At 36.2% G+C, this 72,089-nt stretch overlaps 1 protein-coding gene and 1 non-coding gene across 2 annotated transcripts; one reads left to right on the plus strand and one right to left on the minus strand.

The window, feature by feature from the left end:
* The first annotated feature begins 9,293 nt into the window (after positions 1-9,293).
* Positions 9,294-9,399, plus strand: LOC112787499 (small nucleolar RNA R71). Its single transcript, XR_003194910.1, has one exon. It is a non-coding gene; the product is annotated as a small nucleolar RNA R71 (small nucleolar RNA).
* A 24,436-nt stretch (positions 9,400-33,835) lies between these two features.
* On the minus strand, positions 33,836-38,090 carry LOC112782496 (polyadenylate-binding protein-interacting protein 12). The gene is made up of 12 exons (XM_025824903.3): positions 37,584-38,090; positions 37,386-37,434; positions 36,629-37,291; positions 36,415-36,525; positions 36,268-36,312; positions 36,088-36,160; positions 35,895-36,007; positions 35,723-35,782; positions 35,560-35,607; positions 35,379-35,447; positions 34,355-34,416; positions 33,836-34,237 (listed from the first exon to the last, which is right to left on the minus strand). Exons 3-12 carry the CDS (start codon positions 37,190-37,192, stop codon positions 34,180-34,182), a joined length of 1,203 nt encoding a protein of 400 aa, XP_025680688.1. The 5' UTR covers positions 37,193-37,291; positions 37,386-37,434; positions 37,584-38,090; the 3' UTR covers positions 33,836-34,179.
* Positions 38,091-72,089: the final 33,999 nt, after the last annotated feature.

Genomic DNA, 72,089 nt, shown 5'->3' on the forward strand with positions numbered 1-72,089 from the left:
ATTTTTGTTTCGGTTACCTCCAGACAGTGGTACTCAAAGCCTTTGGCATACTCTGCTGAATGTAATTGGTCACGACTCTAAATATTCTGTCTCAAAGGTTACTTGAAACAAGCATACCACAAGTATATGACTAGAAAAACAACTCTTTGAGCTTTTGATTATTTCAGACTCCCTAGTCATTGATGTTCAGAGCCTTGGACCTTACTCTTATGCTTATTTATTTTGCTGTTTCTTTTGCTTCAAGGATTAAATTTTTGTTTATTTCAAAGAAGTCATAATAGTTCTTTAAATTCCTGTTCTTCATACATCAACATCTCTTGATTCAAATTTAAATATGCACTGTTCATGTCATTCATTCAGAATCACAAATAATACCACCACATTTAACTAAACAAGACTAATCTTAAATATAAACTCAATCTCTCCTGTGATATATCACTTCTTTCTTTTCTTTTTGATTCCAAGCTCAGTGAGTAATACATGAGACACTCTTTTTCAGCATAAAAATCAAATAACAAAATAAATCGCAAATAAAACTAGAACCTAAGAATTGAAATAACAGCTAATCATGTAATGATAAAATAAGCAGAAAACAGGAACCTAATCATAATAAGAACGGAAGAAAATATAGAATGAAAGGAACTTAACCACCTCAGTTATCCTAGTGGCCATCTCATTCTTCAGGCTGTGTTCCTTCGTGAAGATGATTCGCCTCCCTTTGGTGTCATTAAAATAAGCAGAAAAACCACAAGTAAAGCGACAACATCAAACTTAAAAGTTTGCTTGTCCCCAAGCAAAGAAAAACTAAAAAGAGGGAGGGACAAAAAAAACGTATGAAAGAGTAAAAACAAATAATAATGCAAAAGAAGCTGAAAATAAGAAAAGGACAAAAAGGATAAAAATTACAACCTGTTATATATATATATATATATATATATATATATATATATATATATATATATATATATATATATATATATTATTTTTTATATCACTACAAGAAACATCATTAAAAGCGACGGCCAAATCGACGGCTAAGCCGTCGATAATATTAAAATTCGACGGCAAAATAGACGGCAGAAGTGGTCGCTATTAAGTTTGTCGATTTTTTAATATTCCAATAAAATCGACGGCTTGCCTAGCCGTCGATAATAATTTAATAAAATCGACGGTCTTTCTGTCTATAATATGAGTTTGAGAATTTTACCTTATTAAAATCGACAACACGGTCGTCGATATTATTATATAAAATCGACGCCATTTTCGTCGATATTTGATTCAATAAAATGGACAAAATTTACGTTTATAATATGCTTAATAAAATCAACAACTTTTTCGTCGATATTTAATTCAATAAAATTGACACATTTGCTGTCGATTTAATTATTTAGATATCGACAAATTCTGTGTCTATATTTTGGCTTTTTTGTCTATTTTAAACTTAAAAAGCGACAACTTTGCCGTCGATTTTAATAGTTATATGTTTTAATTATTTTTTTCTATTTAAAAAATAGTAAACAATTAATGCAAATAAACTTTTAAATATAATCATAACTAATAATTATCATATATGTAAAAATTTGAAATCAATTTTAATTTTGGAAAGAGATACAGCAAGCCAGTCTCTCAAGAACCGTATGATTGGACAACAATATTTAAATTCCTGTAACTAATAAGCTACATGATGATAATAATCAAAGGAAAACTTTCCTGTTTGAATGTTTCTAATGCAATAGCATATCTAAAACTATTTGGCAACTGAAATAAATAATTATATATTCTTTGAGGAAAGATCAAATGGCTACTTTTGTGAACTTGGCGACAAAAAATCCACTAGTTTGTGATGTTAAGGAGTCAAATCTCCATGCTTTTTGGTATCCCGCCACTTTTACAAGCCCAATTTCTGGCACCATCTATCTCTGCCAACTCTGGATAGTAAACAATCATTTGTCAAACAACAAAAAAAAAAGAGAGAAAAAACCTCAACAATATCATATTAGATTATTAGTAATATATGGTTGATACAGTGATACTACACAGTATGAAAACTTCTTTAGGGAATGTAGATGATAACGGTGTAAACGGTTGGAAACAAGCTCTGTAAAAACCTCCAAATCTTCAAGGTTGTCACATATATTCCCAGATTATCCATATGATCAACTAGCATAAGGATAATCAAAATGTCACCACTGACTTACCTGAACTTGTCAATCAAACAAGGTTGACTAAAATCGAAACAGCAAGTAGAGAATTGCTTCTTTCCAAAATTGATTTTACAAAAGAGTGCAGCAATGGCAGATTGAGAAACTCCTGAACTTATACAATAAAGAGATACAGATTTGGCACTTGCTATGTAATTGTGTGATGCCATTCTGGTTGAAAGCAAAAAGCAAATTGCATAATCCTCACACCTAAAGATAACAGAATTATAAGAAACATTAGTGGGACTTTAAGCAAATGCTCTAAATTAACAATTTTTCAATTGATGACAGGGACTTTAAGCATTTGAGAGCTAGGAATAGCTATAAAATGAACAAATACTATTCATAGAATCTTATTATTCTTCAATCAATTAACTCAAATCAAGTGTTTTTATACCTTTCTGTCCATATCTTCTTTGATCCTTCTTGATTCTTCTTGTTCCATCTTCAGCTCCTCAATAGCTCTGCAAAACTCGGTGTTTAATGTCTCTGATGCCTTTATCCTTTTCTCCATTGCTAACAGTTCTGCTTCTTTCTTCTTAACCAGATTTTCTGAGTTTTCAATTTGATGACTTAAATGGAAACTTGTGTCTTTGGCTTCATGCAACTCTTTGTCCATTCTCTCAATTGACTTGTTCAGATAAACATTCTCTGCTTCTGTCAACTCGAACCTTTTCCTCAACTTGTCAAGCTCCTGCTTAAGATCACAATTCATACTGCTAACATTGCCGAGGCATGATATATTAAAAAGACAAAAAATAGAAACAAAATATATAACAGAGGGGTAAATTGAGAGTGAATAAAGCAAGAAAAGAATTGTTGGCTCCACATAGATGCTTAACAAATAACTAAGATGCAGGAATGAATGAATATATAGAATAAATACCTGCATAACTCTCCCCTGCTATGTAAAAAGTCCTTGTTCTATATGATGGGAACTTGAGGAACCAGTTGTGGAGAAAAGTGTAAGCATCATTAGCTGTTACAAACAAGTTACAAATCAAAGATATGCATGCATGTGTTTGCATGTAACAAATCAAATAGTATTAATTATGTTAAGTTTAAAGTAATGGACCTGTCTTTTGATCACCCAATTGATCATAATCACTACTTGTGTTTGAGTAGGAAAAGCCAACTCCAACAGGAGATTCCAGGAATAAGATGTTGGCTTCTTGGTTCCAAGACAAGTTATTAAATTTGAGTCCCTGCCCATCAGAGTCCACTAAAAATGGACCAATCTCTTGTGTTGCTCCATATCCCACAGAAGAACATCCAGGTCCTGCATGCAACAAATTCAATTAGTTAAACACATCATCATGATTTTAATTATATTATGATTATGATTAACTACCTCCATTAAGCCATAGGACCAAAGGCTTATCATCTGGGTTGGTAATGGCCTCAAAGAACCAGTAAAAGAGTGCTCTTCCATTGGTTTCATTGATAGTAACATAGCCAGCATAGTGCTCAAAATCCACAGCAGGCTGGCCAGGTAAGCCTCTCACAACATCACCATTATTATTATTATTATTATCATCTTACAAATGCCTTAACAAATAACAATCACATGAAAATGGATATATCAGAAAAACAGAAAGCTTAGTAGACTACCTGTGTTCGTTAAGTCCATGAATGATGACCAGAACGTCCCTGAAAGGAAAAGAGTAGAAAATAATTAATTCAAATGTGAAACAAAGCAACACAACTGCAGGTTGCAGAATACCCCTCTGTTTCAATGATCAAAATTTTCTTTCATATATCTTTGTCTATTACTATAATCCGCAGAAGGTTGAATGGTTAAGAATACTTTTCCCAAATGATTATTATCTCGTAAAGCAAGCAAATCAACAAGAAATGAAGAAGTTGAATGGCTAAGAATACTTTTCCCAATTGCAAAATGAAAATCTCCAGCAACCTTATTAATTTGAAGAGATCCATGAATATTGCATCCTTCACCTTCTTCATCCTTTACCCTCTGAACATACCCTTCTCTTTGACACTGATCAAACAAGTCCAAGTTCTCCGGCAACGCCCATTCCTTTTATACGCTTTTTGAACTTCTTCATAAGAATTACAACAATTGCCATCAGCACCATAACAAGAACCGCAATACTCTTCGTCATACCCTAATCTGCCACCATGTATTTGTAAAGGCATCTGAATTTTTATAAAAATAAACAATGATTTATTTGGTTTGTAATAGAAATAACAACTATTTTCTTTGATAAACAAAATCAAGATTTTATTATTATGATTTTGGTCGGAAAACAAATTCAAGATTATCACAAGAACCACAATACTCTTTCTTTTAAATTTTATTTTATCTAATCACATTGTAAAACTGTGACAAACTAGTTAAGCTGAAGTAATGTAATGAATTGATTATGCTAATTAGGTTTAACAAATACAAATTCAGAATTTCATGATAAAAATAGTAGATACAAAAATTGTAAAAATAAATATAATAATAAAAGAGAGATAGGGAGGAACTTACAAGAAGCTGCAATGGCGACATGCTCTGGCATCGGGCTCACAGGGACGGCGATCGGCAAAGATATTGCAACGACGAGTCTGTGGAAGAAGAAGAACATTCACAAATCACAATGTGATAGAGAGAGAGAGAGAGAGAGAGAGAGAGAGAGAGGAACTCACATGAAAAGGAGCGACAGCGGGTTCGGCGGAAGAGAAGAAGAAGCAGCTCTGCTATCAGGCGGAGGAGAAGAAGAAGAAGACAACGCTCTGCGTTCAGGCGGAGGCTGGCGGGTTTTCTCAGGCGTCGAAGAAGAAGAAGCTCTGCTCTCTGCCTCTCTATGTGACTTGATTCCATCTCTGATCTCTATTCTCAAGTGATGGAGGAGAAGAAAAAGCCTCACTCTGAAGTCTGAACTTTGATTCTACGAAGGTTTGGGGTTAAATTTTGGGGAAATGAGTGAAACGAAGGACGCGGGAAGCCAAACGCGGGAGTGATTTTTTTGATGATAAAAATCAACATCCCAGTCGTCTATTTTATGTAATAAATCTATACCGTCCATCTAAGTTAGAAAAGAGATCTCTATCGTTTAAAGTTATCGACGGCAAAAAGTGTCGATATTTTAATTATTAAAATAGACAACTTGTCCGTCGATTTTAAAGAAAAAAAATTTTTAACCACTCTTTTGTCGATAATGTGACGATAGAATTTAGAAGTTAGAAAGTTACCAAAATAATAGACGACATCGTCGTCGATTTTAATATTTTATTTCTGGTTATCTCTTTTATTTTATCAACGGCTTTGCTGTCGAAAAATATCGACGGAAAAGTTAACCGTCGATTTTTGGCGTCGATAATTACATTGTTTCTTGTAGTGTATATAGTTAATAATTTATTGATTTATTTATATATATATAACTGGGGGCGTGTGTGTATATATATATATGTGTGTGTGTATAAATATAAACTAGGGGCGTATATATAATGGGGAACGTAGATATATAAGGGGAGGGGTTGGTTACATATATAGAAGGGGTTGGGGGTCAGGTTTAATGGAAGGGTGCTGTGGTGAAGGATTTGTTGTGAGTTGGTGGGATATTGAGTGAGTATGGGTAATTGGGTAAAAGAAAAAGGGATCTTGGGATTGAATGGGGCCAGATGAGGGGGATTCTGATTGGGGAAAGATCATTCAAGTGCAGATTTGGTGAGATTTCAATGAGGATACATATCACTAGGATGAATTTACGTGAACTTGAAAATAGGCAAGTTCAGCGCCGTATTTTTCAAATGCAATCCTCCGTTCAGCGTGGACTTTTAGCCAATTCTCCCTTTTTTATGTCGATCACCACGCTGAACTTAGAATTTCTCAAGTTTAGCATGGGCTTCAACCAAAATCACACTCTCCAAGTTCAGCGTGGGACAGGCAGAATCAACCTCCTCCAGAGCGTCCAAAAATTTTTTTAAGTGTTTAATTTCTATTTTAAAATTTTTACATGATCGAAATACACATAAAACAAAAGAAAAACAGTAGAACTCAATAAAAAATCAAATAAATAATAAAATTACTACTACGAAAAATAGACTAAAGATACGAAATTATCGGGTTGTCTCCCGACAAGTGCTTCTTTACCGTTACAAGCTTGACGGTTAGCTCCTCTAAGGAGGAGGATCATAGGGGCTCAGCTCTTCACCCCTTACTTTGAACTTCTTTCATGTGTCTCCATAAATTAGCTCAATATGTTCCAGAGAGAGGATTCTGTTTACTGTATAAATCCACACTGCATTGCTAGTCAACACCACTTTCATTCCTGGGGAGAAACTTTCAGTGGGGATCTTTTTGTTTCTCCATTCTCTGGGTACTTTCTTCTTTTTGGGAACCTCCTCCTTTTCTTCTTTTTGGGAACCTCCTCCTTTGTGGATGATGCATTCCCAACACCAAACTTAGGTTTGATGTCAGGAGAAATTTTATTGGTTGTCACTAAAGGAGGTTTGAGCTGCAATTTCTGCTGTGCATCATTAGGGGGTTCTTGAAGGTTTGGATCAATGCACCTCTCTTCTTCACCTGCTGAATGTATATCTTTGAAGACGTGAAAGACTAGTTGCTCATTATGCACTCTAAGCATAGTTGTCAGAACCGGACCAGACCGGCCGGTTCGATCGAAAAACTGGTAAACCGAACCCAATACCGGTCCGGGCTAAGCTTCTAACCGTTTAAGGTAAAGAACCGGTACGAACCGATCAAACCCGGTGTGAACCGGTCAAACCTGGCGAAAACCGGACCGGTCCGAACCGCTCGATTTGAAGGTGAATTTACTATCGATCTGCAACTCCACCGTGCTCTAAACCCTCCAGCGCTGCCAAGTGTCAAGGCGTCAAGGCTTGTGATAATTTTTGGAAATTTTTTCAAGAAAATTTGCCTCCAGTGGGGTTCGAACCCCTTCCTCCAGCATAAAGCAAGCATGCTTCTACCACCAAGCTGAAGTGATTCTCATCAATTAATATACAAATTATAATACATATAGCATTCTTTCTTTTCGCTTATATTCAATTTATTTTAATTTCAAAGTCACTCATTTTTAAATCAATTACATTTTATTTAACTATAAATTTTATTAAATATATATAAATTAAAAAGATAAACAAAAAATTTAATTAATCATAATTTATTTTTTTTCATGATTATATGATAATTGATATCTATTAATATTATTTTTTTAATATATTATTTTATTTTTTGTCTTCATATGAAGTTGATAGTTGAAAATCGCTAGATGATATTTAGTTAAACTAGTCAACGGTTTTTAAATATCAACTTCTCAAAAAAACAATTGTATGTAACTTTTCACCTATAATAATATAATAATAAAATAAATATAAACTAATTAATAAAGTATTAAAATTTAAAAATAATAATTATTTTTATAAAAATACTAATAATAAAAAGATAATTAAATTTTATATAATTATTTAATTATACCGAGTTAACCGGTTCGACCAGTGACCCACCGGTTGAACCAGTGACCCAGTAACCCAGTAACTTCACCGGTTCGATCACCGGTTCGGTTCTGACAACTATGACTCTAAGCACTAATTCACCCACTTCTACATCAATTAGAGTTCTCCCAGTGGCTAGGAAGGGTCTTCCTAGAATTATAGAGGCATTCTCTTCCTCCCCTGTGTCAAGAATCACAAAATCTGCTGGGAGGAAGAACTTACCCACTTTGACCAAGATATTCTCCACTAATCCGTATGCAGGCTTTATAGATTTGTCTGTCATCTGTAATGCTATCCTTGTGGGTTGTGCCTCTTGGATTTGCAACTTCTTCATCACATAATGCTTTCTCAAAGGTTGTGCTCCCAATGGTGCATGGAATTTGAAAGCTCCCTGGATCCGGCATCTTCCTTGGCAAGTTATTCTGAATGATGGCACTACATTTCTTAGTCAGGACCACTGTCTCATCTCCCTTTAAAGGCTTCTTCTTTTACAACAACTCCTTCATGAATTTGACATAGAGAGGCATTTGCTCCAAAACCTTAGCAAAAGGAATATTTATTTGCAATTTTATGAAGACTTCCAAGAACTTTGAAAACTGCTTGTCCTTGCTCTCCTTTTGAAGTCTCTGAGGATATGACATTTTAGGCTTGTACTCAAGAGCCTTTGGCAATGTAGGATAAGTGTCAAGAGAGTCTGAGAAAGGGTTGTCCGCACGCTTTGGAGGGACGTGCTCTATTTCTTCCTTCTCCTCCTCTGGAGCTTCTTTCTCAAGTGGATCCTCATTAACTTGTGCTTCCGTACTTGTCACTTGTCTACTTATCAAGGTAATAGCCTTGCATTCCTCTCTTGGATTTAGAATTGTGTTACCAGGAAGGATATTAGTGGTCCTCTGATCAATTTCATTAACTTTTGTGGCTAATTGACCCATCTGAATCTCCAAGATCTTGATTAATACTCTGGTTTTCTGTCTAAAACTTGCCAATATTACTTCCAAATCATTGTTTTGTTGGGGCTGAGAAGTTGCTTGCTGAGATGACTGAAACTGGTGGTTATTAAAATTATTCTGTTGAAAACCACCCTGAGAATTATTATTAAAATTTTGTGGCCTCTGAGGTTACTCTCTCCACCCAAAATTTGGATGATTTCTCCACCCCTGATTGTAAGTCTTAGAATAGTGATCATTATTAGAATTTCTAGGAGCACTCCCCATGTAATTGACCTGTTCAGAAGAAGATTGAGCATAATTATAATTTTCATTTTGCATAAAATTACCTGTTATGTCATAAGGGACCTCTTGATTTGGATTTTGGGTGTTGATAGCTGAAACTTGCATTCCACTCAATTGTTGAGTAAGTAGATTTATTTACTGAGACATAAGCTTGTTTTGAGCAAGAAGAGCATTAACAGCTTCCACTTCCAAAATGCCTTTCTTCTGAGAGGTTTCAGAGTGCAAGGAATTCCTGTTGGAGGAATATAAGTATTGGTTGTTAGCAACCAACTCAATAAGCTCAATAGTCTCCTCTGGTGTCTTCTTCATGTGCAAAGATCCACCTGCAGAATTATCCAAGCGCATCTTGGATATTTCACATAAGCCCTCATAAAAGATATCCAGCTGAGTCCATCTAGAGAACATATCTGGAGGGCATTGCCTAGTCAGTAGCTTGAATCTCTCCCAAGTTTCATAAAGGGTTTCACCATCTTTCTGTCTGCAAGTCTGAACCTCCACCTTTAACTTAGTCAGCTTTTGAGGTGGGAAAAATTTAGTCAGAAATCCAATAACAACCTTGTCCCAAGTATCCAGACTCTCCTTGGGTTGAGACTCTAACCACAGTTTTGCTCTATCCCTTACAGCAAATGGGAAGAGCATGAGTTTGTACACCTCAGGATTCATTCCATTGGTCTTTACAGTATCACAAATCTGCAGAAAATCAGAAATAAACTGATTTAGGTCTTCCTGAGGAAGTCCATGATACTGATAATTTTGTTGCACAAGAGTGACTAGCTGTGGCTTCAGTTCAAAATTATTTGCAGCTATTGGAGGCACCACAATACTTTTGCCATAAAGATCTGCATTAGGAGCAGTGTAAGAGCCAAGCACTCTTCTAGGTTGTTCATTCCCAACTGAATTTGCCACATTGGCATTAACAGCATTATTATGATCCATAATGGAATCTGTAGCCTTGTAAAGTCTTGCTTGTTGCAAACGCCGTCTCAAAGTCCTTTCAGGTTCAGGATCAAAGTCTAACAGAGGTTCTTTGTCCCTGTTCCTACTCGTAAACAAACAGAAGACAAGAAAAGATGAAATTTTCTATGTCAGAATGCAGAGATCCCAGTGAGGTAACCTGTGTAAAATAATAAAATAAAAACACTAAACACTTAACTATAAAAGTTTTCAAAAATTATAACTAAACTTAAGCAGAAAATTTGAAATATATAAAGCAAAATTAAATAGAAAAATTAAAATAAAATTAATCAGGTGACACCAACTTAATTTCAGGAATTAAAGAAAAATAAATATATGATGCAAATATTTTTTTTATTTTTATTTATTTTTTTTTTGGAAATTAAAGACAAAAATAAAATAAAATTAATAAAATATAAAAAGATAAAAAAAATAATGAAAAGAAACACAATGAAAATAAAAGAAAATAAAAATAAAAATAAAAAAAACGGACGAAGGTTTTGAAAAAAAAAATTTAAAAGTTAAATGAAGTAAAAAAAAATAAAACTGGGGATAGGAAACGAAAAGTAAAACAAAAATTAAAGAAAAAAATTAAAGAAAAAAATGAAAAATAAAAATTAATAACACTAAAATTAAACAAAATAAAAGAAAAAAAAATTATCTAATGTAACACCCTAACTACCAAAGTTCACACTTCCGGCTGCGCGACTTTGATAGCTCGGACATTATGACGACTTTTATACTATTTAATACTAAAATATGAGCCTGTTTAAAAACTTTAAACCGCAATACCGATCCAAAAATACTTTCATCCGATATCATACATCCATAAATACCATACAGCTTACAAAACTCATAAAGAGTACATTCATATATATATATATATATATATATATATATATATATATATATATATATATATATACATACATAATATTACAGTCATTATCCAATACAATTCCTATCCCTCTTACAGATTATATCAAGATAAAGGCGAGGGTACAATAAACCATAACTAACACAATACAAAGCATCTCAACAACAACTAAATGAACTCTTCGTAACTTCTGCGCCCATATCCTGAAAGGGGAAAAATGTAGGGGGGTGAGAATATCATCCTCGAAAGGGTTCTCAGTAGAGGATTTTTGGGAATTACTGTAATAGGATACGTGACGATAATCGCACCAGTGATTCATAACCGTCTTATGCCTCTTTTCAAAAACAACGGTTTACAATGAAAGTAAAGTCGGAAATCTTTTCGGAAAGAAGAACCGCTCAATTCTCAAAAACTCAAAAGCCTTTCAAAACGGTTTATCTATGCGGAACCAAAATAGCCTTTCATAATTTTATTCCAAACCAGGAACACAAAACCGAAATCAACCATCAGTTCATCTCATTCCAACCACGGCCCTAAGCCCAAACAATCCAACAACAACCAATCGACACAGTCCAACAGAGTCCCAGTAGCCAACACAAATAGGAAGATGCAAGCACAAACAAACAGTTATTGCAAGTAGAACAGTTAGCAATTAAGCACATAGGCAAACCAAGTATAATATGCACACCCAAACAATGTCACATAAATGCATATGATGCATGCTTGTCCCTAGTGGCTGATGATATCATCTGTCGGTTATAGAGCCAACCCGACAAGTCCTGGTAGCTAGCCATTGGACTGTCCCTCTGTCGTGTCTCCCCAACTCGAGTTATACTCAATATAAGCTTGATCATAATCATGATCCATATCCATCACCATCACTGGTGAATATTTATCCATCACCATCACTAGTGAATATTTATCCATCACCATCACTGGTGAATATTTATGGGGGTGAGCTCGTCCGGGAATTTCACAGTGCCCGGCCACCCTGACGACATAGGGAAACTCAAATCTCCGATAGTGAAAGCGCAAATCACAATTATCAATATCTCAGCATATATGCTTTCATTCTCGGCCATGGATCAACATCCATCGCAGCCATCCGGCTCTCGGTTCAATCCAGAACCAGCCAATATTCATAATCATACACAGTCATTCCGGCTCACAACAAAACAACACTTCCACATTCAAAATCATCAAATTCATGAAATCGGCATTTAAGCCATAAATCATTTTCTGAATTCATTTCACTTTGAAATCAAGTTTCAACTCTTTTCAGCCTTGGCTTTAGAAATCTCGTTTCTCAAATCATCTCAAGCTCATAAGCCAAATTTACTCAAAGTGAGTTCCCTTTTCAAAACAAAGCCACTCTTGGCATTCTCTTTCCAAAACTTCCAAAACCATGGAAAGCTAAAGATTTATTTCAAAGTATTCAAAATCACCCACCCATCAATGGGATTTTATATTCAAAACTTCTCGGCAGAGTCCTAAGTCTTTAGGGAAGGTCAACCTATATCATTTCCTTAAAATTCATTAAAACTATTAAAATCATGGATTCTCGGTTCAAGTAAATGAAACTGAATTTATTATGAAATCGACCATACGAAATCACAAGTTCCAACCCGGTCCAAAAATCAACTCATTTAAAAAGGAACCGATTCATTTGAATCAAACCAATTCAGGTTTCTTTTTGGAACCTTTTTTTTTTAACTCTTCCAAAATGCCTCAAACTTAATTACTCAATCAAAAGTCTGGATTCCTTTGAAATCACTAAAAGACCCTTTTTATATTGAAATCAATATTAGAGCATCATTCTTTCCTTCAGTGATTCAAACGGTAAAAATAGTTCATTTCTAAATGGGCCGAACTCAACGCATAAAGTTCATTAAATAAATTAAGCTTGAAAACATAATTATTCTCTTAATAAATCAAATAATACAATTTCTCAAATCCAACCCTTTTTAAATAACTTTTCAAACAAGACTAGGATTTTGTAGAAATTTCGGCAGCACCTCCCCTAAAACTTGGACTTTTGCCACCCGGTTCGGGTCCCAACTAAACCGTTTCTCATTCCTTTTCAACAACTCAAAACCAGAAATCAATTCAAAGCGAGCTAAATCCAACAGTCGCCTCAGTGGCATATTTCAAGAAAAACATTTCAAGATCAACTCAGTATCAACCGATTTAACTCATTTCCAAAGCTTTAAAGAAACGGCTCAATAACAAATCATTTGTCCAAAACCAAGTCAATTAAAGTAAACCAGGCTGAATTCAAAAGTGCATTCGACTTTTCACATTATCAAGATAATTAACTTAATTCAAATCAATCCTCAACGGATTAAACTCAGATTTCAAATCTTTAAGGAATCAACCTCAAAATATTATATTTCACAAGTCGCACAACAATTCAGCCAAACAAGCATCCTTAACCATTCGAGACAATCAAATAACACACAAGGCAGATACAATCACCAAATACCAATTGTCTCATATCAGTATCCATATGTAATAATTCCAATACATAAAACATAGTTTTTGGAAAGCGCCCCTACCTCAAAACGCAATTCCATAATCCAAATGTCTCATAGAGTCCTTTCCGCCTCATCCCGAACTGACGACAACCAAAACCTCAGCTCCCAGTCACGTTCGCAATAACCATAGCAGCACTAATCGCAACATACAACAACCGAAACTCAATCTTATAGCAATTAATGCCGCAAAACGTTAGCGTATGATAATAAAGCAGCGATTAAAGGACTCTTCCAAACAAAACGCTTACCGTACTCGAGGGAACCAAGTAGCAGCTGCACCGGTGGCGGTTCCAGTAACACCAACGTCACAGCCGGTGACCAGAGCGACAGCAACTCGCGGTAAACTCCTGACACAACCAGCCTTATCAACAACTCTCACGGCCCATGGAGAAATTAACGGATAAAGAAGCTGAAGCCGAGTTAGAGCTTACCATCATAGAAGACTCGGCGGCTGTTTCCGCTGCAGAGGTGGTGGCAGTGAGGTTTTTCGGCGGCCAGAATAATAGCAACAGCATTAACCAAAATAGAGTAGGATCGGGATGAGCGGTAAAGCCTTGGAACAGTCCCGGCTAACTCCATTAATGGCGACCAGAACCCTTTCTAACGGCGGCGCCCAAGAAGTCCGGCGATGACGACGGCGGCACAGGCAGCGGCGGTGACGCAACGCTCCTGGCGGCGTCCATCTCCCTCGCGTGTCTCTGCTCCGGCGATGGCTGAACGGCGACGACACGGGCTCCATGGCGAGGAGCGGCCGCGACCACCCAAGTCCTGCGAAGACGGCGGCGGATGCAAGGCTACTTCGCGGCGGCGGCTGCACGAGGGTGACGGCAACCCGGAGCCTGAACAGCGGTGAGTTGAGTGCGGTTCTGGGCAGCGCATAAGCTTCTCCTTCCCGGTGTTCTCCATGGACGACTGTGGCGGCGCGACCCTCTCACTCTCTCTTGCCTGTTCCTCGCCCTCTCAGGTCCCCCTTTCAGCTTCTCTTCTTTCACGGTGGAGAAAATCGTGTGGGTGTGGGCCACGAAGCACAGCTCGCGGTGAGGCAGCTGAGGACGATGGCGGCGCGGTGAACTTCCTTCCCTTCCCCCTTCACGCCGGCGACCCCTTCTTCCTTCTCCCTCAATTTCACTTTCTGCTTCTGTTTCCTTCCTTTCATGAAAAGGAGAAAGGAAACCGTGCGTATTGTGGCTGCTGGGGTATGGGCAACAACGGGTAATCGGGTAGGGTTCAGGGTTAGGGTTTTACTTTTGAAACTTAGGGTTAGAGGCAATTAGTAATTTCACTTAAAAATAGGGTAATATAGTAATTGAAACCCAATTTAAATCCAACACTAATTATATATAGAAAATACTATTTGCTCACCAATTTCACAAATTATTTTCAATAAAATATCTAAATCAAATAATTAGGAGTAATATAATTAAATCCCTTATTTTCCAAAGTAGCAGTATTAATATTGAAAATATTACTTATTTAATTCAAATCATATAGAAATTCTTATTATTTCACAACTACCAACTTTATACTCTGAATATAGAAAATAATCCAATAATTGTGAAATTGGATAATAATCATAACTTATCTCAAATCGCATAAATCAAAACTTGCCTTAATTATCTTTAATAAAGTGATTTCCGAAATTAAGGCTATAAATAACCGTTTGATTTGAGACTTGATCATAATAAGACTTTTCAAAGATTCTGGGTCTTACATCCTACCCACCTTATAAAAATTTTCATCCTCAAAAATTGATACAAAATGAAAGAAATTCCATAACAGTTCACCCTTGAACACATTTAAGGAATAAGCAAAAATATCTCAAAATATAATCATATATACAAGTTTCAAATACTTTGATTGTCATAAGCATAAGGAGGCAAAGGTAGGAGCATGGTCGCAAAGCAAACATTACAAGATAGGCTCAATGCAAAAGGTATCCTGGGTCAATCATGTGATAGTAAGGCAAGGCATCGAAGGCTATAAGACATGATGGGGTTAAAACGACGTACTCAACATTCGCACACTAATCTCATATCAACCTCAAAGCTTCAACTTCCCAACTCCATCAAGTACTTTACAATCCCCATACTCGATCACAAGCTTGACAACCGCAAACCCGCTCGCAAGGAACAAAACACACACAACTCTTAACGTTGTACACCTACCGCATCAACTTCCGCATACACATATCACGTCTTAAAGAACTAACGCATCGTGTTACTACGTCTACAAGTCGCACGTGATATCAAACAATTCTCGAGTCTACTCAGAAGGATACAAGATTCTAGCAAGGAGAAACAATATCAAGGATAATGCTCATAGATTTAAGAGAATATATCCAATTCCAGACAAACAAGGATGCTCAAGCAATGAAGTTTGCTAAAAATAAATCAATTGATAACTTCAAAGATAACCCTTGGATCAAATAAGTTCAATAGGATCAACAAGAAGAAAACCAGCGCATCAATTTGAAACAAACTCAAACCGAGTCGATGAAGTATGAGGTTTACAGAAGAGAATATTTCAAACCCAAGACAAAACTCACAGAACTCAAGAGCACGATTACAAATACTTTCGAATACATTGTGCATAAAGGAACCGATACTTGCGGAAAAACCACTTCGCAAATTAGAAGAAAAGTTAAGTAACAAACATTCTCCAAGAGAATAACAAAAGCAATAACGTGGCTTTGCTGTAATACAATTGTATGTTGAAACAGATCATGTAGAATTTTAAAAACAAGGTGTACACAAGTTTGGCTAAAAGCTAAAATATTTCCTCAAATATTTTAGAAAGATAATTAGGTACACAACTTAACCAAAGGCAATCATAAAACTCAGAAAAGAAATCAAATACTTGTTCCAAAAATTCCCAAAATTCATATTCAAACAAGTATGTATAACATTTATAGCAAGGACGAAAGAAGAAGTTAAACTCTTTAGAAAAGAAACTCCGAGATAAAAATTTGCTTACAATTTGGTAAAGGAAATAAGTGGTGCGTTACAAATGAACCGGCTTCCACTAAACAAGGAAGCTTTCCAAAACCTCATTTAAAATAGCGTATGCCAACTTTAAATTAACTTCATCAAAATTGAACAATGGTTTCAAGCTCAATCAAACAACAGAAAATAAATTTCATTAGTATCCTTCCAAAGAGAATTCAAACTTCTTTAAAAGATTCAAAGTAAGACTCCAAAAGTGTTCTTAAAATCACCATCTCAGAAGAACATTCAAGGAGTTTAAGATGTACTAAAAAGGAGTCAACCCATACTAGAAAGGATCTTAAATTAAGGTAGTCCAAACAAGAGCCACTAGACATGAAATATCAAACAAGTTTTAAATTGATCCACAAGAATACAAAAGTCATAGAAAAGACAACTCAATCATTTGTAATTTCTCAATGATAAATCTTTGACTAAAAACTCTTGTAGAGATAATGGGAGAATAAACAATGCACTAACTTGAAACGAATTAAACTAACTCACATAAGAATGAGATTCACAAGAGAGGATAAACCAAGATCAATGATAATGTTCACAAGAGTAAAAGATTAGTTGAAAACAAGGTCAAGCATGACATTCATGGAGATGGAAAGCTTAAAAGAGAATGAGTCCGTTCATAAGAAGAAAGCTGCGAGTCCAACAATTTCAAAAGAACAACAATGGCATAAATCATATAGCATGCTAAATCAAACTCAATTCAAAATAAGTTAAGTAAAGCTTATCAAACGAAACTCAACCGAGACAAAAGTGGTAAATCCTTTCTTTTCAAAATTTTGAAAAATATTCAAATAGCTAATCAAATGAAAATGTGTATTGGAACTATAGTAAAATTACTAGAAAGTCAAATTATAATTTAAAGTGAATGCAGATCCATAAACCAGTAAAAGTACAGGAGAGGTATTAGAGATGAATAGTTGTTAAACTGTATAAGAAATCTCAAAGTTTCATATATAGGTAAGTATATATCTAATCAATAGCAATTTTTTTTTATAAAACTTCAAAATTGGCTGTAATCACTGTCAAACAAGAGAAAAACTTAATCAATAATTTCGCAAGAATGGACTCGGAATTCGGAGTTTAAAAGGCACAGCGCATTAATACAAGTTCACAGCTGTACCAAGGAATATTGGAATCAGGAAGAACTCAAACAGAGAAAGACAGGTGCAACAAGGATCTTAAACCAGCATATGCACTTAAGATCAAACAAGAATGCATATGGATAGAGGAATAGTGTTGAAAAATCCAACTACTTTTCAAGAGAATTAGCAAACAAGAACTTCAAGTTAGGATATGAAAGAACAGGTCGGCTCGAACAGAATTCAAGACACACAACTGAATAGCCTCGAGAAATAGTTCCCAACGTCCCCAAGACCCGCGATTCGCTTTACTCAAAACTCGTATATCATCTATGATAACCCATCAGTGCTTTCATATACATAATTCACTAGTATTAAGCCGGCCAAACTTAATATCAAAAATTATGAAACGCAAGACTAATGGCGTTAATCAATAGATCGTCATGTGGATAAAGCTCTAATTCTCGTCATTCGACAAGGCCTAATACATGACAAACGCTCAGAGTTTGCAACTGAAGCATAGTCAGTCCATTCCGCAGGCTCTACAGGAAAAACTGCTCTGATACTATAATGTAACACCCTAACTACCAAAGTTCACACTTCCGGCTGCGCAACTCTGATAGCTCGGACATTACGACGACTTTTATACTATTTAATACTAAAATATGAGCCTGTTTAAAAACTTTAAACCGCAATACCGATCCAAAAATACTTTCATCCGATATCATACATCCATAAATACCATACAACTTACAAAACTCATAAAGAGTACATTCATATATATATATATATATATATATATATATATATATATATATATATATATATATATATATATATATATATATATATATATATACATACATAATATTACAGTCATTATCCAATACAATTCCTATCCCTCTTACAGATTATATCAAGATAAAGGCGAGGGTACAATAAACCATAACTAACACAATACAAAGCATCTCAACAACAACTAAATGAACTCTTCGTAACTTCTGCGCCCATATCCTGAAAGGGGAAAAATGTAGGGGGGTGAGAACATCATCCTCGAAAGGGTTCTCAGTAGAGGGTTTTTGGGAATTACTGTAATAGGATACGTGACGATAATCGCACCAGTGATTCATAACCGTCTTATGCCTCTTTTCAAAAACAACGGTTTACAATGAAAGTAAAGTTGGAAATCTTTTCGGAAAGAAGAACCGCTCAATTCTCAAAAACTAAAAAGCCTTTCAAAACGGTTTATCTATGCGGAACCAAAATAGCCTTTCATAATTTTATTCCAAACCAGGAACACAAAACCGAAATCAACCATCAGTTCATCTCATTCCAACCACGGCCCTAAGCCCAAACAATCCAACAACAACTAATCGACACAGTCCAACAGAGTCCCAGTAGCCAACACAAATAGGAAGATGCAAGCACAAACAAACAGTTATTGCAAGTAGAACAGTTAGCAATTAAGCACATAGGCAAACCAAGTATAATATGCACACCCAAACAATGTCACATAAATGCATATGATGCATGCCTGTCCCTAGTGGCTGATGATATCATCTGTCGGTTATAGAGCCAACCCGACAAGTCCTGGTAGCTAGCCATTGGACTGTCCCTCTGTCGTGTCTCCCCAACTCGAGTTATACTCAATATAAGCTTGATCGTAATCATGATCCATATCCATCACCATCACTGGTGAATATTTATCCATCACCATCACTGGTGAATATTTATCCATCACCATCACTAGTGAATATTTATGGGGGTGAGCTCGTCCGGGAATTTCACAGTGCCCGGCCACCCTGACGACATAGGGAAACTCAAATCTCCGATAGTGAAAGCGCAAATCACAATTATCAATATCTCAGCATATATGCTTTCATTCTCGGCCATGGATCAACATCCATCGCAGCCATCCGGCTCTCGGTTCAATCCAGAACCAGCCAATATTCATAATCATACACAGTCATTCCGGCTCACAACAAAACAGCACTTCCACATTCAAAATCATCAAATTCATGAAATCGGCATTTAAGCCATAAATCATTTTCTGAATTCATTTCACTTTGAAATCAAGTTTCAACTCTTTTCAGCCTTGGCTTTAGAAATCTCGTTTCTCAAATCATCTCAGGCTCATAAGCCAAATTTACTCAAAGTGAGTTCCCTTTTCAAAACAAAGCCACTCTCGGCATTCTCTTTCCAAAACTTCCAAAACCATGGAAAGCTAAAGACTTATTTCAAAGTATTCACAATCACCCACCCATCAATGGGATTTTATATTCAAAACTTCTCGGCAGAGTCCTAAGTCTTTAGGGAAGGTCAACCTATATCATTTCCTTAAAATTCATTAAAACTATTAAAATCATGGATTCTCAGTTCAAGTAAATGAAACTGAATTTATTATGAAACCGACCATACGAAATCACAAGTTCCAACCCGGTCCAAAAATCAACTCATTTAAAAAGGAACCGATTCATTTGAATCAAACCACTTTCAGGTTTCTTTTTGGAACCTATTTTTTTTTAACTCTTCGAAAATGCCTCAAACTTAATTACTCAATCAAAAGTCTGGATTCCTTTGAAATCACTAAAAGACCCTTTTTATATTGAAATCAATATTAGAGCATCATTCTTTCCTTCAGTGATTCAAACGGTAAAAATAGTTCATTTCTAAATGGGCCGAACTCAACGCATAAAGTTCATTAAATAAATTAAGCTTGAAAACATAATTATTCTCTTAATAAATCAAATAATACAATTTCTCAAATCCAACCCTTTTTAAATAACTTTTCAAACAAGACTAGGATTTTGTAGAAATTTCGGCAGCACCTCCCCTAAAACTTGGACTTTTGCCACCCGGTTCGGGTCCCAACTAAACCGTTTCTCATTCCTTTTCAACAACTCAAAACCAGAAATCAATTCAAAGCGAGCTAAATCCAACAGTCGCCTCAGTGGCATATTTCAAGAAAAACATTTCAAGATCAACTCAGTATCAACCGATTTAACTCATTTCCAAAGCTTTAAAGAAACGGCTCAATAACAAATCATTTGTCCAAAACCAAGTCAATTAAAGTAAACCAGGCTGAATTCAAAAGTGCATTCGACTTTTCACATTATCAAGATAATTAACTTAATTCAAATCAATCCTCAACGGATTAAACTCAGATTTCAAATCTTTAAGGAATCAACCTCAAAATATTATATTTCACAAGTCGCACAACAATTCAGCCAAACAAGCATCCTTAACCATTCGAGACAATCAAATAACACACAAGGCAGATACAATCACCAAATACCAATTGTCTCATATCAGTATCCATATGTAATAATTCCAATACATAAAACATAGTTTTTGGAAAGCGCCCCTACCTCAAAACGCAATTCCATAATCCAAATGTCTCATAGAGTCCTTTCCGCCTCATCCCGAACTGACGACAACCAAAACCTCAGCTCCCAGTCACGTTCGCAATAACCATAGCAGCACTAATCGCAACATACAACAACCGAAACTCAATCTTATAGCAATTAATGCCGCAAAACGTTAGCGTATGATAATAAAGCAGCGATTAAAGGACTCTTCCAAACAAAACGCTTACCGTACTCGAGGGAACCAAGTAGCGGCTGCACCGGTGGCGGTTCCGGTAACACCAACGTCACAGCCGGTGACCAGAGCGACAGCAACTCGCGGTAAACTCCTGACACAACCAGCCTTATCAACAACTCTCACGGCCCATGGAGAAATTAACGGATAAAGAAGCTGAAGCCGAGTTAGAGCTTACCATCATAGAAGACTCGGCGGCTGTTTCCGCTGCAGAGGTGGTGGCAGCGAGGTTTTTCGGCGGCCAGAACAATAGCAACAGCATTAACCAAAACAGAGTAGGATCGGGATGAGCGGTAAAGCCTTGGAACAGTCCCGGCTAACTCCATTAACGGCGACCAGAACCCTTTCTAACGGCGGCGCCCAAGAAGTCCGGCGATGACGACGGCGGCACAGGCAACGGCGGTGACGCAACGCTCCTGGCGGCGTCCATCTCCCTCGCGCGTCTCTGCTCCGGCGATGGCTGAACGGCGACGACACGGGCTCCATGGCGAGGAGCAGCCGCGGCCACCGAAGTCCTGCGAAGACGGCGGCGGATGCAAGGCTACTTCTCGGCGGCGGCTGCACGAGGGTGACGGCAACCCGGAGCTTGAACAGCGTTGAGTTGAGCGCGGTTCTGGGCAGCGCATCAGCTCCTCCTTCCCGGCGTTCTCCATGGACGACTGTGGCGGCGCGACCCTCTCACTCTCTCTTGCCTGTTCCTCGCCCTCTCAGGTCCCCCTTTCAGCTTCTCTTCTTTCACGGTGAAGAAAATCGTGTGGGTGTGGACCACGAAGCACAGCTCGCGGTGAGGCGGCTGAGGACGATGGCAGTGCGGTGAACTCCCTTCCTTTCCCCCTTCACGCCGGCGACCCCTTCTTCCTTCTCCCTCAATTTCACTTTCTGCTTCTGTTTCCTTCCTTTCATGAAAAGGAGAAAGGAAACCGTGCGTATTGTGGCTGCTGGGGTATGGGCAACAACGGGTAACCGGGTAGGGTTCAGGGTTAGGGTTTTACTTTTGAAACTTAGGGTTAGGGGCAATTAGTAATTTCACTTAAAAATAGGGTAATATAGTAATTGAAACCCAATTTAAATCCAACACTAATTATATATAGAAAATACTATTTGCTCACCAATTTCACAAATTATTTTCAATAAAATATCCAAATCAAATAATTAGGATTAATATAATTAAATCCCTTATTTTCCAAAGTAGCAGTATTAATATTGAAAATATTACTTATTTAATTCAAATCATATAGAAATCCTTATTATTTCACAACTACCAACTTTATACTCTGAATATAGAAAATAATCCAATAATTATGAAATTGGATAATAATCATAACTTATCTCAAATCCCATAAATCAAAACTTGCCTTAATTATCTTTAATAAAGTGATTTCCGAAATTAAGGCTATAAATAACCGTATGATTTGAGACTTGATCATAATAAGACTTTTCAAAGATTCTGGGTCTTACATCTAATCTAAGCAATTAAACAACGAGTAGTTGTCAATCACAATCAATCCCCGGCAACGACGCCAAAAATTTGATGCGAAATTTATAACCCACAAACTAACCGGAAAGTGCGCCGGGTCGTACCAAGTAATACCTCAGGTGAGTGAGGGTCGATCCCACGAGGATTGATGGATTAAGCAACAATGGTCAAGTGATTTGCTTAGTTAGACAAACAGAAAATGGTGTTTGAAGGTTCAAAAGCATTAACAGTAAATTCAGAATATCAAAAAGCAAGCAGTAAACAAGTTGTGAAATATATATGGAGAAACAGTTAAGCTTCAGAGATATCTATTTTCTGGATTGACTTTTCTTACTAACTATTTTAATCATGCAATATTTAATTCATGGCAAACTATATGTGACTAAACCCTAATTCCTTAGACCTTTTTAGTCTCCTCTAAAATTCATCAACCGCCAATTTCTTGGTCACTTAATTCCAATTAGAGGGTGAAGTTCAATTCTAGTTTATATGCCACAAAAATCCTAATTACCTAAATATAAGAGGATTATATGTCACGTATCCCATTAAATTCAGATAATTAGAAATTTAGGAGAATATGTTTTTAAGCCGTTGTTCAAGTAAAGAGCTTTTCCAAGTTACACAAGAACTCAATTAGAACAAGGGTCATACTTCCGTTCCACCCAGATTCATAAAATAAAGAACGATAACAATTCTTGAATTATAAATCAGTACATGAATTAAAATAGAAAAATAATAGTATCAATTCATACAATAGACAGAGCTCCTAACCTTAATAGTGGAGATTTAGTTGCTCATGGTTCAGAGAGAAAACTAGGATTCGTAAAAACTGTAAAGTGCGGAATAAGGTAGAAGAGAAGAGAAGCTCAAAGGGCTGATTCTTTTCCCTTTTATATCTAATCCTAATTAATGTAAAATATATTTTCTAAAACTAAAATAATATATTTTTCTAATTGTAAATAAAATAAAAGTTGAATCAAAATTAATTTGATTGATCCATGCAGGGCTTGAAGAGCGTGGGGACCATTGGATTCATTAAGCTCCACGCTGAACTTGGCTTTTTCCAAATTCAACGTGGAGAAGGCAGCATGGTCTTTAAATTGTTCCTTTGAATCCACACTGAACTTGGATTTTTCCAAGTTCAGCGTGGAGAAGGCAGCGAGTGCTTCCCTGGGAGTTCTCAAATTCATGCTGAACTTGGTAGGAACCAAGTTCAACGTGGAGGATGCCGAGGTTGCTGGAGGAGAAATGCATACTATTATATATCATTGGAAAGCTCTGGAAGTTAGCTTTCTAATGCCGCTAGAATCACGTCGATTGAACCATTGTAGCTCAAGTTATTCCAGTTTGAGTGCAGAGAAGTCATGATTGACAGCATCATCTGCTTTCTCCTTTTTCTGCTACAAAACTCCGTCAAATCCCTCTGAATGCTACCTGAAATAAATAGAATTGTGCACAACTCAAAGTAGCATCCATAGTAGCTAAAAGATATTTAAATTTTGATTAAACTTAGCAATTCAGGTGCAAATTCACAAGGAAAAGATAGATAAGATGCTCACGTATCAAAGAGACATCTCACGTTCACGAAGAAGGTGCTAGAAGCATTCTCCGAGTAGACGAGGTCACGATTAGAGGGGAGCAACTGGGCGAGAAGACAACAGGTTAGGATTAATGCGCCAACTGCAATTCTCGTGACTCATTGCATTAGGGGGACTGTTCTAGCCCCACCCAATAAGGACCGAAGGTCCATTCGGTGGACTAACCCACGCATCACACTACCTTTTGGAAAAGACTTGGACAGTTGGCGCAAGCTTCCAGACAAATAGACCCAGGTGAAAGAGCCTACCTTAGTACAAGGTATAAAAAGAGAGGGACCTACTCCTCTTTCAAGATACGTCACATACTTATTCTAATTAGTTGTCTTTTCGTATGGACACTTACTTTAATATCGGAATGTCCTTACAGGTAGTCTCACCTACCGACCTACTAAAATTCGTGGACGACATCCTTCGTTACGCTGAGTGTTCTCAGGTCCCGCTACTCACCACCAACTGTTCCACTCAACCAACGGAATGAACTGACGAACACGTGGCTATGTTGACTTAGTAATTTTTTTACAATATAATGAAAGAAGAATAAAAAATAAAAAGAATTTTTTATATGTAAATTGCGGCCGGTGACTCGGTGAGCCATACATGCTTTTTAATCCACTTTCACAGTAAAGACGGAAAACTTAGTACTTTGTCACAATTATGATGATTTGGAAAAGATAGTCACCCGAAAGAACATGTTCACAAACAATCTAATCAAATTGTATTAAATCTGAATGGATAAACATCAAAACATAGTAATCAATCTTACGTCGATTATTTCTTTTTTTCTTCCAAGCTTTTGACTTGATCATATGGCTGTATCCATATATATTTTTAAAATTTTATGAAAGTTTTGTTATAATTTTTTTAATTTAATTTTTTTTATCTACCTTAAAACACAAATAGATGATATGATATATTTTTTTAAATGTATACTAAAATTAATTATTGATATGAATATATATTAAAAATGAATACTTATATTAGATGTATATAGTAAAATTAGTTAAAAATTAATTATTAAAATAAAATATACATTAAAAATGAGTTAAACTATATATGTATTTATATACAAATATATAATAATTAATTTTAATATGCAGATAATATTTTTAAAAAATAAGTTAAACTACATATGTATTTATATATAAATTTATAGTGACAGATTTTAATGTAAAAATAGCATTTTTATTTTGCTTATTAGATAATAGTTTAAAAGACTATTTTTAAATCCTAAACCCATATCTGAATTTTTTTTATTCATGCTAGTTTAATTTATTAAAGAATAATTCAACGTAATTTCTCTCTCTTTACAATACAAAAGAAATAAATAGCGAAACATACGTTGATGCAATGTCATAGGTCTAAATCATTTTTAAACAAAACAAACTTTTTCCCCCTAAATATGTGATTGTGTTAAGAAGTCCGAAAATAGTTGCGTAAAGGTAATGGAGAATAAGATCGATGCAGAATATACTTAAAGAATCCTATATATTTAACTCGCTTTTAATTATTTTTAAATCTTTTGATGATATCTAAATCCTTAACGTAGAGATTAGTCTATTAAATAAAGTAATAAACTACATTTCTACTCGTAAAAAATGAAAATATTTACAAAATTATTTACGATAGAATTAAACTTATATTACATTTATAAAAGATGAATTTCGTTAATAAAAATTAAAAAGTTCACCAAACATTAAATTTACATTGACTATTCTTACGATTCAATATTCAAATTGAATCTAAGACGATTTTCAGGCCAAGAATTTAGCTGAATTTTCGTTTTCTCTAAATACTATAAATAAAAAACTTAAATGCATATTTAATGTATACTCGGACGAATTCTAATTTAAACATCAAAGACGCTACGAATAACTCCACCACCAGTCCACCACGAATTCATTATGGTGGATAGTTAACTCCACCATAACAATGAATTTAAAAAATTAACTAATATGGCATGTTAAATACTCAAATGAGGAGTGTTAGGGGCAGTAATTTTTGTAATTTGTAGCTATTAATTAATTATTAATAGTGTTTTTAATAGTGTGAGATTACATCTAATAATATAGAACTAATATTTTTACCTGTAATACTATTATGGGAATATAAATTTTTAAAAATTACGTAGGTCCTAGTATTATAGATTATGACACGAAAAATGTATAGCATTAAACTACTTTTATAAAATGGTCGTAAGGGACAAAAGTCCCCGTCAGCTAAAAAGAGCAGAGTCTTAAACAAAATTAAATAATAAATTTTTTAGTTATTATTTTCAAACGAACGAGTTTAATTTTTTTACTTAAATTTATCATTTGATATCTAAAATTTAAAAGAATTTAACGTGTATATTTTTATATTTGATTAGCTATTAAGTTTGTTGCACAAATAGAAATAATTAATTTTTATACTTGCTATTTAAAAATAATATTTTTTCTATATATATAAAAATATAATCAGATATTAACATAAAAAAATTTATATTGATAGTTATAAAATTAACTCTTTTTTTTTAAAACAATTGAATCTTGATTCTAACTTTTAATCACAGTATTAGTAATTTTTTAAATGATATGTAATAAAAATTTAAAAGAAAAGAAGTGAAAATATATATTAAAAAGATAAGCATTAAAAATTTAAAATTAAATAAAAAATATGTATATAATAATATTTTTTATTTGAATTATATTATGTTGTAAATTTTATTTTTTGTAAAATATAAAGGTAAAGAAAAATAGAGAATGAGAGAAAAGAGAGAAAGATAAAGAAGAAGGAGAGAGGGAATTTGTTAATTTTGGAAACTAAAAATTTTTTTTATTTTAATTATAATAAAAATATCTGGTGACACATTTTGATTACTAATATAAAATATGAATTATAAATTATATATAGAGTGGGAAGGATAGAGAAAAATAGAAAAAAGAGAGAGGTAGATAAGAAAATATAGGATGTTTACTAATTTTAGAAAAAAATATTTTCTCTAAATTTTAATAAGAGAGTGTCATATGACACATTTTAGTTATTAAATTAGTTAGTAGTATATAAATATAATATGTAATATAGCTATATTTTAATTTTAGTATAAAAATTTTAATTTAATTTAAATACAATTAGAGAATGTTATGTTGTATATTTTGATTGTCAAATTCATAATTAGTCATTGATAATGATATATAAGAGAGATAGAGTGAGGGAGGAATGAGAGAGATAGAGAAAGAAAGAGAGAAGAGAGGAGTATTTTTTTAATTTTGGAAGAAAATATTTGATTTCAATTGCAATGAGAGAGTAACATGTGACATATTTTGACCTTAAAATTAGTAATATATAATAGATATAATAGAATATATAATAGATAGATTTGTCAAATTACTAATATAAAATATGAATTATAAATTATATATAGAGTGGGAAGGATAGAGAGAAATAGAAAAAAAGAGAGAGATAGATAAGAAAATATAAGAAGGATGTTTACTAATTTTAAAGGAAAATATTTTCTCTAAATTTTAATAAGAGAGTGTCATGTGACACATTTTAGTTATTAAACTAGTTAATAATATATAAATATAATATATAATATAGCTATATTTCAATTTTAGTATTTTAATTTTAATTTAATTTAAATACAATTAGAGAATGTTATGTTGTATATTTTGATTGTCAAATTCATAATTAGTCGCCAATGAGTAATAGCTCAAATGGCATAGACTCTCCATATTCAATTAAGAGGTTGCGAGTTCGAGTCTCCTATCTTTCCAAATTTGCCAATGAGTAATAGCTCAAGTGGCATAGTCTCTCCATACTCAATTAAGAGGTTGCGGGTTCGAGTCTCATATCTTTGGTAAAAAAAAAAATCATAATTAGTCATTGATAATAATATATAAGAGAGATAGAGAAAAAAAGAGAAAAGAGGGGAGAGTTTTTAGATTTTAAAAAGAAAAATTTGATTTTAATTGTAACGAGAAAATGACATGTGGCACATTTTGAATTTAAAGTTAGTAATATATAATAGATATAATAGATTACTCACTTTTTGTTTGCTGATTAAATATTAGCTAAATTTTAATAAAAGTATTCGCGCTAGAGTTTCTCAACTCAAATTACTCCTTTTATCTTTATCTTCTTGCACCGTCATAACCACTTCCATGTTCCTCTACGTTCCCTCTTCCATGACATTCTGTCGTTCGTTTGCTTCCCAAATCTTGTTTGTTTGTTTTTTTTTTTTTTTGGGTTTACAAATCTTGTTTGTTATAACTCCTCTGAACCACGACTGACTATGGAGCATATCTGCAAAATAACAAAAAGATTTGAATCTGGTGGTGTTGATGATGATGAATTTGATGGAGGATAATGGGGCTTGTTTTTCTGATGAGGACCTTTCCTTTATTTTATGGGAAAGCTAAGACTGGACTTGAGCAACAATGGCAATTAATTTCTATTAACAGCGACAACCTTTCTTCATAGTTGAATATTTTATTCGTATTTTAAAATAAATTTTTATTGCTAATTAATAAAATTGTGAAAGAATAGAAAAATAAAAGAATTATGAAAGAAAAAGATGAAGAAATTTTATTGATTGTTGATTGAATGAATTGTAAACTATAAAGGTAAAACTAAGTATATATAGAGTATTGGCCTATGAAAGATAAAATTAGATAAAGATAAGATATAGATAAAGATAGAGATAACTATAAGATAAGATAAAGACTAAATTATAATTTAATTTGTGTATTCTGTTGGGCTGAATTTGTGGGCCGTGAGACGTCTTTATTGTTGTCATGGGCTAAGGTGGAAGAGTGGTTTAATACGCCCCCGCAAGCTGGAGGATGAAAGATGTCAAGAACACTAAGCTTATTCAGATTAAGATGGAAGGGTTGAGGAGACAAAGGCTTGGTGAAGATGTCAGCTAGTTGCCCAGAAGAGGTAATTGGGAGAAGTTTCATCACTCCAGCTTGAGCTTTTTGTCGAACCAAGTGACAATCAACCTCTAAATGTTTGGTCCGTTCATGAAAAACCGGGTTAGCAGCAATATGAAGAGCACTCTGATTATCACAATATAAAACTGGTGGGCGAATAGGAGAGATGCGTAAAAATTGTAACACATTTATTATCCATTGAAGTTCACAAGTTGTGTTGGCAAGTGCACGATATTCTGCTTCCGTGGAAGAGCGGGTAACGGTGGTTTGTTTCTTGGTCTTCCAAGAGACTAAAGAACTGCCTAAGAAGAAACAATAACCTGTTAAAGATCGCCGAGTGTCAGGACATCCGGCCCAATCAGAGTCACTGAAGCCGAGAAGCTGAATTTCTGATTCCCTTGGAAAGAAAAGTCCTTTGCCGGGACTAGTTTTCAAATATCGTAACACATGCTTGGCAGCTTGAAGATGAGATTCAGTAGGAGATGCCATGAATTGACTTAATTGTTGAGTGGCATACATGATGTCCGGTCGAGTAGTGGTGAGATAGATAAGACGGCCAACCAAACGACGATATACAAAAGGGTCGGATAGCAAGGGACTTTGGTCTTGATATAGTCTTGTGGTACTATCCATTGGAACAGAGGCAAGTTTAGCACCTAATAAACCAGAATCCTCCAAAAGATCAAGACAATATTTTCTTTGAGATAAGCAAATTCCCTTCTCTGATTGAGCAACTTCAATACCCAAAAAATATTTTAATGGGCCCAAGTCTTTAATTCGAAAGTGTTGGTGTAAAATAGACTTGATGGCAGCAAGTTCAGAAATAGAATTACCAGTGAGAACAATGTCGTCAACATAGACTAAAAGGATAGAAATTTGATCACCAATGAATTTGACAAATAAACTATAATCAGATGAGGTCTGCTGATATCCATGAGATAGCAAAAGATGAGAAAGTTTGTCATACCACATACGACTAGATTGTCGTAAACCATACAGTGACTTTAGTAGCTTACAGCATTGATTCGGTTGAGGAGATATAAATCCGGGTGGCAGAGTCATATAAACATCCTCAGAAAGATCCCCATGTAAGAAAGCATTATTGACATCCAACTGATGTATAGGCCAATGCTTCATAGAGGCCAATGCCAAAACTAATCTGATAGTGGCAGGCTTGACAACAGGGGAGAAAGTTTCTAAGAAATCAACACCTTCAGTTTGAGTGAACCCTTTAGCCACAAGGCGTGCTTTATATCGATCAACTGAACCATCAGGCTTGCGTTTGATGCGATAGACCCATTTACAGCCAACCGGCTTAACCCCTGCAGGGCAATCAACAAGACGCCAAGTTTTGTTTAGCTCAAGAGCATCCAACTCATCTTTCATAGCACTACGCCAATTAGAGTGTTGATTGGCGTCCTTAAAAGACTTTGGCTCAACGTCAGAATGTAGAGATAAAAGAAACCTTTTATGTGAAGATGAAAGAGAAGAAAAAGACATGACTGAAGATAAAGGATACTTGCACTTTGAGGGAGATTGATTTGTAGAGATGAGAGAGGAATTACACAAGTAATCAGAGAGATATGCTGGAGGTCGGTGAGGCCGGTCGGAATGACGAGGATGGGGTTGCTCAGGTGGTGAAGAAGGTGACGGGGGATGAGAAGGTGATGGTGGACTAGTGTCTAGTGTTGAAAGAGATTCGGTGGTCATGGGTTCAACTTGGTTAGGAAACGATAGTGAGGAAGAAGGAGAGGTTGTTGGAGAAAATAAAGAACTAGGTGGAATTGGGTCAATGGGTATAGGTGAGGGTTCAACTGGAAGACTAACTGAATCTTGTTTTTGAGAAGGTGTGTTTGGCAATGTTGGGCTAAGTGTCTGGAATTGGACATTTTTTGTGACTAAGGGCAAGATCTTTTCATAAAAAATTACGTTTCTAGAAATCTCAATTCTTTTATCTTCTAAAACATAAACAATATACCCTTTAAAACCAGATTGAAATCCAATAAATACAGCCTTTTTGGCTCTTGGATCAAATTTTGATCTATTTGCCATTTGGGTAGAAACAAAACATAAGCATCCAAAAACTTTAATGTCATGATAATTTGGTGGAAGATTGAGTAAAATTTCAAATGGTGTTTTAAAATTAATTGCAGATGATGGAACTCTATTAAGTAAATAAACAGCATGTCTAACAGCATAAGACCAAAAAGATGATGGTAAATTAGATTGAAACATAAGAGCACGAGCTATATTCAAAATATGTTGATGCTTGCGTTCTACCCTTCCATTTTGTTGAGGAGTTTCAACACAACTACGTTGATGAATAATGCCCTTTGAAGCATAAAAATCAGGTAAAATAAATTCTGGTCCATTATCAGAACGAATAGTTTTGACTTTGGAGTTGAATTGTGTTTCAATTAAAGTAATAAAATTTTTTATTTGATTATGTACTTCTCCTTTTGATTTTAATAAAGTAACCCATGTAAAGCGGCTAAAATCATCAACAATAGTAAAAAAATATTTATGATTATGAATAGAATTTTGTCGAAACGGACCCCAAATATCAAAGTGTAATAAATCAAAACTTGCATTGGCTTTGTTAAAACTTTGAGAAAAAGAAAGTTTCTTTTGTTTAGAAAGATGACAAATGTCACAAGCCTCGTCATGATGCATAGAGATAAAAGGAAATTGTTTATGTAAATGATTAAGTCTTTGCCCAGAAAGGTGTCCTAAACGAAAATGCCATATATTGGAAGGTGTAATGGGTGGAGATTGAATGGAATTTATGGAGTGTGTAGTGGATGAATTTTTACCGAAATTGGGTTCAAAGACATATAATCCCTCTCTCATTCTGGCCAAATCAATTGTCCCCAAATTGTTGCTCTGTAGAGTGCAAGAAGAAGATGAAAAAGTGAGTTCACATATGAGTGCTGAAGTAATTTTTGAAACAGAGATAATATTAAAGTTGAAATGAGGTAAATAAAGAACATCATGAAGAACCAAGGATGGTGAAAATTGAACGATGCCTTTATAAGAAACAGTAGTTCGAGAACCATTTGGTAAATGAACAATAATAGGAGAAATTTGTGTGTAAGAAATAAACCAAGACAAATTTGATGCAATGTGATCTGTGGCACCAGAATCAATGATCCAAGTATTCAAGAATGAATCTCGATTTGAAGAATTGTTAACAGTAGAAAAGATATTGAAAGAACAAAGATAATGAGTAGTTGGACTTGGCATAAGTTCAAGTTGGTTTGAAGGACGAGCTTCTTCATTGAAAGGAAGTGCCATGAAAGAAAAGTGTTGGGCTGACGAAAGGTCCAAAAGAGACTCCGGATGAAGTTGCTGGTGTGCCCTTTCTCCTTGATCCATGGATGTCAGCAGAGCTCAAGAGGAGCTCTGATACCATAATAAAATTGTGAAAGAATAGAAAAATAAAAGAATTATGAAAGAAAAAGATGAAGAAATTTTATTGATTGTTGATTGAATGAATTGTAAACTATAAAGGTAAAACTAAGTATATATAGAGTATTGGCCTATGAAAGATAAAATTAGATAAAGATAAGATATAGATAAAGATAGAGATAACTATAAGATAAGATAAAGACTAAATTATAATTTAATTTGTGTATTCTGTTGGGCTGAATTTGTGGGCCGTGAGACGTCTTTATTGTTGTCATGGGCTAAGGTAGAAGAGTGGTTTAATACTAATAAAATTGAAAGGTATTTTTATCAACGTTTAATAATTTGAAAGTCTTTTTGGTAGTTTATACAAAAATAGGTTTTTCCATTATATAATTTTGCATAGGAGAAAAATGATTCAGGAACCATTCCACTTGATATACTTGTGAAATAAATCTATGGGGCCTTCCGATTTCGCAGCGTGTAAATTTGAAAAACAGAAAGAAGCTCAAATATAAAGGGCCAAAAATAAAATTGAATTGGGCAACGACTTTGTTATTATTGTGCAGACATAACAAAAAAAAGCTGACAAACAAATAAACCTAAATATCCATAAGGAAAAAAAAAACGCGCAAACAGTCACACACACATGAATAGTTGAATACACACTAGCAAAATCTTTTTTTTTTTTTTCCAATTTTAATTCGGAATTCTTGACTATGTTTTCTTGTATTTTGTTTTTAATAAAGAAAGCGTGAAAAGGCTTAAGTTATTCTTAGTTTCTTACGATACGACCTACCATTCAAGAACAGAGTACTCATGGTACGATAGGTGTATGGTTGGGTCGGGACTGAATTCATATACTCCAAAAGGGAAAGACGAAATAAATATATATTTATAAACAAGTCAATGGTACATGAATTGGTGACATTAATATATATTATAAGAAATAGATTTAATTTGTGTTAGTATAAGAAAAAAATTATACAAACATCCAATCATTTATTGTCATGAATATTATAACCTAATCGCCCACTATTTTATTATTCTAACAAACACATGCATAGCATAACAACTAAACTCGGAAAAGTAATCAAGAGTGGTGGTTTTAATAAAACGATAGAGAATCATTCCAAACCAGAAAAATAAGGTGGCTTCCTCATGACACGGAATCTAATCCTCCACCTACCAAGTGGTTGGTAGAAGAAAATATGCCCAGAAAAACACAACACTAATAGCATCCAATGCTTGGTAAAAAAAAAAATACAACACTACAAGTGAGAGTTTTGATGATAGTTTTGGGTTAGGCTACGCAACATGACAATATTAGTAGATGGCCATGTTACGGTAATATCAAGAAGGAACAAACAAAGCAAAAGGGTGAGATTCCAATTTTGGCACAAGAAAACAACATCAAACTATACCAAATGCAATAGACAATTAACCGCTACTTAATATGCCATACCATAGGTTTAAATAAAAAGATCATAACCAAATAAACAGCTCATGTTGAACCAAGGCTTTGTAACAAGTTTCTATTTAAATAGTAAATTCCGGATGTTAGGAAACATCCAAACCATAAAGTTTGCACGTTGCCAGGTCAACACAACACATTGTGCATCATAAATTAACCCATCAAGATCCTCGAGTGCCATCGAAGTATCGAACTCTACATATGCTAAGGAAATAAAAACCCGGGGGGAACACAGATACCATTACTGCAAGACTCGAGGACAGAAAGTGTTTTGACTAAATGCCAACGGGTACCTTACGACATATCTGTTTCTATGTATGTATATATGTAAATATTATCTCAGAACAGCAATCAACCCCAGAAACATTTTAAGGATGATTCAGTGCATAGCAGTGCGTGGAGCACGGGAACGGACTGGTGTCTTCGATGGACTTACCCTGCATACAGAAAAATAATAATTGTTTAAGGAAGAGTTGAAGACTTCATTTCATAGTGTTTCTTTTTTCTATTTATTCTAACTACAGTTGAAATCTGGAGGAGTATGCCAATCCAACCTTATAGGCAGTGCACCCAAAATCACACCACTGCAGCTCAGAGCTGCTATTGCACTCTCAGCCTGCAAGAAAGAGGCAAACAAATTCATCAGACCAAGAAACCATAGGGCGACAAAATAATTGGGAGAATATAGACAATTTATCATATCAAGGGAGCATTTGGTTGGAGGGTTAAAAATGTTGAGAAAATTTTCATGGAGGTCCACAAGTAAATATCCACAATAATTTCCAGCCCATTTTTACCTTCAAACCAAGCATACCATAAAAAAAAGAAAAAGAACTTGAAACTAAAATGGAGACAGAACACACAATTTAAAGGTAAAAAGAAGCAACATCTCTCAACCACATGAGGCATCACAGTACATGTTAGGAGTGAGAAGTAATCGAGAACCAACATTATTTAATATTTATCCACTTCAACTTCCAAAGGTGGAAAATCATGCTCAAATACCAGATCAAAGACTCCCGTAAACCACTTGGGACTTTCCCGGTACACACCAATTTACCAACCCCACCCTTTGTCCCTCTAGTTGCTCTAGTTACACCTCAGAGCAGCTATGTCGAATGGATGACAAATCAAATGGAGTGGATCCCACCTCCATGTTACACTTTAATAATAGCAAGGAATTGAGGGACGAGCAACAAAGGAACTTCTTAAGACCCTGACTACAGCAGGATAAATTAATCACTTTTACTTTGTTTGAACAAATTTACCATTACAACCTAATTTTCACAGCACTAAGTTCACAGGTTGGCTATACTTCAATTTGCAAACGATTTCATTGATTGGCATGCTCAAATATTTATTTTTTTAACAAATGATTATGATAGAAAGATCCAAATGCTCCCAAAGAAGCTATCAACAAGACACGACTACTGTGGAATGTAACAATAATTAGTAAGAACAGAATGGAACTCTTTAAATAGCAGTAAAGTCAGATGCATAGCTCAGAGATGGGAAATTCAGAATTAGGTGAATATTAACTGACTCGGATGAAAATAAGAAAGACAAATGAATTATTACCAGTGCAAACTCAACGAATGCAATTCGAGTTGAATGATGGTAATCTCCAAGAAGCCTCAAGCGGTGAACCTGTATTCAACCAACAAAAAACTCTTAAGCAATGGACCTAGAGAACTATATAATAATATATTTCAATTCAACTAACAAATGTACATTTCCTGGTCCATGAACAGTTACTAACCTCTCCACATATAGATTCAAAGAAGCTTTTGACATCTGCTTGAGTGAGCTGTAACAGAAACAAGAAAGGAAAGTTAGGAATTATGAGCCATATTTGCTGCAACCTGCAAAACAGACATTAGAAAACGAAACTAATATATCCTACGAAAGGGTCAGATCACCACCTTCTTGTCGATATTTGTGCAATAGATTGTTCTTGAGCACATCTCTCGTTCATCTTCAGACTGAGAATAAATCATCGTTAGAAATGTAGAACCGAAAAGAATATATCAATCATCTTCTAGAAAATATCTTATGTGAGCCCATGTGGGATAAAGAAAAAAAGAAAGAATTTACCCTGGGCAAAAATGTTGGGTTGACAGGTGCAATGGCAGTTTTTGAAGGTAGCACTCTAAGTGGATAATATCCGAGCATAGTTCCAGATAGGCTCAAAGCAGCCCTTGCACCATCTGCAGCAATAATAGCATTAGTACGGCAAAATGTTAATAACTAGAGCATACAGACATCATTTATTAAGTTGAACCGTTACCTTCATCCGTAAACTCAATGAAAGCAAACCGAAGAATAGAATTGGGATCCCCGCATACGCGGCAGTCAACGACCTATATTCATGAAAAAGGAGTTCATTTAAAAAGTAATCACAAGGTCAAATGTCATTAAGAAGCACATGTCGCAACTCGCAAGCAAACAAAATGTCAAGGTTTCCTACCTGGCCACAGTTAAGAAAGAGAGCTGCCAGCTGCTCTTCGGTAACCTAGATACCAACATAAAAAACCACCTTCCAAGTGAATACACATTGCATTCTTTGCAAGTTAGCTGAAATGATAAAATCCATAAGACAACTAAAAACATGTACCAGCTGATCAATGTCAGACACATAAACAGTCCTCCTAATCATCTCTTCCCTTTTCTCCATATCCATCTTATTATTCGCTCTACGCTTCCCTTGACTATAGCCATTCTTCCTCTGCAACAAGCAATTATTGTATCAATAAAAATTCAAGGCACAAGTTAAAAGATAATATTCCACCATTGGATAAATTAAAAACAAATTTCTTCCAAGTTCATACCCTTCTGTTAGTCTGGCCATTAGCATTGCCATAATTATTGTGGAGCACAAAATTGTTGGCGAATCCAAAACCAGCAGCACCACCAGGACCAGCCAAGTAACCGTGACTGTTGGCGAGCGACGGCGGCACAAACTCCTCAGCCATGGGGTTCAACTTTGACAGAAGCTCCTCCAAATCCCTCATCTCCCTCTTATAACTCTCACCACAGTTCTCCCCATTCCTTACCGCATTAATCCCAACATACCCATCATTGTTGACCACCATCTGTTGACCCTGGACACCGTTTCCATCAAACCCATTTCGAATCTGACCCACCTGAGCCTTGTAATTACCGTTAGGGACTGACACAACAGTGTTTGCACCTCTATCTTGGTTGAATACACCGTTCAGATTCTGATCACCACCACCACCGTTGACAGCACCTCCACCTCCGCCGCCGCCGCCGCCGCCGCCGGACCTTGCCTTTGATTTCTCCATCTCAGTGGTGTCCGATGAGACAACACTGTTGTCCAAATTTTGACTGGAAGAACCGATTTTGGCCCCAGCATTCTCAGCAACAGCCATGATCACGGAAAAAAGAAGACGCACACACACCCCCAACCCACTTCCCTAGATGTAAAAAAGCTTCCTCCTTTTTTTCAGCTTTCAGGTTTATCAGTGAATCTGTGTCCCCCAACAAAAAAAAAACTATACTAAACTAACAACAAGAGAAAGAGAGAGAGAAATGAAACATAAGAGCATGTTAGGGAAGACGTACCTGGGTTTTAATGTAACAAATTTTCCATTGACATAAGATCAAGCTGATCCTGAAGATCGTCAAAAATAGAGGTTACTTTAAAACCCCACAAAGGGAGAAAAATAAATAAAATATGTATATATGGAAAGAGAGAGAGAGAGAGAGAGAGAGAGATTGGTGAAAAAGAGATAGAGAAAAAGGTTAAAGATATTATCTTACTAATTTATTTACTGAAGAAGAAGAAGGAGGAGGAGGAGGAAGAAGAAGAGGTGAGTGATGATTATTAGTGTTTGTTGGAGAGAGAGAGAGAGAGAGATGATTTATCTTCGGATCGTCCGTTTGAGGGTGCAGTGGGGGTTTGGGAGGTAGCTGGGGAAGCTGAGAAGAGAAAAAGAGAAAAAGAGAAGGTCCGAAATTAAATTGATAACGATGATGAAATGAGATGAGATGATCAACCAATGTATGTATCCAACAGAACAAAATGAATTGAACACAGCAACACCAACACCCTCATTGCTCATTAGTCATTACATTACATTACATTTTTTTCTTTTTTTATTTTATTTTAATTATATTACATATAACACCCAAATAAATTTACTTTCTTTTGCATCAATTTCCATTACTGCCCACCCCCCCCCCCCCCCAACATCTCTCTTTCTCTATCTCCTCTCTCCCTCCCCTCAATTTCTACATACATGTCATGGTCATGCCTTCCATAGCATCGCATCCGCCATCCACAAGGGACATATATATAAAAGAATATTAGGCTAAGGATGCATAGAGTTCAATATGAAAGAATATCAAGTTACTATAGTAAAAAATAAAAAATAAAAAATAAAAATAAATAATATTAGACCTAGTATAACAATCTTTATGTCTAGAGTAAAAATTAATTATTCACTTATAGTCTCTCACGTTTTAGATATAATAAAAGAAAAATCTTTTAAAATAAGTAAATAATAAATTAGTAAAAATTTTAATACAAAATATAATAAAAATTTAAGAAACTGATATTTTACTAGATATATAAAAAAAACTATAAAAATAAGAGAATTATATTATAAATATCTAAAAAAAATTAATATATATTTCTTTGATTGATTTAATAATTACTTACAAGACTTTAAAAGAGAGTTTTGTCCCTTAACAAAAATAAATACTACTTAAAAAATTAGTACAGATCAAATAATAAATTAAAATCACAATACTTTTTTAGAAAAAAGTTTAATTACTCTCTTAGTTCTTATAGTTTTACGAAATTTTTAATTAGGTTCATATACTTTTTTTTTCTTTTAATTGAGTCTTTGGACTAATTTTTTTTTAATTGAGTCCCTATATTTTTTTTCTTTTATTTGGGTCTCAGCACCAAATTTTTTTTAGTTAGGTCCCTATAAAATTAAGTCAATTACTGCTAAGAGGGACCTAATTAAAAAAAATTAGTGCAATAACCCAATTAAAAGAAAAAAAAGTATAAAAATATAATTAAAAATTTTAAAAAACTATAAAGACCAACAAAATAATTAAACCTTAAAAAAATTATAAAACTACAAATTGTCCAAGACTGGAAATTAGAAATTACCCTTTATAAGGATAGTAGTTTGGAAGGCAATGTAAATAAAAAAAGTCTTAGAAAAAGCATAATTATATTAATACGATTTTAGATGATATGAAAAATCAGTTATAAAGAATTAAACATAGACATAAATAAAATAAACTCGTAAAAAAATCTATATACAAATTTTAAAGTCTTGACATAATCAAGCATAGAATAAAACTTAAAATAATAAATTAGGAAAAGACGACTATCAACACAATATGTTTACAGGTTAATAAAATGTCCTTCAAAAATCAAAATTATTCAAAACTCAGAAATTACTATCTATGACCAATTCCAGCAAATATAAGTCTTGAGAAAAAGATACAATTAGTATATAATAGTTTTACCAGTTCTAATTTAGTAGAATAAAATTTAAATCGATTAAGTGAACAAATTATTTTAGATCTAATGTGTAATATAACGATGGTGGCAACCATTTGTAAATTAAAATGAGTTAGTAATAGAGAAGTTATCGTATTGATAACTCAATGATTCACAAGACAATTAAAAAAAATGGTGAGATAAATTTTTCATTTTACAAGAAAAATAGTTAATCCTTAATAGTGTCGGTTACAGGATGTTACAACAACCTTGATAATTACAATCATAAAAATTTTTTTAGGAGAACCAAACATTTTTAAAGATAAAATAAAAATTCAGTTAATAAATAGTATAAATAGTATCAAGACATTTTTATAAATAGTCTTACTCAAGACATTTTTATAAACATTTCTAATTATAAATAGTATCAAGACATTTTTATATTTAAAATCATAATGAGAGATGATGAATCAGTTCTTTTTTAGAAAGAAAGATTTATAATAGTCTTACTCAAAATTTTTTAAGATAAAGTATTATATAACAGTTTTGCCCAAATTTTTTGAAGATAAAGTATTACAGAGATTACAATCCCTATTTGGTATTTAAATACCATACAAAGGATTAATATTTGGATAAATACATAATATAATAGTACAAATAGGAGTAACAATATGTACGAATACTAGGCTGCAAAAAAAAATTAAGAAAAAAAATGCTAGTAACAAACAAGAACTAGAAAATTTTTGCCAGCAATATGATATTGCTACAGAAAAGGCACCCAATAATCAAAAGTAAATTATTAAAAAAAGAAATAATAAGAAAAATGACAATAAATATCAATATCAAGAACTATATAAGGTATAATATAAATATATGTACAAAGTCAAAAGAAAATTATAAAAAAAAAAACAAAAATATAATAATAAAAAATAAAAAAATAAAAATAAAATAATTAAAAAAGGTGCAAAGAATAAAAAATAAATAATCTGTTAAAAATATAAAAAATTAGATCATTATGCAAATAACTACAAAATAAAAAAATATATAAATAAAATTAGTAATGAAGAAGTAAGATAAGCACTAATAGCTATATTAACCGATAACAAATCAGAAATAGAAATAGAGTCTAAATATTCACAAAATGATTTAAATAATTTTACATAACAACTAGATATAAATTCTTGTTCAAGTTTATCAGAATCAGAGGATGAATATTATTTAGAACCAAAAATATGTTGTTATAATAACTGTGTAAAATCTGTTAATATATGATCACAAGAAATCAGTTCGAGCCTATTAATATATTAACTATGAAATAGACAGGTATACTAATATCTATAATAGATAAGTTAAAAGATTCTCCACTAAAAGATGTATTTATATTACAATTAAATGATTTAGTTAGAAAAAAAAAGAAGAAATTAAAGAGTAAGTGAGGCCAATAGAGATAAAAAAAAAATATACAATAAGTTTAAAATTTTCAAGAACAAAACTTTTTTAAAACTTCTAAAAAAAATTAAAACAAGAAATCTCTAAGTTAAAGTACATAACAAGATATTTTTCTTAATTACAAGATATTAAAATTACAGGGAGAGAATATAATAAAAGCACAAAAAATAATAAAGAGCAACTAGAATTAATAAAAGACGAGGAGGAGATTGTGAATTAATAAAATACTGAATTTGAATTAATGAGTTAACGTTATTAGTTAGTCAAAAATGATATATTCCTGTACTCATCATTATTGGAGCAGAAAAAATTGAATTCAAAGCTATAGCAGATTTAGGAGTAGATGTAAAATATATACAAGAGAGACTAATACCTATTAAATATTAGAATAAAGTATCGTTTTTATTCCCAACGTTTAGGATAAGTCTTATTTGTGTTCTTAACGTTTAAATCGTCCTATTTGTATCCTTAACATTTATAAAAGTGATTTAATATTATCATACTATCAATTATACTAACAAATCAGATTATATTTTTCAATTTTTCTCACTTGGATGTATTCATTCTCAATTAGGTCTCACTTGGATGTATTCGATTTTAATATTATACCCACTATTTGTGTTTAGATTCAATTATGTCCCTAGAAAAGTGAATTATGTAAATGTTGTAGGAATTAGTTTCAACATTTGATGATACGTGCTTCAAATGTTCGTGATATGAAGAGTTCAAGAGTTATTTAGAAGATATTTTAGTTTACATTTTTAGAATATTTTATTTAATGTATTTTGATTTTGTTTATTTAATTACTAGATTGGGCCTTATGTTTATGGGCTTTAGGGTTTTCTTTGTTTTAACCTAATAAGAGGTTATAAATACCTCCTTAGCTATTGTAGTCGTAGTATAGAATTTTTAGAGGTTTGAAAACCCCTTTTTGGTTTCGTGATGAAACCATGGTGTGGACAATTGAGGTTGAGGAGTCCCTCTCTTGTTACATCGGAGAATTGAATAGAAGGTTGAGGAGTCCCTTCGATTCAATTTCCAAACTATGGCGTTGACAAGTTAGGTTGAGGAGTCCCTTTCTTGTTGCGTCAAGAAATTGGGTAGAAAGTAGAGTGATTCTCTTTGTACTCAATTTCAACTTATCTTTTTTGTTCCTATTTTAATTTCAATGTATCTTTTTATTCAGTTTGAATCCTTATTTTCTTATTTATCTTTTATTTCCGTATCATTTGGTATCAGAGCTCAGGTATTAGATTAATTCTTATTAATCTATATTTGTTCTTCTTTTATCATAAAAAAAAAGAGTCCAATGTTTGTCGCGTCTTTCATTTTGTTCTTGTGTTCTTGTTTTTGTTTGTGTTTCATTATTTAAAAAAAAAAAGAAGAAGAATAAAGTGAAAAAAAAAACAAAAAAAAAAAAGAAAAAACCAAAAAAAAAAAAAGAAATTATCTTCCTTATAATTATTGTCCTTTTCATATATTATTTTTTTTTCACCTACAAGATTCGAGGACGAATCTTTTTTGAAGAGGAGGAGAATGATACGTGCTTCAAATGTTCGTGATATGAAGAGTTCAAGAGTTATTTAGAAGATATTTTAGTTTACATTTTTAGAATATTTTATTTAATGTATTTTGATTTTGTTTATTTAATTACTAGATTGGGCCTTATGTTTATGGGCTTTAGGGTTTTCTTTGTTTTAACCTAATAAGAGGTTATAAATACCTCCTTAGCTATTGTAGTCGTAGTATAGAATTTTTAGAGGTTTGAAAACCCCTTTTTGGTTTCGTGATGAAATCATGGTATGGACAATTGAGGTTGAGGAGTCCCTCTCTTGTTACATCGGGGAATTGAATAGAAGGTTGAGGAGTCCCTTCGATTCAATTTCCAAACTATGGCGTTGATAAGTTAGGTTGAGGAGTCCTTTTCTTGTTGCGTCAAGAAATTGGGTAGAAAGTAGAGTGATTCTCTTTGTACTCAATTTCAACTTATCTTTTTTGTTCCTATTTTAATTTCAATGTATCTTTTTATTCAGTTTGAATCCTTATTTTCTTATTTATCTTTTATTTCCGTATCATTTGATGAGCTATTTTTCGGAGTAGATAATCGATTCTATCCCAGACATTTGTATTCTAACTTCAAGAAGAGATTTTTAAAACTCAAACTAAAGCGCTCATGATGTGTAATTGACGGTAGGATAATGTTGAATCACTTTTACAAACGTTAGGGATACAAATAGGACGATTTAAACGTTAGGGACACAAATAAGATTTACCCCAAATGTTGGGGACAAAAACGATACTTTACTCTAAATATTATGAAAAGATTATCGAAACAATTTCAAAGTAAAAAATGACAAAATGACTATAAATTATAAAATTTTTAAAGTAAAAGCTTGTAAAATAAAGTATGTTTTTTAACTATCTTTTTTTCTAGCCAAAAGAATATCTAAATAAGTTATATTGTATAATCATTTCACTCTCTTGTTCTATTCTTTCAAAGTAGATAGAAAAGGGATAACTACTTATTGTATACTGAAAGTTCCAGAAGGTTTAGAGAAGGAGGATTGAATCTATGATCTTCTTTAACTTTGAATAATTAAGCCTTAAACACAGAATTTTGAACTTGATTTCTATTTGGTATACGCAGCGGATGATTCAAGAGACAATTTTGTTTTGTCTCATAAAAACCAGAAAACAGAGCTAAAGCAGAGAGAAAGAAGATGACACAGCCATATATCCTGGTTCAGTTGCCTTGTGCAATGCAACCTACATCCAGTTTCTACTACAATGTTAGTAAAATTTTCACTATAATCCAAGTATTACATACACCAATTCTATAGGACTCAACGTAATCCTATCTGAGCACACAAGTTTCAACATAAACTTGACTTGGTTATGCTAATACCTAGACTCACTGCACTAAGTGCTTACCCAACTTAATAAGGGATACCTCTCAGGTACATAACACAAGACAAAAAATACAACCAAAAGAAATCTAAAATCACTTTTGGCTTTTCTCTCAAATATATCTCTCAACCTTTTTCACTCTATGGTTTTTTTCAATGTCTTTCTTTCTTGTCTTTTACCTCTCAAAGAAAACTAAAAAATATATACATTGAAACTGAAATACAAACAGTAAAACATGAAGGAGATGAATAACACTCTTGACTCTATGAACTGAACCCAGCATCTGAACTCATAACTTTGTTCTTCATCTTGGCGGATGACGTAGGAGAAATCGTCGGTAAAGAATTTCACAAAATAAGCGCGTTGTAAGTATAGATCTAAACCGACAATTAAACCTCAATCAAATTTAATTTGTTTGTCACTAAAGCAAATCCAATAAAATTAACCGAAGTATTAAACCTCGGGTCGTCTCTCAAGGAATTGCAGGGAAGTGTAGTTTATAATTGGTTGTGAAAAATTATCTTTTTGGGTTTTTGAAATAAGGAACAAGGAAATAAAATGGCAAGAAATTAAATTAATAAATAAGAAAACTCTTGGCAAGGTATGAAAATTAGAAGTCCTATCCTAGTTATCCTTATCAATTGTGATGAGAATTGTCCATTGCTCCCACTTAGTTAACCTCTAACTATGAAGGAAAGTCAAGTGGATAAATCAATTTGATTCCTCAAGTCCTAGTCAACTCCTAAGGAAAGACTAGCTTTAGAGGGATCCAAATCAACTAGCAAATTTCAATTATAAATCAACAAAGGAGTTTGATAACTCAAGAGTCTCCAATTACTCAAACAAAGCCAAAAAGAGAGAAACACTAAAATCCAATCAAGCATTTTATTAAATACTTGGAAGGCATAACATAAAAACATAGAAAACTAGCAAATAATATTAAATCCAAACAACCAATTGCAAACATCAATGACTCACAAATAATAGAAGAAGAAATAAATATGAAATACCTCAAATTGCATTAAATAGAAAATTAAATCTAGCATGAGAATCCATAAACTAAATTGGCAACATAAAGTAATCAACAAGGGAATGAAATAAACTAGAATGCTAAGACAAATAAAAGTAGAAGAGAAACTAATTAGGATTCTTAGGTTTAGCTATTTTCAATCTTAGATTTCTATCTAGAAAAATTACATCTAAACCTAAAATTATGTGAATGAAAAGTTGTGTCATTGTTTCCCCCATTCTGCAGCATCTATTCTGTGTTTTCGGGCTTGGAACTGAGCCAAAAAGGAGCCCAGAAATTGCCCCCAGCGCTTTCTACAGATTGCAGCACGTGACGCTTTATCACGCATACGCGTCGTCCACGCGTACGTGTCAATCACGCGTACGCGTCGATCGCTTTCTGCGCCAGTCACGCATACGCGTCGCTCACGCGTACGCGTCGCTCACGCGTACGCGTCGCTCACGCGTACGCGTCGCTCACGCGTACGCGTCGCTCACGCGTACGCGTCGCTCACGCGTACGCGTCGCTGCTAGCTTCTCAAAACTTCATTTTCTTGCGTTCCTTCCACTTTTGCATGCTTCCTTTCAATCCTTTAAGTCATTCCTGTCCTATAAAGCCTGAAAACACTTAACACACAGATCACGGCATCGAATGATAATAAAGGGTAATTAAAATTGATAATTTAAAGGTTTAGGAAACATGTTTTCAACTATATCCAGAATTAGGAAGAAAAATGTAAAACACGCAATTTATATGCATAAGTGTGAGAATAATGGATAAAATTCGCTCAATTCAATACAAAATAAACCGTAAAATAGCAGTTTATCAGCAGAGTTCTCCCTTTAGTGTAGGTGCAATGCTTCCAAGACTTCAAACTCAGTAGTGAGGATTCACTCTTTGCTCTCTCTCTCTCTCTCTCTCTCTCTCTCTCTCTATCTCTCTCTTATTCTCTCACTCTCTCTCTCTCTCTTTCTCTCTCAGGTTCTCTCTCCTTGTTCTATGCTCAGATTTAATTTTTCTTTTTGTACCTTGCTTTTAGCCAAATTAGGGTTTTTTCCAAATCAACTTCTTGGACTTTGAGCTTTCAGAATCCATCCCTTCTCTTTTTTCAATCAACCCCTAAATTAGAGATTTCAAATCTGATCTATTTGCTTGACTAAGGACATCAGATCAGCAGAAATGAGCTTTCTCAGTGATAATTCCAAATTCAAACCCTTGAAAATGTGTTTTGGCTCCAAGTAATAACTTTTACCGTTGATACACAGCAGAGATAATTAACTACTATTTTCTTCTTTTTTTTTCTTTAAATGGCATTGCAGAGAGTAGGAGAAGAAGTGAAGAAATCAACTTGCATGCAAAAAGAAATGATTTACCTTTAATCCCTGACTTAGTGTAACATGCTTTTAATTTGTTTTGATTAGACTCTTGTTTTTTTATGAGCTTTCTCTTTTTTTCTTCTCTGGTGTAAGTGAGCTTGAAGGTGAAGGTCTCTTTCTCTCTCTCTTTCAAGTGTTTACTGGATTTGAAGCATGTTGAAACTTAGCTTTATTGAAAGCTATTCTTTGTTTCACTTTGTATTGGGCTTAGTTATGGATTTAATATCCATTCAGCACATTTGATTGTTTTGTTTCATTTGTTTGGACTGCTACTCAATTATTTGGGCCTGCATCACTTAAATGAACTACTCAAACCCAATTGGGTGTTTAACCCAATAAATTAATATTTGTCATCATTATTAAATTAATTTTCATTCTTAACTCAACAATATCCCCCTTGATGACTGATGCACCACTATTTCGTGGTACATTTTGTACTTAATTGAGTAGATTTTATCCACTAAACTCACACTTATTCATAGAATTCGCATGTTTTACATTTTCCTTCCTAATTCTGTGCTTTGATTGAAAACTTGCTTTCTAAGCCTTTAAATTGTATGTTTTTAATCCCTCTTTATACCATTCGATGCCATGATCTGTACGTTAAGTGTTTTCAGGCTTTATAGGGCAGGAATGACTTAGAGGATGGAAAGGAAGCTTGCAAAAATGGAAGGAACACAAGAAATAAAGGAGACAACCAGCGAGTATTGACGCGCACGCCTGGCTCACGCGTGCGCGTGATTTGGAGAAATTCACAGCGACGCGTGCGCATACCTGACGCGGACGCATGAAAGCGAGACTGCACAACGACGCGTGCGCGTACCTGACGCGTACGCGTGACACGCGAAAATAACCATTGACGCGTACGCGTGACATGCGCTACCTGCAGAAATTGCAGAAAACGCTGGGGGCGATTTTGGGCTAAGTTTGGACCCAGTTTTCGGCCCAGAAACGTAGACTAAAGCCAAGGGACAAGTAGGGACTCAACATACATTCACACATTCAATCATTTACAATTTTAGGTTTTAGATGTAGTTTCTAGAGAGAGAGAGAGAGGCTCTCTCCTCTCTCTTAGGTTTTAGGATTTTAGGATTAGCTTTTCTTAATTTTAGATTCTATCTTAGTTTAATTAGTTTCTCTTCTATTCTTAATTGTTCTAGTCCTTTAGTTCACCTATTTCTCTTGTTGATTTATTTATTCTCCAATTTGGTTTATGAATTCTCATGTTAGATTTGATTTTCTATTTTAATACAATTTGAGGTATTCCAGATTTATGATTGTTTCTTCTATTTATGTTATTGATGCTTTCAATTTAAGTTAGATTTTTTCCCTTTTGGCTTTGGTTGATTATTTAGAGACTCTTGAGTTATCAAACTCCTTTGTTGATTGATAATTAGAATTTGCTGGTTGATTTGGATCCCTCTAAGCTAGTCTTTCCTTAGGAGTTGACTAGGACTTGAGGAATCAAATTGATTCATCCACTTGACTTTCCTTCATAGTTAGAGGTTAACTAAGTGGGAGCAATGAACAATTCTCATCACAATTGATAAGGATAACTAGGATAGGACTTCTAATTTTCATACCTTGCCAAGAGTTTTCTTAGTTGTTAGTTTATTTTATTATCATTTATATTCCTTGTTCAACCTTTCAAAAACTCCAAAAAGATACTTTTTCATAACCAATAATAACAACTACACCTCCCTGCAATTCCTTGAGAGACGACCCAATGTTTAAATACTTTGGTTATCAATTTTATTAGGGATTTGTTACTTGTGACAACCAAATTTTTGTACAAAAGGATTCTCTGTTGGTTTAGAAACTATACTAGCAATGAGAACTTATTTGTGAAATTCTTTACTAGCAGAAATCCGTTCGTCAAAATGGAGCCGTTGCCGGGGAATTGCAAACGTGTGCCTTATTATTGGTTATTGTAAATATTTGCTTTTTGCTTGTTTGTTTGTTTTTGTTAGTTTTAGAACTTAGTTGCTTATTTTTATTAGTTTTTTGTTTTTATTTGCTACTATGAATTCTCACCCCTTCGGCTATGAGTTTAGTTCCAATTATGTTGTAGGGAATGGAAGCTATAATGAGAACATGCATCAAGGTTGGAACAATCAAAGAACGGAGGAGCCATAAGGATTTGATCAACCCTCTTGGCAACAACCCCCTCCAATGCGCTATAACCAACAACCATTATATGATGCATACCATGACAATAGTTATGGTGGACCCTTTTGTGACAACCATCCTCCACCAAATTACTATGGTCAAGAGCCATTCCAGGGTGCATACCAAGATATGAATATGGTGGACCCCCTTGTAGTTACCAACAAGCCCTACCATATGCTTATAAACCACCCCCTCAACATAGCTTTGAACCACCATACTCACAAGCCCCTTTCCACCATTCACCTCCATATGACCCTAATCCATATCCACCATACCAACTACCTTATGAATCAAATGAACCATACATAGAATCACTACAATTCCAACCCAATTACTCCCAAGAACCACCACCTCAATATCCTTATCAAAATGAACCATCTCTATATCCTTATCAAGATGAACCACCTTCCTATCATGAGCCCTTTCTCCTAACAAATGAACCCTCCTATCCACCCCAAGCCTCCATAAATGATACCTTTAATGTTATTCACCAAGGGCAAAGAGAGCGTCAAACCACACTTATCTCTAATCTCATTGGTCTCACCTCTAAACTTCAAAATCTTATATCCCGTAGGTATCCATCAATCCAAGAGCAACATGATCCCAATTATGCTATTGACCCGGAACAAGAGAGAAGGGATCATCTTAGTGACGAAATGGATCGATTTCACGAATTCATACTTCAAAAGAAGCTAGATGAGGCTCTAAAGGTGAAGGTAGTAGAGACCCTTGAGAAAAGTTGTCATGAAGGGGAAGACATCAAGGAGGAGTCTGATTTTGTACTAGAGCAGGTGGAGAAAGCCGAAACTATCAAAGGAAAAGAAGTGGTCGAAGACTTAGGCAATGCAGAACCTCCATGGGAAACTCAAGTCATAGAGCTTCCTTCTAAGACGTTTGAAATTGATGTTGAGGAGGGTGTACAACCTCCAAGGCATATCCTAGTTGAAGACTTTGAAGAGGTTAATCAAGAGATGGATTTCATCATTGATGAATCCATTTCTATAATTGAATCATCTCCCATTGGACTTGACATGGAGATTAAAGAAGAAGAAGCACAACCTCCCACGCCCTTGGTGAGAAATGATGAAGAGATTGCATTGGAAGCAAGCTACCAAGAGGAAGAGGTTGAAATTGAAGAAGCTCGTAGAGAGGTGGAAGTTGTCAAGGAAAAGCATCAGGGAGTGGAGCTTGTAAGATCACTAGAAACACCTCTCCCAAAACCATTACCATCCAATACAACATTCAAGTGGGTAAAATTATTATCCTTAACCTTTACTTTCCCACTTGAATATGGTTTACTTGAGACGGATGGTCAACTTAGAGCTCTTTATGGCTTTAAGAGTAAGAGGGAGATGGTTAGTGGTAGGAGTTGTCATGCAAGGCTCAATATGGTTGCACGCTCCAAGTTGAAGTGCAAGGATTGGTGTAGAGCTCGATTGAATGGGTCTAGGAAGTTGTTTGGGTACTCCATTGAGAATTCAGATTGCTTGCCACCCGGTTGGAACATTGATGATAAAAACAAAGACGGGTACAAAAGCAAGGTTTGGGACCCCGGAATTCATTCTATCAATCAACACTCTTGGGGCCCCGTCACTTGCTTTAACTTGCTTAAAGGCTTTATGCGTCTAGTCTGGGACCCCGGAGGCTATTGGCACTGCAAACATTGGTAGAGATTCATGGACGAGTTCAAGCACAAGCCGCCCTGACAAGGAGCTCACCAAATGTCCAACTTAAGGACTTTAACTAAAAGTGCTAGGTGGGAGACAACCCACTATGGTATGATCGTCTCTTTTTCTTCTTAGTTTTGTTTTATTTTATTGTTATCAGTATTCATTCATAATTTTTGCATAATCATCTGCATTTTGCATTCTGCATTCTGCATTAAAAAAAAGAAGGGCAACCTACGCGTGCGCGTCGGCCACGCGCGGCGTCGATTCCCAATTCTGCTATCCCATCGAACGAACAGAAAGTTATGATAGAATCGTGCGGCTAGTGTGCTCTGTGCACAATTTGACCCACGCGTACGCGTACATCACGTGTGTGCATCACTTGCAACCTTAGCAAACCACGCGTACGCGTTCCTGATGCGCACGCGTTCCTGACGCGCACGCGTGGATATGGCAATCGATGTAAATTGGTGTTTGACCCGAGAGTTGTGCTGCCCTCGTGCTGGAACTGTGCTAGAAGCACAAAATCACCCCCACGTACGCGTCCTTTTGCTTCCAGACCATCCATGCGTACGCGTGGGCGACGCTTACGCGTCGAATGGCCAAGACAGTTTTCACGCGTACGCGTGATGCCCGCGCGCACGTCGCGCCCTGTTTTTCAATTCTTACTTCTTTCTTCCCTCCTTTCTACTTCTTTCTTCCTCCTTTCTTACTTTCTTCTTCTTCTTCATTTCTTTACCTTCTCATCCTTACTCCCTTTCATTCTGTTTTTCTTAATTTATTTGCATACTTTCATTCACTGCATTTTAATTTTGTGCATACTTTTATTTTCTTTTTTAAGTTCATTATTTTTTTTTGGTGTTAAATGCTCTTATTCAACTGTTATCTATTTTCTTGTATTATTTTGGTGCTTAGTGACTTGTTTTATACTGTTGGGTATTATTATTCATAAGTCAATGCTAATCTTTTATGATACTTGTATTCTATTTGCATTGATATGCACTTACACTATCTTTCAGTACCCACTCTCTCTCCCCCATTATTGTATTTTTGCACTATTGGTATGCCATGTGCTTCTACTGTCTTCTCACTTACATGTTGTAGCTACCATGTAATTGAGACTCTCATTATTTGGCATTACCCACCCATACTTTATTTGTTTTTCTTATCTTTATTTCTGGATTACTTTTCTTCTTTTTTCTCTTCTTTCAGGATGGCCACTGGTGCACGAAATTGTGATGTCCAGGCTCAAACAATCCCTGGCAACGTGAGCAACTTGGTACGCGTAATCGTGATTACGCTTTAATGATGTAAAATTCATGGCTCTTTCTTTCCCTGGAAATGGCGCCAAGAACATGGTGCCAATACCATGGTTCACAACTTCGATACAACTAACCAGCAAGTGCACTGGGTCGTCCAAGTAATACCTTACGTGAGTAAGGGTCGAATCCCATGGAGATTGTCGGTATGAAGCAAGCTATGGTCACCTTGCAAATCTCAGTCAGGCAGATATAAATTGATAATGATGTTTTCGAATAATGAATAATAGAATAGGGATAGAAATACTTATGTAATTCATTGGTGAGAATTTCAGATAAGCGAATAGAGATGCTTCTCGTTCCTCTAAACCTCTGCTTTTCCTGCTATCTTCATCCAATCAGTCTTACTCCTTTCCATGGCTGGCTTTATGTGATACATCACCATTGTCAACGGCTACTTTCGGTCATCTCTCGGGAAAATGATCCAATGCCATGTCACGGCACGGCTAATCGTCTGGAGGCATCACCTTTGTCAATGGCTTCATCTTATCCTCTCAGTAAAAATGATCAACGCACCCTGTCACGGCACGGCTATTCATCTGTCGGTTCTCGATCATGCTGGAATAGGATTTACTATCCTTTTGCGTCTGTCACTAACGCCCTGCAATCGCGAGTTTGGAGCTCGTCACAGTCATCCAATCATTGAATCCTACTCGGAATACCACAGACAAGGTTTAGACCTTCCGGATTCTCTTGAATGCCGCTATCATTCTAGCTTACGCCACGAAGATTCTGGTTAGGAGATCTAAGAGATGCTCATTCAGTCTAAGGTAGAACGGAAGTGGTTGTCAGGCACGCGTTCATAGGGAATGATGATGATTGTCACGTTCATCATATTCAGATTGAAGTACGAATGAATATCTTAGAAGCGAAACAAGATGAATTGAATAGAAAACAGTAGTACTTTGCATTAATCTTTGAGGAACAGTAGAGCTCCACACCTTAATCTATGGAGTGTAGAAACTCTACCGTTAAAAATACATAAGTGAAAGGTCCAGGCATGGCCGAATGGCCAGCCCCTCTGATCTAAGAACCAGGCGTCCAAAGATGTCTAATACAGTAGTAAAAGGTCCTATTTATAATAAACTAGTCACTAGGGTTTACAGAAATAAGTAATTGATGCATAAATCCACTTCCGGGGCCCACTTGGTGTGTGCTTGGGCTGAGCTTGAGTGCTGCACGTGTAGAGGTCCTTCTTGGAGTTGAACGCCAGTATTTGTGCCAGTTTGGGCGTTCAACTCTGGTTTTGGATCCTTTTCTGGCGCTGGACGCCAGAATTGGGCAGAGAGCTGGTGTTGAACGCCAGTTTTCGTCATCTAAACTTTGCCAAAGTATGGACTATTATACATTTCTGGAAAGCCCTGGATGTCTACTTTCCAACGCAATTGGAAGCGCGCCATTTCGAGTTCTGTAGCTCTAGAAAATCTACTTTGAGTGCAGGGAGGTCAGAATCGAACAGCATCAGCAGTCCTTCTTCAACCTCTGAATCTGATTTTTGCTCAGGTCCCTCAATTTCAGCCAGAAAATACCCGAAATCACAGAAAAACACACAAACTCATAGTAAAGTCCAGAAATGTGAATTTAACATAAAATCTATTAAAAACATCCTTAAAAGTAATTAGATTCTACTAAAAACATACTAAAAACAATGCCAAAAAGCGTATAAATTATCCGCTCATCAGCCACCGAGGAAGGAAAACGGAAAACTTTTACATGGGGTGACAAACAAGTTCCTACGCACAATCTTTGGAGAAAAGCATCAGTGTAGCAACCCGTCCACCTGCACATCTCAGCATGCACCGAGGACGGTGCAATCTTTAAGTGTGGGGAGGTCGATACCGACTTTCGTGGGTTAGTTACCTTCTTCTCAACACCAATGTTTAATTTTTCTTGTTAAATTAGTTGTTGCATTTGCATGTTTGATTGCATGATTGTTTGATTTTGTGCATTTTGCTACTACTTGGTTGAAGTAATAAATTTCTTTCTCAGGACCCTTTTTATAGCATTTCACTAATTTAAATTGAAAATTTGTGTTAAACTTGTTTGAGGATTGTAAATTGGAACATGAATTATAGCTAAGAACACACAACCTGTGAGATTTGAGCTTAATTATATGGTTACACTATCTAACCATAATATTTTATTCTTGTGTGTTTCCTTTTCTATGATTGTAATCGTTGCTTTGTTCCATTCTATATGTCCATTGTTTTAGTGTATTTACATGCTTGCATATGATTGAGGCCATCAATTGTTATTAGCTCACTTATCCCAAATAGCCTACCCTTTCAATCACCTTTGTTTGCCACCTTGAGCCTTTTAATCCCCATTTATTCTGTATATTACAACATCACTAGCCTTGAGCAGAAAAATAATTAATTACCCCAACTGAATCTTTGGTTAGCTTAAGATAGAGATTGGATGTCAATTAAGTGTGGGGAACTGTGGAAACTTGGGTTGATGAAAGTGTACAGTGTTTCATTGACAAAATATTGGGAATTTGGATACCTACTTGTTCATGCATCGGTTTGAGCTATAAAAGACCGAGTTGGCCGACCTCTTAGAAGGTTGGCCCATGACCGACCTCTTAGAAGGTTGTCCCATGACTGACCTCTTAGAAGGTTGGCCCATGATCGACCTCTTGGAAAGCTGGCCCATTACCGACCTCTTCACAAAGAGTTCGGCCAAATCGTCAAAAGAGCCCAAAGTAAGCCCAAACGAAGGAACACAGCCCAATCTAAAGGAAGCTAAAGCCTAGAAAGATAAAGGCGGTTCCCCTTAAAGATAAAGATGACTTCACTCAAAGATAAGATAAGATAAGATAACTATCTTATCTCCAGAAAGGTCACTCCATACTACTATAAATACACTGGAGCACTCAGGTATAACTCATACTCTGATTCTACAAAAAACCTGCTTAAAGCCCATGCTAACTTAAGTATCGGAGTCTCTTGCAGGTACCACCACTCTCCGGTGACCAAGGATCAGCAGCACTACCAAGGCCTGCAAAGTCGGACGCGACACCCCCGACCACCACCGCAGATCTCGACCGAGATCGACCTACGGTTTCAAGTAACCCTCGGAACATTAGAGCTGTTGCCGGGGAACCTGGAAGTCATTCCATCACCATGGCGGACAACCATAACAACGATCACAACTTTGGTTTGGTGAACAGAATGCCAAATAAAAACACGGACGCCACCTCCAAAGACACACCTCAAAACGGGGAAGATAAGCAACCCCAAACACAGAAATTTTGGAAGCTATCCGTGAGCAACAGAATCACCTTAAACAGCTGGAACAAGAAACTGAACATCAATGGGAAGCCGAAAGAGACCTTCGGAGAGAAACAAGACGACATCGAAAGCTAGAGGACAAGCTCTTAAAGCTCGAAGCCGATCTCAAAACCAAGATCGCTCGATCCAGTCATGAAGATAGCCCCCACAAAGATCAAGACCCATTCACCAAAGAGATCATGAAAGCTAAAGTCCCAAAGGACTTCAAAGCTCCCGACATGACCCTGTATGATGGCACATCAGATCCAAGCCATCACCTCAGCAATTTCAGAAGCAGAATGTATCTCACTGACGCCTCGAACACCATTCAATGCAAAGCCTTCCCGACTACCCTAACGAAGACAGAAATAAAGTGGTTCGACAGTTTGCCTTCAAGATCCATCACAAGTTTTGACAACCTTGCTAAAAAGTTCCTCGCCAGGTTCTCCATCCAGAAGGATAAAGCCAAACATGCTCCAAGCTTGCTGGGAATTAAACAAGGAAATCGGGAAAGCCTTCACAGCTACATGGAAAGATTCAACAAAGCATGCCTTAACATACAAAGTCTTCCAACAGAAGCGGCCATCATGGGACTCATCAATGGCCTAAGAGAAGGACCTTTTAGCCACTCAATATCCAAGAAGTACCCAACATCTCTAAACGAGGTTCAAGAAAGGGCGGGAAAATATATCAATATGGAGTAGAACTCCTGATTGGGAGACAACTCAAAAACTGGATTCTCCTAACCCACCACGGGACAAGGATAAAGAGTCCAAGAAAAAAGAAGATCAACCCACTGAGAAGCCTATAAAATACCACAATTACTCCCCTCTTCGGATGTCTCTTGTGGATGTTTACCGAGAAATATGCAACACTGGGAAGATCCCACCACCTCGCCCAATCAACAACAAAAGAGGGGGAAGTCAGAATACTGTGAGTACCACCGAATCTATGGACATCCTACTAACGAGTGTTTCGACCTAAAGAATGTCATAGAGAAATTGGCAAGAGAAGGGCGATTAGATCGGTACTTAGCCAATAAAGCGGATGAATCAAGAAAAAGAAGAAGGGACGAAGAGGTTGGACGAGTTGAACGTCCACCTCACACCGACACCGAAGAGATCGAACGAGTTGAACGTCTGCCTCACACCGAAGAGGTCGGACAAGTTGAACGTCCACCCCTGAGAGACAAGTTCATATGATAAATGGAGGATTCGCAGGAGGAGGGATCTCTAAATCATCTCGCAAAAGACACTTCAAAGAGGTATATTAAGGAGGGGAGAGAGGTTTGAATAGGACAACGGAGTGCGAACAAGCCTTCCGAGATTTCAAAAATTCTTGGGGCAACCACCCATTCTTACCCAACCACGGGAAGGTGAAGAACTCATATTATACCTCGCAGTGGGAAGTCGGGCAATAGCCTCAGTACTAGTCAGAGAAGACGAAAGTGGGTAACAACCCGTCTACTTCATCATCAAGGCTCTTGACGAATGGATTTCGGCTAGTAAAGAATTCACAATAAATTCTCGTTGCTAGTATAGTTTCTAAACCAACAGAGAATCCTTTCGTACAAAAGTTTTGGTTGTCACTTAAGCAAACCTAATAAAAATAAACCGGAGTATTTAAACCTCGGGTCGTCTCTCAAGGAATTGCAGGGAGGTGTAGTTATTATTGGTTATGAGAAAATATATTTTTGGGTTTTTGAAAGGTTGAACAAGGAATGTAAATAACAAGAAAAATAAACTAATAATTAAGAAAACTCTTGGCAAGGTATGAAAATTAGAAGTCCTATCCTAGTCATCCTTATCAATTGTGATGAGAATTATTCATTGCTCCTACTTAGTTAACCTCTAACTATGAAGGAAAGTCAAGTGGATGAATCAATTTGATTCCTTAAGTCCTAGTCAACTCCTAAGGAAAGACTAGCTTAGAGGGATCCAAATCAACCAGCAAATTCCAATTATCAATCAACAAAGGAGTTTGATAACTCAAGAGTCTCTAAATAATCAACCAAAGCCAAAAGGAGAAAAATCTAACTTAAATTGAAAGCATCAATAACATAAATAGAAGATAGCAATCATAAATATGAAATACTTCAAATTGCATTAAATAGAAAATCAAATTAAACATGAGAGTTTATAAACCAAATAGCAACATAAAGTAATCAATAGGGAAATAGATAAACTAGAACACTAGAACAAATAAAAATAGAAGAGAAACTAAATTAAAGGAACATTGAACCTGGAATTGAGAAGAAATAAACCTAAACTAAGAGAAATCCTAAAACCTAGAGAGAGGAGAGAGCCTCTCTCCCTAGAAACTACATCTAAACCTAAATATTGTGAATAATGAGAAGTGTGTGAATTAATGATTGATTCCCCCATTCTGTAGCTTCTATTCTGTGTTTTTCAGACTTGGAACTGGGCCATAAGGAGCCCAGAAATTGCCCCCAGCGCTTTCTGCAACTTTCTGCACGTGGCGTCTGTCACGCGTACGCATAGGTCACGCGTGCACGCCATTTGGTGATTTTCTTGTCACTCGTACACGTAGGTCACACGTATGCATCGCTCGTGTTCTGCGCTAGGCACGCGTCCGCATTGTCCATGCGTGCGCGTTGCTGCCAGTTTCTCAAAACTTCATTTTCTCGCGTTCCTTCCACTTTTGCACGTTTCCTTTCCATCCTCTAAGTCATTCCTGCCCTATAAAGCCTGAAAATACTTAACACACAGATCACGACATTGAATGGTAATAAAGGATAATAAAAATTGACAGTTTAAAGGCCTAGGAAACATATTTTCAACTATATCACAGAATAAGGAAGGAATCGTAAAATCATGCAATTTATATGAATAAGTGAGTAAAGAATTGATAAAAACCACTCAAATGAGCACAAGATAAACCATAAAATAGTGGTTTATCAATCTCCCCACACTTAAACATTAGCATGTCCTCATGCTAAGCTCAAGAGAAACTGCAAAAGAGTGAGGGCAGAATGGTGGAACTCATGTAATGCAATCTATCTAAATGCAGGCTACCTAGATGCATCATGCAATTCTAATTACTATCTACCTATATATATACACAAGCATACATGTGGTTGAATTGAGTCAAATTCTCAAGGAATTATATATGCACAACCAAGGGCTAAATCATATTAAAACACATTCACAATTGAGTTGAGTTAATCAAAAGAGTTCACAAACTTACAAGACAAGCAATGATCAAACATAGACATATGGAAATGAGCTATTGAACCCTCACTGGATTTATATATGCACTCTAATCACTCAGTGTTTGGGGTTAATCACTCTACTCTTCTCTAGTCATGTTTTCTAAGACTTTGTTCTTTATCTAACCAATCAACAAATATTTAATGTACAAATTCAAACATCATGAGGTCTTTTCAAGGTTGTAATGGGGTTAAGACAAAGGTGAGGATATATGTATGGCCAAGTGAGCTATAAATTGAATCCTTGACTAGCCTAAGTTCTCACCTAACATACATATACTCTATGTATTTCTAAAATCATACCTAGCTACCCATAATTCCCACTTTTGCATTACACACTCATGTATTAAATTATCTTTAATTTTTTTTTTACATATGCATTGATCTTTTATTAAACTTAATACTGGGGTAATTTTGTCCCCTTATTTATTTAGTTACTTATATTGTAGACTTTTTTTTAAAACCATAAAAATAAACATAACATATCAATGCACATGGTATTTTAATTATTTTGGTCTCACATGAGTATGTACCCAAATTCCAAAATTTTTTCAATGAAACACTGTACACCTTCATCAACCCAAGTTCCCACACTTAATTGATACATAATCTCTAACTTAAGCTAACCAGAGATTCAATTTAGGGTAATTAATTTGTTTTTTCTGCTTAAGGCTAGTGATGTGGTAAAATATAGAACAAATGGGGATTAAAAGGGTCAAGGTGGCTAACAAAGGTGATTGAAAGAGTAGGTTATTTGGGATAAGTGAGCTTAAAGAAAAATGGCCTCAATCATATGCAAGCATGCAAATACACTAAACAGTGGACATATAGAATGGAACAAAGTAAAGTCTGCAATCATAGTGAAAAAACACACAAGAATAAAATATTATGGCTAAATAGTGTAACCATGTAATTAAGCTCAAAAACTCATGAGTTGTGTATTCTTTGGCTCAAAAACCATATATCAGTTAGGTATATCATGCAAGTTACTAAAAAGGGTGTTAACTCAATTCAATGTGAATCTTAAATGCCTTTCCTAAAAATAAATATATTCCTTGAAAGTGTCATCAATTGACCAACATATATATATATATATATATATATATATATAAATGGATTGTTGTGATTATGAAAAACTAAAAATTTTTAGTTTACTCTCTATTTTCAATTAAACCAAAATCTCATATGCTAAAAGGATAAACTAAACTTAATAATCCATGTTTTTCTATATCACCACTAATAAACTAAAGGTGCAATTTAAGCTAAATATCTAAGATATATACAGCCCAAAGTGCAAAATGTAACAAACTAAAAATAAACAAAAGTACAGTAAAAGAAAATGTGCAAGTACTGAAAGGAAAATAAGATGAAATAAAATAAAATAAAGCAAAGATACAAAATAAAGCAAAAAAAATAGGATGAAAAGGTCTAAAATAGTTCACTAAGATAAAATCCGCCAGAGATGGCGACCTCCCCACACTTATATCATAGCATCGTCCTCGATGCTCAGTCAAGTCAGGTGTGAAGGATCGTCGCCTCCTGAAGGGTGTGCTGCTGCTGGCTCTGTAGGCTCTGGCTGTGTAGGGGCCTGTGGCTCTGCCGGCTGCTCAAGCTGAGGCTCTGCCTGCTGTGCATACTGCTGGTGCTGAAGCTTCTGGTGATGATCCTCTGCCTGTGCATCCTCCTCCTGCTCATCCGCCTCCTCCTCGAAGGGCTCCGATGGTGTGTCAGGCTCGGAGGGGATGTCAGTATGTCCTGACCTGATCATTAGCTTCAGATGCTCATAGCGTCGCTTACTGCGATGCTCAGACCACTCATAACGCCGCTGGTTGCGGTGCTCTATCTGATCCAGGCGCTCAAAGAGTCGGTGCACTAGATCGTAGCGGGCTGGGCAGTGGGTGGAGGTGCTGTGGATGCGGGTGGTGTAGCAGGCGCGGAAGGTGTTGCGGAGGATGTGGCCGCGTCAGTAGAGGCAGTAAGAGAAGGTGGTCTGTGGCCTAAAGCTTCGAACCGCTTGCCGTGTGGGATAATCTTCTTACAGTCGGCAGCTGGTGGCTTCTCATCCTCAAGCTCCTAGGGTACCTCAGCCCGGTGGGCTATCTGGGTAATCAGATAGGGAAATGACAGAGTGCCTCGAACATGAACCCTAGCCATGTACTGCCTGATGAACCGTGGAAGGTACAGGTCCTTGCCTTCCATAACGCACCAGATGAGAATGATCATGGCAGCCGGCACCTCTGTCTCGTGAGTGCTCGGCATAATATAGTTGCTCAGGATTTGTTGCCATAGCCAAGCCTCATCATTAAGATAGATAATCTTGATGCCCTTTGGAGTTACCGTCGACTTACCCATAGCCCAGGGAACAGCAGGATCAATGGCTATGGTGTGTCTCACAGCATCCCAATCAAAGCTCATAAACCTAAGGGACTCCTCAGCCTTCTGATAACCATCTGGCTCTGCTAGTTTAGGCTGGAAATAGAGGATATCCTCGATGGCCTCCTTAGTAACCAAGATCTGTTTTCCTCTTAGCTGTACTACATCTAGGGTCATTTTGTAATAGTTGTAGTAGAGTTCACGGAACCAGGACATGTTAACCTCTGTCAGATTTCTCTCCAGAAAGAACCAACCTCTCTGTTTGATCTGCTCGGCAGTGTACTTCTGTAATTCAGTTGGTATTCTAAGAGTCCTTTCTAAATAGAGGTGCCTCTTTTCTGCAAAGACCGAAAATTTTAGTTCACAGTAGAGGTTTGCAAATTTAACTGGGTCAGAAGTAGGCACTAGTTGATCTTCTTTTTCCTGTGGAGTGAAGTTCTTCTCACGCCAGGATTCATCCCCTAGAATATCTGACAGAGCGACATATGACTGTCCTCTTTTTCTCTTACCTGTGCTGGCTTTAGCCTTGCCTTTCCCTTTTGGATCAGACATCCTAAAAAATAGATATTCCAGGATACCATTTATCAAACTAAAGCAAAGAAACAGAACGGCAAATAGTATGCAAGCATCATAAGCAGTAGATGGGCAAAAGAGGAATGAAAGCCAAAGCATGAAGTGAGTTAGAAAGATATAGAATTTTGGACTGAAATGCAAGGTAGGATTAAAAGAAATCAATCAGAAATCACAATCTAAAAACTATTAAATGAAATGCAGAATACCTGTTTGTCAAGAAATAACAATAAACATGCCTTGAAAGGGGTTGAAAGGAGTTAGTGTAAAACTAAGAGAAAGGTTAGGAAGTCAGTGAAGTCAAGAGTTAGAAAGGTAAGTTAAAATTAGTGGCATGGTACTAAAGTTCCTAGCTAACAGAAGTTCACAAGACTGAAGAACAAGCAACTCACATTCAAGCAGACAATGCAGATTATTGATGATAAATCAGGTAGTAAGAAAAGCATAAAGATAAATAAAATCATCAACAATGCGCTTCAATTAAGAAGGGAACCAATTGGAATGGAAATGCCAGCCCAACATCTCATGAAATAGCTTTGGTGTAAACCAAGTAAATCGCAATTTCAAAAGCATTAAAATCAATTCATGAGTGAAAATTAAGTAAAACAGTTATCAGAAAAATTGGGCAGCATTTCGGCAGTAAAAGGAACGTTCTCGAAAAATCAAACAGCAGAATCAACAATGAACCAGTAGCAATTTCAAGCAGAATCAGCAGCCTATACAAATCTCAGCACAAGTTGTGCAAAACCGCAAGTAATCATAAAGCAAAACAAAACAACTGGCTATTTCCCAAAGCCCAGTGATAAACCACTATTTTATGGTTTATATTGTGTTTAATTATGTGGTTTTATCATGATCCTTACCCACTTATTCATTAAATTAGCATGAAATTATAATTCCTTCCTAAATTTATACCATGTTTGAAAACTGCTTCCTAGAGACTTTAATTATGTATTTTTAATTCTCCTTTATTCCATTCGATGCCGTGATCTGTGTGTTGAATGTTTCAGATATTATAGGGCATGAATGAGTTGGAGATTGAAAAGGAAGCTAGCAAAAATGGAAGGAACACAAGAATTTGAGGAGATAACCAGCGAGAAGTGACGCGGTAGCGTGGACGACGCGAACGCGTGGCAAGGAAAAGCGCGAATGACGCGTCCGCATGGATGACGCGATCGCGTGACATGTGCGATCTGCATAATCTGCAGATTTCGCTGGAGGCGATTTTGGACCCTATTTCGACCCAGTTTTCGGCCCGGAACAGCAGACTAGAGCCAGAGAATATGCAGAAACAAAACACAACATTCATTCTACACAGTTTTGAGTTTTAGATCTAGTTTTACTCCTTTAGGTTTCTCTCTGTAGGATTTAGAATTTTAATTTTCAATTGGTCTCAGCATTAGAACATTGAAAAGAGTTATTTCCTTATCAAGACTTCGTCATTCTATTTCGTTCTCTTAACTTGGTTCTATTGTTCCATGTTCTTTGCTTTGTTCAATTTTGTCATTTGAATACTTTCATGATTATTTGATACAAGGATTATTTCTTCCATTTTAATTTATTTTTCCATTCCAATAATCATGTCTTCTTTTAATTCCCTTTCATGTGTTATGGATTTATTATTTACAATGAGTGAGTAGTCCCTTCACTTGATGGAGAGTTGATTGAAAGGAACTCTTGAGTTGGAAGGATTGAAAGAAAATTTGTAATTAGGTTAACTGTTGGATTGTTATCTAATCACTAACACCAATCCCTTTGAACTAAGTGGGTTGCAACTCGTGAACAGATCCAGCATTCCAACTTGTTTGACTTTCCTTTACCTAGTAAAGGATAACTAAACAGAACAACCATTAATTATAAATTAATCTTGAAATCATCCCATCAACAATAGAGATTCCAACTAATCAACTCCCAGTCAAGGCTTTTATTCATATTAGTTGAATTTTCTCAATTTAATTTCCCACCTACTTAACTCAACTTCTTGGAACATCTGATTAATAAAATAGCACACTTTTCTGCAACTCGTTGGGAGATGACCTGGGACTTAAACTCCCAGTAATTTTTAATTTAAACTCTCTGTGACATATTTCTAAATTGATAGGCAGATTTTCGGTGAGTTAAGAACTATACTTGCAACGTAACTATTTTAATAATTTTTAATTCACCAACTTCTGTGCTTCATCAATTTTTGGCACCGTTGCCGGGAAGTTGCAATAGAGTGCTAAAGTTATTAATTAGAATTTATTTATTTGCATTTTATTTTATTTTTCTACTATGAGCTGCATGTTTCTTTCGTCAAATGATGTGTTCACTTCCTGATCCGCGCTTGCTAATATTCGATCCTGAAATTGAAAGGACGATTTCACGAATAAGGCAAGAACAGCGTCGGTTAGTCCGCTCTGAGGGTGGATCCGAAAGTGAACTTGAGGAAGAAACCAGCCCCCGTTCTACTGATTCGGTTGTTTTACGTGCAGAAGACATGGCAGCTAGGAGAGTTACCATCCAGGAGGAAGGAGCCCCCGATTTTACAATGCAACCGTTTCAAGCGCATCATCCAGCGGTAGCTACAGATTTTGAAATAAAGACCGCACTGCTGAATTGGATGCCCAAGTTTCATGGCCTACCTGCTCAAGAGCCTATCAAGCACTTGAGAGATTTCCAGACAGCCTGTTCTACTGTCAGGCGTGATGGTACTGATGAAACTTCAATTTTGCTGAAAGCTTTCCCGTTTTCTCTCGAGGAAAAAGCAAGAGAGTGGTACTACACTCAACCTCTAGCAAATGTATCCAACTGGGATACACTCAGAAAGGAGTTTTTGGAGAAATTCTTTCCATCTGAAGTTACTGATAAACTGAAGAAGGATGTTTTCACAATTGTTCAGGATGACAATGAGACTCTCTTTGAATACTGGGAGCGCTTCAATAATCTTCTGGAAGCATGCCCCCACCACATGATTGACAAGATAATGTTACTTAGCTATATCACACAGGGCATGAGGCCCCAAGATAAGACCACATTGGAAAGTGCTAGCAATGGGTCTATGAAGAAGTACAAGACCACTGATGAGGCTTGGCAATTGATCAGTGATTTAGCTGAATCTACTAGGAACCACAGGCAAAAGCAAGGCCATTCAAAAGCCGTTGCAGAAGTATCCTCTAACAGAGAGACTGTTACTCTAGCTCAGAGTATATGCGAGATGACCAACTTGCTGAAGCAGATGCAATTGAATCAACAACAAGCTCAGCAAGCTCCTCCACTACAGCAAAACCAACAACTAGTCCCGCAAAGAATTTGTGGAATCTGTGCTGATTATAGCCATTACACTGATGAATGCCCGCAGCTCCAACAAGAAGACAACATGGTGGCATCCACTCATAACTTCTATGACCGCCCCAACCAAGGGTACAATCAAAGTGGAAATAATAACCATGGATGGCAGGATAATTCTAACCAGAATTGGAGGGACAACAATAACAGAGGAGGCAGAGATAATCAGGGAAATCAGAGATGGAATAATAACAACAACAGGCAGCAGAATCAACCTTACAGAGCACCTCACCTGAGGCAAAACCAAGGACCACAGAACAATCAACAGTAGACCTCTCAATTTACTCATTCTTCTTTATCTCCTAATGAAGAGCTACTACAATCTTTTGAGCGAAGACAACAGACCATGGAAAGTAACATCATGAATAGTATTAATGCCAGTCTGAATGGTCTGACCTCTACTTTGCAAGCTCTTATGTCACATATTAGATCAACACAAAATTCCAGTAACCAACCTTCAAGCTCCACTGGAATCCCCTCTCAACCATTACCCAATCCAAAGGGAGGCATTAATGCCATCACCCTAAGGTCTGGAACCACACTACAGGAGAGGAATCAGGAGGAACCAAGCCCACCAGAACACACCTCAGCTGAAGAGGTAGTAGAAATAGAAGATGTTGAAGAGGAAGAGGACATACAGGACATAGCCGAAGAAGAAGAAACTCAACCACAGGAGGAAGCACCAAAAGGCACAAACACCACAGAAAACACTACTCCTATTCTATTTCCACAACTTGCAAGGAAGCCCATGAAGCAGCTGGAACCCGACCCCAAAATGGTAGAAATATTCAAAAAGGTTGAGGTAACTGTTCCTCTTTTTGATGTTATTCAGCAGGTACCTAAATATGCAAAGTTTCTAAAAGACTTATGTATCCATAAAGACAAAATTAATGAATTAGAAACTATTCCTTTAGGTAGTTCTATATCTGCTTTAATGAGAGGATTACCTGAAAAATGTAGTGATCCAGGTCCTTGTATAGTTAGTTGCACTATTGGTGGTGTAGTAATTTATGATTGCATGTGATTTAGGAGCATGTGTCAGTATAATGCCTTTGTCTATATATGATATTTTGAGGCTCCCTCCCTTAAAAAGGTCGGCAGCTCGTTTTGTGTTAGCAGATAAAAGCATTATTACAGTGGCTGGAGTTGCTGAAGATGTTTTGGTGAACATTAAAGGGCTTACATTTCCCACTGATTTTTATATCTTGGAGATGCTCCATAATGATTCAGATAAGCCATCATCAATCCTACTTGGAAGACCATTCCTGAAGACATCAAAATTCAAATTGGATGCTTTTTCAGGAACATACTCCTTTGAAATAGATGGCCGCATAGTAATCTTCAATCTGAATGGAATCATTGACAACCCCCCAGAAGATCGTTCTATCTTTCAGTGTGATGTCATAGATGAAAGTGTAGCTGAAGTTCACAAGGAAGAGTTAGAAGAGAGGCACACTGGACACGGTCCAAGTGTGGGGACCCTCTTAACTGACAATGAGGGCACTTCGTCATTTTCACAAGCTCCAGATAATCCAGAGCCTGCCCATGATCAAAAGTTAGAATTGAAACCCCTCCTCCACATCTCAAATATGCTTATCTTGAAGATGAGCAGAGGTTTTCAGTTATCATTGCAAGGGAACTTACTTCTCAACAAGAAGAGTAGTTACTTGATGTGCTGAGGAAGCATAAGAAGGCAATTGGGTGGAGCTTGGCAGACATAGTAGGCATCAACCCTCAAGTATGTGAGCACAGAATATTTTAGAAGAGGGAGCAAGACCTGTCCGTCAAACCCAAAGAAGATTGAATCCCACCATCTTGGAAGTTGTCAAAAAGGAAGTGACCAGACTATTGGAAGCCGGTATCATATATCCCATTTCAGACAGTGGATGGGTAAGCCCAGTACAAGTGGTGCCCAAGAAGTCTGGAGTCACTACAGTGAAGAATGAGCATGGAGAGCTCATAGCAACTAGAGTTTAGAATGCTTGGAGAGTCTGCATTGATTACAGGCGTCTCAACCAAGCTACCCGTAAGGATCACTACCCACTTTCATTCATTGATCAAATGCTGGATCGCCTGTCAGGTAAATCACATTATTGCTTTTTAGATGGTTACACAGGTTATTTCCAGATTCATATAGCTCCTGAGGATCAGGAAAAGACTACTTTTACATGTCCTTTTGTGACCTATGCTTACAAGAGAATGCCCTTTGGCTTGTGCAATGCACCAGCTACTTTCCAAAGGTGCATGATGAGTCTTTTCTCTGATCTTATTGAGGACTATATGGAAATTTTTATGGACGATTTTAGCGTTTATGGTGATTCTTTTAGCCTTTGCTTAGATGGATTATCTAGAGTGTTAGATAGATGTGTTAATACAAACCTTGTATTAAATTTCGAAAAATGTCACTTTATGGTAAAACAAGGGATTGTATTAGGACATGTGGTATCTAATAATGGCATTTCTGTAGACCCAGCAAAGGTGAATGTTATTTCTAGTCTACCTTACCCCTCTTCTGTGAGGGAAGTCCATTCGTTCCTTGGCCATGCAGGTTTTTATAGGAGATTTATTAAGGACTTTAGTAAGGTCGCACTTCCTTTATCCAGATTACTGCAGAAGGATATTGAGTTTGAGTTCAGTGAGGATTGCAAACAAGCGTTTGATAAGCTGAAGACTGCTCTAACTCAAGCTCCAATTGTGAGAGGACCAGACTGGCGCTGATCAAGTAATTAGACGTTGTGTGCCTCAATCAGAATTCCAGTCCATTTTAGAGGCCTGTCACTCATCTGAGAGTGGAGGACATTTTGGCCCTCAAAGAACAGCTAGAAAGATCTTATACTGTGGATTCTGGTGGCCTACTCTTTTTAGAGACGCTGCTGAGTTCTGTAAATCTTGTCTTCCATGCCCAAAATTTGGTAATATATCCAGGAGGGATGAGATGCCTCAACAAATTATGCTTTTCTGTGAAATTTTTGATGTTTGGGGCATTGACTTCATGGGTCCATTTCCAAATTCTAATGGATATTTTTATATATTGTTAGCTGTGGATTATGTTTCCAAATGGGTGGAAGCAATTCCTACCCGCACTGATGATGCTAACACTGTTGTTTCCTTTGTGAGAAACCATATTATATGTCGCTTCGGATCACCACGAGCAACCATGAGCGACCAAGGCACCCATTTTTGTAACAAGAGACTAACATGATTAATGAAGAAGCATGGGATAATTCATAAAGTTGCAACAGCTTACCATCCCCAAACTAATGGGCAAGCCGAGGTGTCAAATAGAGAAATTAAGCGTATCTTGCAAAAGATAGTAAAGTCTCATAGAAAAGACTGGAGCACCAGGCTATAGGATGCACTCTGGGCATATAGAACAGCATACAAGACGCCCATTGGGATGAGTCCTTTCCGCTTGGTTTATGGAAAAGCTTGTCATCTCCCAGTTGAAGTAAAACACAAAGCTTTTTGGGCAGTTAAGTTGTGCAACATGGGAATTGAGAAAGCCGGAGCTGAAAGGAAGTTGCAACTACAGGAACAAGAGAGCCTTCGCCTAGAAGCTTATGAAAACTCCAAAATATATAAGGAAAAGATGAAGGCTGTACATGATCAAAACATCAAGAAGAAAGAGTTCCAACTTGGGGATTTAGTCCTCCTTTACAAATCTCGACTAAGGCTCATGCCAGATAAGTTGAGATCAAGATGGGAAAGTCCATACAGAGTAGAGAAGACCGAACCGTACGGAGTTTATCACCTAAGCCATCCCTCAAGCTCTGAACTCATTAAGGTTAATGGACAACGCCTGAAGCTATACCATGGCGAGAAGATATAGAGAAACAAGGAGCTTGAGATCTTCACCTTGGAAGATCCCCACATAGCCGAAGATTGAGCTAGTGGAGCGTCCAACTTACGGACGTTAAAGCAAAGTGCTAGGTGGGAGACAACCCACTATGGTATGATCGTTCTTTTCTTTATTTTTAGTTTTTCCTATTCAATAACTCTTCTCTTTCTTAGTACTTTCATGCATCTGCATTTACATGTTTTTATTTAAAAAAAATATTTTGCTACGCGATGCGATCGCATCAGCGACGTGTCCGCGTCACAGAGAGAGTAAAGAAAAATAAAAGTGAACAGAGAGTCACGCTGGAGTGTGGCTGGAGGCGTGCCAATGGCACGAATCAACCCACGTGACCGCGTCATTGACGCGTTCGCGTCGCATGGTAATCATGGCCTCCCATGTGACCGCGTGCCCCACGCGGCCACGTGCCCTGAGTTTTCGACGTAAAAGGATGCACAATGAAATATTGTGAGAGAGTGGTGCTGGATTGGTGCTGAAAGCACAATCCTTATCACGCGACCGCGTCGCCGACGCGGCCGCGTCATCCGTTTTCTGACGCACACTCACGCGATCGGGTGACCCACGCGATCGCGCCACCCCAATTTTGGCAAATAAATTAATTTGAACAGAGAGTTGTGCTGGAGCGAGGCTGCACTCGCGCCAGAAGCATAACATGGGTCACGCGTTCGCATGACCGACGCGATCGCGTCATCATACTTGAAGCGCATCCATGCGAACACGTGCCCCACGCGGCCGCGTCGCATGCGCCGCACAGCTCATCCAAAAATTGCCACATATCTTATCTTTCTCTCCTCCAAATCCTAATTTTTCTTTTCCTTCCTTATTTCTTCCTTCTCCCTTCTTCCTTCTATCTCACCTATCACTTTCTCTCTCTCACCTCCATTACCAAGGTTCTATTTTCTTCTTCCTTCTTCTCTTTTCTATCATTTTATATATTATTTTATATATTATTTTTCTTTTCATTATTCATATTTTCCTTCTTCTTCTTTTCCTTTTTATATGGTGTTAGAAATTTTTTGAGTCATTATCCCTCATTATATGCTTGTGGATTATTGCAAATTGTTTGACAATTATTTTTATTCTATTCAAGGGATTACTTGCATGTTCACCTTCATATTTTCTATACCTTATTCCTCATGCATGCTATGTGTTTGTGAAAAAGCTCAAATGGCATTATGCACTTCTCTATGTTGTTATACTATTCAATGCTTGCTTTTCACAACTTTTCTTTACCATTGTATTAATTGAATTTAATTGTCAATACAAACGTGATGGTTTGTTACAAAGTATTTCTTGGTCAATGCTACTCATGCCCTTTGCCGGCATGCCAATAAACACCTTGTAGTCACTTGTTTTTCTATGCACTAGCTATTTTCTATTGTTGACTTTTCACATGTACTCAAGAGCATGTGTTAATGTCATCTACATCCTAATGTGCATCCATCACCACTCTTCCGTTCTCTTCTTTGCTATATATCTATTTGAATTTAATTTACTTTCTCCTCTCTTTTCAGGATGGCCACCAAGAAAGGAAAGGAGAAAGCGACTCCTAAACCCCCAGCAAGAAGAGGCACTAAAAGAGCATTAGTGGCAGAGCCCTCTTCAACCGTAGTCAAGCCCTCAACAAAAAGAGTTAAGAGGATAATAAAGGTTGATGAAAAGGAGAAAGCCTTTCCAGCAAAGGACACTGCGCGATTTCCCAATTGCTACTGTGAGCAGATGTTCCCTATCCTGGCAGAAAGAAACTATAACAATGAATACCTTCTTATCCTCCCGTCCAATATTGCTTCCTTTGTTGAGCCGCAAATTAAACGAAGACAATGGGGTTTCCTACAGAGACAGCCAAGGCAGGTCAATCTTTCTTGGGTAGTTGAGTTCTACTCTAACTTCTACATGCCAACCCTGTAGTCTGTTTATGTCCGACAGAAGCAAGTCCCCATCATAGAAGAGGCCATTCAGCAAGCTCTGAGTCTTCCCCCTATTCCAGAAGGAATGGACGCCTTCCAAGAAGCCGCACTTAAGCGCCAGAGGTACCAATTTGACTGGGACTCCGTTCTCGGAGTTATCGCATTACCCGGCAGCCGTTGGATCTACGGATACCACCGTACTCGCCCTAAGAGAATCTTGGCTTCAGCACTTACCTTGGAGGCTCACGTCTGGGCACAGATCATGTCCCATTACGTCTTTCTGAGCACTCATGAGTCCTCCTTCACTGCGGACATGGCTGTTCTACTATGGTGCATCCTCATAGACCAACCTCTGCATCTCTCAAGACATATCCGGAATGCTATGGGACACGTACAAATTGCGGGCAACTTACCTTTCTTCGCCTTGGTCTCAGATCTTGTCTCAGCAGCCGAAGTCTCCTACAGAGCTGGGGACACCAAAGCCGTGCTTCCACGGGATGATCAGTATGTCCCTAACGGGAAATACCTCAGACTCCCAACAGCCACTACAAGCCATCCTACTACTCCAGTTGAAGATTATCCTTCTTCAATACCACAAGCACCTACAACTGATGAATTGCTCCAACAGATGATCGAAAGGTTGGATCGGCAAAAACAGAAAGCAAAGATGAGAGAGCGCTGTAACGAGCGCCGATTCAAACACCTCAAGGAGCTACTCAAGGGACACTTCAGGGACTCGGATACCCCGGACTCCACTTCTTTTACAAGCACAGGGAGCCATGACGGTCCCGATTGTGGAGATACTGCTACCAGCCCACCCCTGTTCCTGACAGACGGCACCGAGGACGGTGCAAAGTCTTAAGTGTGGGGAGGTCGGTCAGTACCTGACTTCCGGAGGTAATATCTCTTCTCTAGCACCAATAATTAAGATAGTTTAGTTAGATTTTCTTTCTTTTATAGAATAGAATAAATTGCATAGGTTAGAATAGTTGCATGCATGTTCTACTTGATTGAAAAGACAATAAGTTTCTTTTAAGACTCTATCTTTGGAACAAAAATTTCACTAATTTTTCAAAATTTTATGATAAATTTGCTTGAGTTGTATTTGGAACATGACATTTGAGCTAAAGAATACACAACCTGTGAAAGATTTGAGCCTTTATGTATGGTTACATTATTTAACCATAATTATTTCTTTCTTGTGTGTTTACTTCTCTATGATTGTAATCTATATTTTGTTTTATCTTATATGTCCAATATTTATTATATTTGCATGCTTGCACATGATTGAGGCCATTATTTGTTTAAACTCACTTATCCAAATTAAGCCTACCCTTTTCAATTACCTTTATTAACCACTTTGGGCCTTTAAATCCCATTTGTTCTATATTTTACCACATTACTAACTTTAAGCTGAAAAACAATTGTATATCCCAAATTGAATCTTTGGTTAGCTTAAGATAGAATTGTGTGTGCTGGTTAAGTATGGGAAATTGTGGGAACAAAAGTTGTTAAGGGAATGTGTCATGAGAATTTAATGGGAATTTGGATACCTACTCATGTGAAACTATAAGAATTAAAAATCTATGTGCATTGATAAGCTATATTTATTTTAATGTCAAAAAAAAATATTTATATAAATAAATAAGGGGACAAAAATTACCCCAATGTTAAATTCAGAATTCAAAGATTAATGCACATATGATAGAATCAAATAAAAAGTTGATACATGAGTATGGATAGAAAAAGGGAATTCTGGGTAGCTAGGTATGAACTTTAAGATTACATTAAAAATATATAGGTTGGGTTGAAGCTTGGGTTAATTAAAGATTCAATTTATTAGCTCACTTGACCAAATGTATACCCCTACCTGTACCTTAGCCCCATTACAACCTTGAAAAGACCTCATGATGTTTGCATTGGTATATTAACTGTTGTTGATTGGTTAGGAGAAGAACAAAAGTTAGAAAGCATAATTAGAGAAGGATAGAGTGATTACCCTATACACTAGAGATTAGAGCGTACATACATTATCAGTGAGGGTTCAATGCTTGAATTTTCATGTTCCCTACTTTCATGAGCTATCTTCTTGCACTTTTATCTGTTTTATTGTATACTGATAGAATTAGTGGAATTTGATTTGTAATTGCTTTGAAGAGCTTATTTACTTTTGATCAAGTGGGCAAGAATCATATAGTTGCATTTATTTATATATATAGGCTTGCATTGCATTTCATGAGTTTCTACATGTTCATACTATTTTCCTTATCTCCTTCAATTAAGCATGAGGACATGCTAATGTTTAAGTGTGGGGAGGTTGATAAACCACTATTTTATGGTTTATATTGTGTTTAATTATGTGATTTTATCATGA

Source organism: Arachis hypogaea, chromosome 20 (assembly GCF_003086295.3).
Source record: "Arachis hypogaea cultivar Tifrunner chromosome 20, arahy.Tifrunner.gnm2.J5K5, whole genome shotgun sequence".
NCBI lineage: Eukaryota > Viridiplantae > Streptophyta > Magnoliopsida > Fabales > Fabaceae > Arachis > Arachis hypogaea.

What these genes read in the sequence shown, in the direction of transcription:
- LOC112782496 (XM_025824903.3), bottom strand. Translation starts at nt 37,192, where the DNA reads ATGGCTGTTGCTGAGAATGCTGGGGCCAAAATCGGTTCTTCCAGTCAA. An exon ending in ATGGCCAGACTAACAGAAGG is followed by an intron (nt 36,526 to 36,628) that starts GTATGAACTTGG and finishes TGCTTGTTGCAG; the next exon opens with AGGAAGAATGGCTATAGTCA. An exon ending in GCACAAATATCGACAAGAAG is followed by an intron (nt 35,608 to 35,722) that starts GTGGTGATCTGA and finishes TTTCTGTTACAG; the next exon opens with CTCACTCAAGCAGATGTCAA.